Source organism: Sceloporus undulatus, chromosome 4 (assembly GCF_019175285.1).
Source record: "Sceloporus undulatus isolate JIND9_A2432 ecotype Alabama chromosome 4, SceUnd_v1.1, whole genome shotgun sequence".
NCBI lineage: Eukaryota > Metazoa > Chordata > Lepidosauria > Squamata > Phrynosomatidae > Sceloporus > Sceloporus undulatus.
In genome coordinates, this window is record NC_056525.1 from 73121056 (window position 1) to 73193144 (window position 72089).

General features: G+C 41.8%; 1 protein-coding gene across 1 annotated transcript; it reads right to left on the reverse strand.

Moving 5' to 3' along the window:
- Positions 1-2200: 2200 nt before the first annotated feature.
- Positions 2201-11770, reverse strand: LOC121930104 (Krueppel-like factor 2). Its single transcript, XM_042466296.1, has 4 exons — positions 11612-11770; positions 6392-7439; positions 5174-5339; positions 2201-4219 (listed from the first exon to the last, which is right to left on the reverse strand). The coding sequence occupies exons 1-4, from the start codon at positions 11696-11698 to the stop codon at positions 4174-4176; spliced, it is 1347 nt and encodes a 448-aa protein (XP_042322230.1). The 5' UTR covers positions 11699-11770; the 3' UTR covers positions 2201-4173.
- Positions 11771-72089: the final 60319 nt, after the last annotated feature.

Here is a 72089-nt window from a genome sequence, read left to right on the forward strand (position 1 = left end):
GTTATTCAAATTTTACTTTATGTATCTTTTATTCAATTTTTTTTAAAAAAAGGAAATCCCACTTTTGAAAGTATATCTCCCCAATTTCCCCAACTGTTAGGGCCAGTGGCCTTGCTCAGTGAGGGATTCTGGGAGTTGGGATCCCAAAAGTAACTTTTCCGGACTCGGATATCATGCCAACCATGTGCACAGTACTCTGTATAGGAGTCTAACCTGCTTGTTTGGGACCAGGTTTTGTGCAAAAGTTTTTACCAAATCTAAAATCATGTCTGCACTAGATTCAGTGAGTCACATCTATGCAAATGTTTTCAACATAAAGCAAGAGAAATGTACAATGTCAGCATCTGTAGATTCTACCTGCCTCTGCTCTGATAACAATTATGCAATGTAAGTATTGCTGGTGGCATGTACACAAGCATGTTGGTGCACACTGTATGCAACCATGTAACACTTGCTCACTCGCTTCACCTCCTCTCCCATCCAATTGCCCCCAAAATACCCATGACCAGGTAGCCTACCCAATCTGATTTCAGATTCCAACTGCTTGCAAGGATCTTAAGTTTCAGGAATGGTAGAATACGAGCCCTCTCACCCTACATCCACCTATGACGGCTACACCAAAAAAGATTTTGCCATCAGAATTATTAAATGAGTGGATGTGGCTGCTCATTCTACACTCTCTCTACAGCACTCTACAGAAACCTTCCCCAAGCTGGTGCCTTCCTGAAAGGTTGAACTACAGTACCCATCAGCCACAGCCAGAGGACTGAACACATACAAAAGCATCAGCTTGGGGTAAGCTGCTTTCTAGAATTCTATTCATGGCTCATATAGCTTAGGATAGTATGCATAGTTTGTTTTAGTTGAGCTCCACATCAAGTCTGCACAGGCCCAGACCTTAAAATGAGTGTGTCTGTGGGAGGGATGGAGAAAGACCTGCTTGCTGGGCTTCAGACCTGTCAGAGCTTAGTCACCCCTTGTTAATTTAACGAGGAAGCCTTAGTACCAAGTAGGGAGTGAAACTACCAGTAGATCCTGTGTGGTTGCTCAGCTGAGCCAGAGGGATGGGTTATGCCCAGCCTTGGTAGGAGAATTTGTTGAGGAACCTGTACTCTCATCACCTGGCACCACCCACAACAGTGACTTCGGAAGTTCTTTCTTACACTTTGTTTTGGTATCTGGGAACAGAGCCTTGATTCCTGAAATTCCATCTTTTACAATTTAGCCACACAAGCAAGCTATCAGAAAAGATTATAAGAAGAAAAGAATTTCTTTGGAACAAGAATAGAGAGCCTATGGCCCTATAAATATTGTTTGATTCTAGTTCCTCTCTGCTGCAGCCAACATTAGCTAATTGCAAGGTATGGAGGTAGTTGCTAGTTAAGCAATAGGAAAAACACCAGATCCTGTTGGATCTTGAAAGCTAAGCAGGGTCAGCCCTGGTTAGTAGTTGGATGACAGGCTGCCAACAAATACCGGGTGCTATACATAGTGTTTCAGATGAAGGAACTGGCAAAACCATCTCTGAGTATTCCTTGCCTAAGAAAACTCAGAACCAGTGTGGTGTAGTGATTTGAGCATTGCATAATAACCGTGGAGGGCCAGGTTTTTTTTTACCGTTTGGTCATGAAACCCACTGGGTGATCTTGGGCAGATTACATGCTCTCAGCCTCAAGAGAAGGTAAGGATAAACCTTCTCTGAAATCTTGCCAAGAAAACCCCATAATAGGTTTGCCTTAGGGTCACCATAAGTCAGAAATGACTTGAAGGCATACAACACACACTTCAAAGAAAACCCTACGAAATTCATGGAGTCTCCATTAGTCAATAAGCAACTTGAAGGTATGAGTGCAAAAGTCAAAAGTTAAGCTGAACAAAACTGGGAAATGTGATTCATCAGGATTCATTCCATATTAAAATAAGAATTTACAAACTGTTTTTATTCAATTAGTGTTATACTATCTGTAGAGTTTTTAAACTGTTGATGGATTTACTTTTCTAAGTAGATCACAGTATCTTGTATTCATTTTAAAAAGTGTTGTATGTTGCTTCATTTATGTTGGTTAAACTGCCTTGGAAAGGTTTTGTCCTTAAACTTAGCATATAAATTTCTCAGATACAAAGATTTTTCCTTACAGTTTGTAGATGCTATCCCTCCCATTTAATTTAATGCAGAAAAAAGCACTTGCTTTTTATTGTATTGCATTTTATTGTTTTACATCAGATCAACAATATCTCTAGGTCGGAATAAACAGAAAACTAACATTTTGCATGGGGAATGCCTGACAAGCAACAACATCAAACATTAATTAACAATATGTACAGACTGGTGCAGTGCACATACTATACAGCTGAGGCCATTTACTAAACAGACCCAAGCTATTTTTAAAAAACACATTTACAGCATATTTAAAAAGAATCACAACATGTTTGCACAAGCTACATGTTGATAGTCCTTTTCCTCTCAGAAAGAAAGTTTCAAGTATAGCAGAAATGGACAAAAATGCCCTTTACAAAAATATAATCCAAAAGCTGCCTAGAGAAAAATGCAGCTGCAGCAGTACCTGGCTTAATGGCCAACATCCTTTGGAGGAGGCAGGGTGCATATGAAGGCATCTGTAGAAGGCTCACAGTGAACCCACATAATTCATTGCCACTGGAAACTGGAATAGCTTTCTACAACCTCCCGCCCCCCCCCGCTTAACACATCAGATGTTAGGTGCAAATATATATCTCTTTAAAGTTTTTAGGTTTTAAAAGTATTAGCTCATGAGCCAAACCACCAACCTTGAGGACACACAGGACCTTTGTGCTCCAAGTTCTGGGGCTTCTACAAAGGAGCTTAGAGTTCAGGAAATGATGATAATTTACAAGAATAGAATCAGGAGTTTCACTGTTCTTAAAAGAATAAGTTATCACTAATTGGATTTCAGAAACCTCTCCAAATCTTGGAGCACTCCCTGTTTTGCACAATGGTTGTGAATTATTAAAGATGGCTTTCTTTCCCATAGACAAAGGCAACGCTTGCTTTTTAAAATTATATATTACATTCTCATAAAGCACATTTGAGGTATTGTAATTAAGCCAATATACATCTAGTTAGCTCTTTAAAAACTAGAACAGTTTGACTGCAATCCTATGTAGCTGGGACTACTCAACATAGTAGGATTTATCTCTGAATACTTATATAAAAGTCTGCAATATTAGCCAGCCAAGGTTATAATCCTTTATACTAGCCTTCTCTAACATGGCATGCTCCAGATGTTTTAGACTACAGATCCAGTAAGTCCTACTCAATATGGTAAGTGACCAGGTAATATGAAAGCTGTAGTGTAAAACATCTACTAGATACCAAATAGGAGACATATAGCTCTTGCCAGGTTCAGTGTGACTTGCTCCCAAAGGAACTTTAAGTTCATGGGTAGTCAAAGTGCCACTCCAGATGTTTTGGAATTGCAACTCCCATCAGCCCTAGCCACCCAACACAACTAAGAGTAAGGAATGTTGGAGTTATAGTCCAAAGACACCTAGAGTTCTGCATTTTGCCTTTCCCTGCTTTAGGTGATTGTTCACACTGAAGGAACACAACTTGCTTCTATTTTACTTTCAAAAGGTGACCTTTTCAAAGTTTTCTTACAAACATGTGATCTCATAAACCTTCAGAAAAAGCAAACCAAAGTTTTACAATAATCTTTAGTTCTAATTTTGTGCATCCCTGAGCAAGAAAAAAAAAGAATACTTTAGCGTGGCAATCCTAAATACACTGACTTAAAACCAAGGTTGTAATCCTACCCATTTATGTAAAAGTAAGTCCCACTCAACTTCATGGGAATTTATTTCCAGATAGCCATATTCAGGATTGTACTACAAGTCCCACCAATCTTCTGTTTGCCTACTCAGAAGCAAGCCTTATTGAGTTCAGAGGAGTTTACTTTCAGATGAGTATGTGTAGGACTGCAGCGCCTGAGTAAACATGCATAGGATTGGGCTGCAAAAATACACTTCATCTCATGCAAGCTACAAACAGAAGTTTTGTCTTTCTTCAGCATTTATATTTTGATTTATAGCCTGTTCCAGAAGTGACAGCTTTAGTTTCTTCTGCTGGATTATCCCAAACACTCACTGCTGACAGCTTGGAGACTTATTGGTGGATGTTACTTGCTTTAAGAGGAGTTACATCATTGGTCTGAACAGACTGACCAAACTGGAAGCTTTACAGCTGAAACAAAATGTCATTAAAAATATTTTAATACAAAAATGCTAGCAGTGGATCTTGGCAAAATATGAACAATGATTTTTCATTGAATCGCTTTCCCCATTTTCCTATAGGCCAAGCGTAGAGATTTGGCAGCTTTCCAGTTACAGAATTGCAGCACCTAGCAGCTCATGTCAGCCTAGCTAATGGAGGGGAATGTTGGGAGTTGCAGTTAACAAAGATCTGGAAGGCTGCTCAATTCCCATCCCTCTTCTACAGGATGCAAAAACCATTTTTTAAAAAAGATCATAATTTATTTCAGAAGTAATTGAAACTAGAACTTAGGGCAAACTAGGCCATGTCAGTCTGTCTCTGTGTACATGCCTGTTTCCTGAAGGTTGTTGACATTTACAAGTAGTTTGACAAGACAGAGACTTTTAAAAGAAGCCTCTGTGTGTGTGTGCGTGTGTGCGTGCGTGCACGTGTGTGAACAAAAACCCACTGTGGAGCAAAACATACAAGAAGTTAATCTTACAAGCAGATTGGGACAGTCAGTGTTGTATCTGCACTACTTTTTTGTGCACACTGAAGATTCAGGATGGGGAATGGCAGAGATACACTGCCACAATTATACTGCCCAAACACACACTTCCAGTGCTTTTTTAAAATATAGCCTAACTCCTGCTGCAGCCAGGTTTGTGTAACTATTCACTCTTAAATACATAAAGCCTACCCATATTGTGGTGGAAGAAACAGATGGCCTTCCTCCTTAAATATTTAAATGTGTCATTAATATATACATAAATTAGCTAGTCCAATAAGAAAAAAACAAACAAACAACCACAACAGTGTTGAATATCCCTTCATGATGAGAGTCCCCAATGTCTCTTTGGATACCCACATCTCATCCCTCTCATCTTCAACCCGACCACATCCCACCCAAATAACCCAATGGATTCAGCCATGCTTCACACGTGCCTCTTCATGTGCAGAGCCAGGTGATCTGATCGGGAGAAAGCACGGTCACAGAGCTGGCACTGGAAGGGCCGGACTCCTGTGTGCTTGCGGTAATGACGTGTTAGTTCATCTGACCGTGCAAATTTCCAGCCGCAACCATCCCAGTTACAGTGATAGGGTTTTTCACCTGGGAAAGAAGAAACAAACACAGTGTAAGCCACCTTGGATCCCAGTTTGGGAGACAAGTGGGATAGAAAAGCAGTCAATCAATCATTCATTCAGTCAGTCAATAAAAACAACAACTTAATAAGCAGTCCTTTTAACTTGGTGAGAGGGGCAGCATTGTTAGACACAGGGTCCTTCCATATTACATAATTATAGCACCATGATTCCACTTTTAGCTGCTATGGTTGCATCCTATGCAGTCCTAGAGTTAGAGTTTGTAGTTTGGTGAGGCACTAGAGCTCACTGACTGAGAATGCTAAACACCCCTCCTTAAACTGAAAGTCCTAGCATCCCAAAGTATGCAGCCATGGCAATTAAAATGGCATGAAAGTGCTATAGCTATGTAGTGTGAAAAGACCCTACAGACCCAGATTATTAGCATACAGAAAAGTTGTTGACATCTGTGCTACCAGCGCCTCAAATCCCAGCCTGCTATGTCTGGGAGATTCTGGGAGTTGTAGTCTACCAAAAAATAACTCTTCAAAGTTCTGAAAATAGCCCCTTCGCCCTTCCCCTAATCTTGTCTGTGTCCAAGATCCCTCTGTATACAAGCTACTTCGGATGGGCAACCTCAACCCCATTCCTAGCTTGTTAGAAAATAGTCAAGTTGCACACTTGAGTAGGAAAGATGGTGATGCTTAGAGTTCATCCAGTCCAAGCCCTGCTTACTTCAATGTTAAGACTGAAAATGTTTATTCCTGACACTGGGACACCTAGGCTGTGTCCACACTGCTGAAACAATCTGGTTTGACCCCACTTGAACTGCCATGGCTCCATGCTATGGAATTCTGGCTGCCACAACAAAGGACATTTCCCAGACTTCCTTAGCATGGAGCCATGGCAGTTCAAATGGAGGTTGAACCAGATTATTTCAGCAGTGTGGATATAGTTTCTTCTACATATCCCTTAAACCTGTGTGGTTGGAAGAACAACTCCTGGTGCATCTTTCCTATCTCTTAAGTGTTTCCATCTCCCACAGACACCTTCCTCTGCCCCCCCCCCCCCCTCCCCCCCCCGTGTGGGTCCGCATGTGGGCCTTGAGGTGAGAGCTCTTGGTGTAGGTCTTGCCACAGCCGATGAACTCGCAGTTGTGGGTGGCAGTGCGCTTGCGAGGGAAGGCCGCCTTCCGGCCCTTCTTGGGCTTGCTCTCTTCCATGGGGGCACCCTGCATGGAAGGGGCATAATAATCCAAGACTGGCGAGTTGGGTGGTGTGACCAATAGCCCATGCAAGCCCTGGGCGTGGGGTTTCAGGGGCTCCCGAAAGACGCTGAAGTGTCCATGGAAGTGGGGCGGAAGGGAGCCACCAGCAAAGGGGGGAGCCTGGAAGAGGTGAGGACCCCCACCGCCGCCGCCACCACCACCACCACGTGGGTAAGGCTGAGGAGTACCCATCTGCACCGTTCCATCACCCACTTGGCAGGGCTGGTGCTGAGGCCCAGGACCCATCGGTCCAGCAGGGAAGCAAGGAGACGCCTGGTGGTGGTGCTGGTGATGATGCTGAGGAAGCTGTGGCGGCTGGTGGTGCATCATGGGCTGCATCAGGAGGGGCTTATGGTCTAGGCAATCAGGACTCCCTCCACTGGCAGTACCCAGCATGCAGGACTGCCCATCCCGAGGCTCCTGCTTGACGCGGAGGGGGTCCAGGGGCATCCCATGAGGCAGAGCAGGGTGGCCAAGGCTGGGGGTGCGCAGCTCGGTGTATTCCCGCCTCTGGAGCTCACAGTGGGGCTGCAAGTCCTGGGTGAAGAGCTCAGCCACGTAGCTGTGCCCAGGGCTGGGCAAATAGGAGGTGGCGGCAGCAGAGAACTTGCTAGAAGGCTGGTAGTTGGAGCTGTCGCTGTCATAAGTGGTACCACAGCTCTCGGGGGTCTCCGGCAAAGGGTAGTGGGGGTTCGGGTGATGGGTTGGGGCTGCCACTACTGAGGCCACACTGCCATTGGGTTGCCCAGTGCCCGTGTGGGCCAGGATGAAGTCCAGGTCCACAAAGTTGCCCAACTCGTCTGCTTCCCTCTTAATGTTGGCAGCGCCTTCTGCATGTGGAGGAGGAAGAGGAATCAGCTTCTGCCAGGAAAGAAGTGGAGCAATGGTTAGGAATAACACTCTCTCAGCATCCACACTGGAGACATAACACGATTTGATACCGCTTGAACTGCCCTGGCTCCATGGGATGGAATTTTGTGCCACAACAAACTACCATTCCCAAAATTCCATCCCGTGGAGCCAGGGCAGTTCAAGCAGTATCAAACTGCGTTATGTCTCCAGTGTGGATGTAGACATGTAGTAGTAAGGTGTGGGAATGGTTAAGGCACTCCTGAGGGGAGACCCGACACTATTTATAGCACCCCCAAACCTGAAAAACTGGTTATAAGCTCCCTCCTCCCTGAGAGCAGAAGGAACCTGGGTGCGCCTCCATTGGACTCACTCCGAATTAAATCCCCTCAGGAGTCTAGACTGGCCTGCCAAGCCAGAGTGAGTCCAGAGGGTTCCCACATCCAGCAAATCCACTCTGCTCTGTTTGGAGGGAATGCAGTTACTTGTTGCTTTTGTTGTGTGCCTTCCAGTCATTTCCAACTGAAATAATGACCCTATCCTGGGGTTTTCTTGGCCACTTTGGTTCGGAAGAGGTTTGCCACAGTTTGGCCATCTGTCTTTAGCGCCAAGGAGGATGACGCCCCTCAAAATGGAGGCTATTCAAGCCAAAAAAGGAGGACCCGACCAAAGGAAAGCTCAAAGTATCAGTTGAGGCTACTTAGTCCTGCTCAGAATGGAGGACATGAAAATGGGGGACAGAACCAACGAAAAGCAAGAAACAACAACAACAACAAGACTCCTACAAACATCAGTTTTGGCTCAAAATGGAGGACATTCAAGACAAATGGAGAGCCTGATCAAATGATAGCTTTCACTCTTATCATTGTAAATTCATGCTCTTTAGTCATGCTCTAAGTATAGGACGTTTTGAAACTTTTCCAGGACGGAAGGTTGGAAGGGAGGCAGGTCCTGGAAAAGGAGGACCTCTTTGGTCAACCCTGGGTTTGCTCTTGCTTTCCCTTAGGGCTGAGAGAGTGTGACTTGCTCACAGTCGCCCAGTTAGGTTTCTGTGCCCGAGTCAGGAATCGAACCTTGGTCTCCAGAGTCATAGTCCAACGCTCAAGCCACTAAGTCACACTGGAAGTTAATTATGAAGATGGGAAATTAGCTCCCTCCCCAATATTGGATTGGCTGTGATCCACCAGGAGCCCCTCGAGACGGATCCTGATTGGCCAATCTCATCTGGCGCCAAACTTTTGGGCTGCTAAGGAGAGGCTGCCACCTGGGTCCCCTCCAAAGCCCCTGGACTTGGGCACAGAGGGAGCAACCATTCCCTCAGGCAAAGGGCGGTCACAACCAGGCGTCCTCCTTTTCCAGGACAGGCCTTACTCCCCCAGGAGGAATCCATCCCCTGGCTATTTTAGTTGTCTGAAAGTGTTGGACTCTGGAGGCCAGGGTTCAATTCCCAGCTCGGCCATATAAACCCACTGGGTGACCTTGGGCAAGTCACACTCTCTCAGCCTCAGGGGATGGCAAGGGCAAACCTCCTCTGAACAAACCTTGCCAAGGAAACCCCTAAGAGATTCGCCTTTTTAGGGTCTCCATAAGTCGGAAACGACTTGAAGGCGCGCACAACAAACCCCAACTCCCAGAATTCCATAGCCTTGAGCCAGAAAAGAGTCAAAGCGGTGCCAAACCGGGTTATTTCTCCAGTGTGGTTGAAGGTGAGAATAATCCAGGGTGAATTAAAGAGGGAAATGACTGTTCCTTGGGCTTTCGCCGGCGAGAAATCCGGATGGCTAGTTCGGAGGAGCCTCCTTGCCCTGCTTCTGTCCATCCACTTATTAACTTACTTTTTAGTCAACACAACCAAGCTGCCCACCCATCCGAAAAACACTGCCAAGCCCGGACCCGCTTCTCTGAATGAGAGTAAGCTTTTCCTGAACTGATCCAGAATTGCTAACCAATTCCTCCATCGATCCGAGAGAAAGCTTTGCTTGCCAAAATGGGGCATCAGCCCATCAGCTCCATTGGGAAGCAACTCCACCCAGCTTTCCCTCCTTGGCTACTTCTATAGGCCAGTGGCACTGCAACTCCCAGAAGCCTCAACCACTTCGGCCAATGCTCAGGGATTCTGGGAGCTGGAATCCAAAACACAGAGAGGACCCAAACCCCTGGGAACCACTGACCAGGTCTGAGGAGGGAGGCTCAAGTCTGCGAAAGTTCATGCTGCCAGTTTTCTTGCAGTCAGTCTCAAAGGTGCTCCAAGATCCCCGTTGCGTCCAGATCTGTAGATCTACATTTCTCCTGCTCCTGCTGCTCACTGGCCTGTTACAGACAGCCAAAATAAAGCTGCTTCGAGTCACAGTGGAGGTATGGTGTTTCACTGATGCATGCGTCCTAAAAGTCCAGAAGCCACACCAAAGCCACGCTCCAGGCTGGAGCGTGGCTTTGGTGCGACTTCTGGACTCTTAGGACGCATGCATCATTGAAACACCATACCTCCACTGTGACTTGAAGCAGCTTTATTTTGGCTGTCTGTAACAGGCCACAGTTTCACTCTTTCAGTGAGTCTCAAAAGTGTTACTAGATCCCTTTGCATCCTGATTTAGATCTACATTCCTCACGCTGCCAGATTCTTTCTCTCTTTGAGTCTCAAAGGTGCTACTAGATCCTTTTGCATCTTGATTTATATCTACATTTCTCATGCGAGCAAGTTTTCTTTCAGCCGGTCTCAAAAGTGCGACACAAGATCCCTTTGCGTAATGATTTATATATACATTCTTCATGCTGCCGAATTCTTTCTTTCTTTGAGTCTCAAAGGTGCTACAAGAGCCCTTTGCACCCTGATTTATAAAGACATTTCTCATGCCCCTGCTACCAGTTTTTCCTTCCAGTGAGTCTCAAAGGTGCTCCGTTTACCTCTTTCTAGACCAGGATCAACCTCTCATCGATCCTCCACTGCTGCCCAGCTTCAAGAAGCTGACAAAAAGTGGCTTCTTGTGACATCCCATCACAACCCGGTCAGGTTAGCTCCGGAGTTACAACTCCAAATAAACCAAGAGCCCAGACCATCCATTTCCCCCCTCTGGTAGACCTCTAAAAAGTAAGAAAATGCGGCGCAAGGGAGGGAGGAGAGGAAGATCCATTTTGTCAGGCGAGGGAGCCGGGTGACCACAGGTCCTCCTTTTCCAACATCCTACATTCCCCCTTTCTGTCCAGGAGGAATCCCAAAATGTCCTCCATTTGGAGCAGGAGGACTCAGAAACAAGAATGGCGATTTCTAGGAGTGTTTTTGAGCTTTTCCTTTGGGGACGTCCTCCATTTTTTCCTCCTCCTCGAGAAGGTCCTCCATTTAGCCCTGCTTTCTCCTCCTCCTCCTTTGCAAGGCGGTCACCTTGGGTGGGGGCGATCTCTCCCCTTTCCCCTTTGAATCCTAGAGTTGGAAGGGACCCCAAGGGTCATTCAATTCAACCCCATTTCTGCCATGGAGGAGTACACAAAACCATCCTGGCAGATGGCTATCCAGCCTCTGTTTAAAGACCTCCGAAAGATGGAGACTCCACCACACTCCTTGGCCTTTCTTCCTCTCAAGAGATCGCGCCCAAAGCTCCCTAGCATTATTATGAATTATTAATTTACTACTACTACTGCTACTACTACTACTATTCTTATTGTATCCCGTATGTAGAAAGATCTTCTTGTAGCACCTTTGAGACTCACTGGCAGAAAGAAGTTGGCAGCACGAGCTTTCTTAGCCTTAAGTCTACTTCCCACTTCACGAAAGACATCTGAGGAAGTAGACTGGAGTCTGTGAAAGCTAGGAAAGCTCCTGCTGCCAACTTTTTTCTTTCAGTCAGTCTCAAAAGTGCTACAAGAAGATCTCTCTACTTAAGTAGACTGGAGTCTCGGAAAGCTCACGTTGCCAACTTCTTTCTTCAAGTAAATCTCAAAGGTGCTACAAGAAGACTTGTAGAGAGATCATCTTCTGGAGAAGAAGACCTCTCCCCATACGGAGACTGGAGTCTAAAAGCCCATGCTGCCAACATGCTGCCAGCTAACACGGCTCTATCTTTTTATCCCATCCCGATGGTGATGATTTGATGATGATGAACCGGTGCTGTTTCTTCTTCCAAAGGCATCTCTCGAAAGGCACCCCCCCCCCCAATCTCTCCCTCCCTCTTCCAAAGCCAGCTCCCTACCATTTCGGGTTGCCTGTCCTCCAGGGCTACCAAGCCGGCAAAGGTGGAGATGGAGGGCAGGGCGGCTTCTTCCACAGCGACGCTCATCTTCCAGCGGGGAAAGGCTCGGGAACTGCCCCGCACTCCGTCCGCCTTCCCCTGAAAGCCTTTTCCCGGATCGCGGAGGGGAGGAAAAGTTCTTTGCAACTCTCCAACTAGTGCCTCGGCTGGGAAGGAGCGCCGGCTTGCTCCCATTGGATGAATACTCGCTGCATATTCATGAGCTGCCTCCGCTGATTGGATTACACAGGGGACTCACGCCACGCCCAGCCGAAAAGGCAACCCAGGTCCAGTACACACTGCAGAACTAACCCACTCCGAGACCGCTTTAACTGCCCTGGCTCAGTGCGCCAGGGAATCCTTGGGCATTATTATTGTGGCAACTGATAGAGAAGGCTCCATGTCTCACAAAAAGACAGTTCCCAGAATTATTTAGCACTGAGACAGGGCACTTAAGGGAGACTCAACCTACACCTAGCATACACCTAGGTATGTGAGAAGCTGGTGTATAATGCTAGTAGGGAAGGCTAGGTGTAGGTATATCTGTCCCTGGCTTCCACTCCACCAAAAGCATCTCATGTTGCCAACTTCTTTCTTTCAGTCAGTCTCAAAGATGCTACAAGAAGATCTCTCTACATAAATAGACTGAAGTCTAGGAAAGCTCCTGCTGCCAACTTCTTTCTTTCTTTCAGTTAGTCTCAAAGATGCTACAAGATCTCTCCACAGACTGATTCTACAGACTAACTCTTGTAGAATTATTTATATCTTTAAATAAACTACAGGGTGTTTTTTGTTGTTGTTAACTGCCCTCATTTTGCCCCATGGCGACCCTGTGGCTGAGACATCTCTAAGACCCTCTGTCCTCCACTGCTCTGCTCAAGTCCTGCAAAGCCATACTTGTGATCTCTTTAACAGAGTCCATCCATCTGGCATGCGGCCTTCTTCTCTTTCTACTTCCTTCTACATTTCCTAGCATTACTGTTTTTTTTCCAATGAATCATTCCTTCTCATGATGTGGCCAAAGTATGACAGCCTCAGTTTGATCATCTTGGCTTCCAGGGAGAGTTCAGGCTTGATCTGTCCAAGGACTCATCTGTTTGTGTTTTTGGCCATCCACAGTATCCTCAGCACTCTTCTCCAGCAACACATCTCAGATGAGTTGATTTTCTTCTTATCCCCTTTCTTCGCTGTCCAGCTCTTGCATCCATACATGGTAACAGGGAATATAATGGCTTGGATGATTCTAACTTTTGTGCTCAATTGTATAGTTTTACTCTTTAGTATCTTTTCTAGTTCTTTCATAGCTGCCCTTTCCCATCCCTAGTCTACTCCTGATTTCTTGATTGCAGTCTCTTTCTTGATCGATGTTTGATCCAAGATGCAGGAAATATTTTTCCTACTGCAGCTAAAATAACACTCTCTACACACATGTGTATATGTGATATTTAAATTTCTTACACACAACTTAAATCTAACTAGCATAGTGTAGTAGTGGTTTGAATGTTGGACTGCGATCCTGGAAACCAGATTTGGATTCTCTGGTTGGTCATGGAAATCATCCACTTGTTGATCTTGGATGAGACACATACTCTCAGCCTCAAAAAACCTAGTAATAAGGTTGCGTTAAGGTGGGCAAATCAGGTGAGTAAACAGGAATATCTCAAATGCAGATACAAAAATAGAGGCTATTGCATTGGGCCATAAGAACAAAACAAAAATCCATAGGCATGTAATACTTTTACTAGGACCCTTGCCAAAGCACAGTCCCAGTACAGTTGCACAACAGTGTGCAAGCTTTTGAGTTCTTCAGAAGTTTTCATTAAGCAAGGTAGTTTAAAAGGGGTGCAGAAACATTATAAGGCCCTGTTCTTTACTCTGAAAAGGGATATTATAATGTATAACTTCTCTGAAAGGTGTCTGATGAAGCTTGGAAAAGTTAGCTTTGAACTACTACTCCCAGAATTCCCTGATCAATATGATCACTGTGGGATTCTGGGAGTAGAAGTGCAAAAAGTAACATTTCCAAATAGGCTGACATTCATTCAGAATGAAAAGAGTTCCACAGCCTCTATAGGCAGCCTGTTCCATGCTGAACTACTCTCACAGGAATTTAATCTTAGCACTAAGTCTAGTAGTATTTCAACTGTACAGTTATTATTGTTCGTTTCCGACTTACGACAACCCTAAGGCAAACCTATCATGGGGTTTTCTTGGCAAGATTTGTTCAGAGGAGGTTTGCCATTGCCTTCTTCTAAGGCTGAGAACATGTGACTTGCCCAGGGTCACCCAGAGGGTTTGATGGCCAAGTGGGAATCAAACCCTGGTCTCCAGGGTTGTAGTCCAATGCTCAAACCATTATACCGTGCTATAACTCTTTAAAAAGTCTTGAGTTGATTGTTTGTTGTTGTTGTTTTGTGTCCTCAAGTCATTTCTGGTGGTGACCCTAAGGCAAACAGGGGTTTCTGGGGCTGAGAGTGTGTGTGACTCACCCAAGGTCACCCAGTGGCTTTCCATGGCCAAGTGGGGATTTGAACCCTGGTCTTCCTTTTAATTGAAAACCATTGCTTTTTGCATCATTCTAAGTGGACAGTATATTGTTCTTTCCTCTTCTTTTACTTATTATTGTTACTGTATTATACTTTATTATTCAAATAAATTATTTTATTATTTTCGTTATCATCATATCAGTCTCAATGTTATTTTGTTCTAATCTAGCCATACTAAGTTTCCTTGCCCCTTCCATCTACAATTTCTTTTATACATTTTCATCTTCTTTATCACTATTCTGTTAATCTCTTCTGACTGGTCAAGTGCTTGCAGTGCCCATAGATAACTACAATACTCTTCTTCCAACTTCCAATTAAGCCTTGTACCAGTACTACCCAAGTCTCAGCAACAAACAGTCCTATCTTAAGGAAGGAAGGATGCTTTTCATTCTTCTGAAAAAGTAGTTGGCTGATATAATAGGGACAAATTTGTTATATACATATTAATCTTTAAACCATTTCACTATTGTGGCTACTTTCCCAGTTATTCCCATCTCGTTCCTACTTTAAGGCATTCATCTCCCACTTATTCCTTCCCCCCTTCCTATCTTTTCATTTTGATACTTCATAGAATTTATTTTAAATCTTAGCCTGACAAAGATAATATAGGTTTCTCTCTATCCTACAGTTGTGAATGTCTGAAGCCAGCCAAACAATGCAGCAAGAAGAGAAGGAGATGGAAAAGTGGTTAGCTGCTTGCTGTATTAGTACATGCCTGGTCTCTGTCCCATCTCCTTACTTCTGAATGTGTGTTTCTTGATACTTTCCATCTTATTCCAACCTGCTTGTTCCAATTACCTCTTCTCATCGTGTACTTTATTGCCAGCTTGGGAGCACAGTTTCTACTGTATGACTTTATCCTTGTACCCTAGTCTGGAACCATGTTCTTGAAATAAGTCTAAGAAGTAGGACCTATAGCAAAACACCACAATGTAGAGGGCCTCTAGTCAGGATTAAAACTTATCAAGTGTGCTGTTTTCCATGATATTATTTCTGCTCCCCAGTTTTCTGTTTCTCTCCAAGAGTCAACATTCAATGCCCATTAATCTTGATTGAGTTGGAGGAAAGCGTTATTCTAAATATTTATATTCTAAATTATGTTAATATTACAAATATTATATTTTCTTACAAACCCCAAAATACATCTCTTGTGCACAGATGGTGCCAAAAATGGCACACTAGAACCCATGATCAGAGATGTAACTGTCAGTATATTGAGTTTTCTTGCAGGGATGCATACTTAACATCACTAGCTTTGTAAATATTAATCATTTAATAAAGGTATGCGTGATCCCATAATGTTCTTAAACACTATGGTATGCAGTCCTCAAAACAACTCATTTGGAAGCAATGCCATTGAATGAATGAGATTCTTCTGGAGTTTTTGGTTCTTCATGTTTTAAGATCTTGGCATGTAATACTTAATGAAAACTGGAAAATTCCCAGATGCTAGGACAACTAGAAATTTTATTTTTGCACCTAAGACTTTGAAATAATGCAGAAGAAAAACTATTAGTCAAGTATTTAAAGCTAACCTTGCATTCTTGGGAATTCAATGTTGGATCCCCAAATATGTGAAATACTTTTCCTTCACAGTGTATGTATGTGAAAAAGTGTGAGATGTAGAGCCTTATGTTTGCAAATATAGACTGTATGTTTCAGCTAAGCCTTATGTCACAATAAACCATTTAGCCCTTAAGGTGCTACAGCACCTTTGCTTTTGCATAGCTGTAATTATATGAGAATGCTTCACAAATTCTCTATGAGTGGTGTTTATGTCTTGACCTGCTCTTGAGATCCTCTTCCTTGAAAAACAACAGTCTCAAACCATTTTCTTCTAAGCCTATCCCCCCAACACACACACTGATACGATGAATGTCTGCTAGTGATGGTCGTTGTATATTCCTAGCAATGACAGTTTTATCACAGAATGTGGGATCTCAGCTGTGTTTTCTGCAAGCTTTGGTAGCTGCACATATGTGTGGCAGGAGAGAGATAATTATTCTTGCTTTCTGGCCCCCTTTTTATGATAAGGAGCAATCAGCACAGACATCACACATGCTGCTTTTTAAGTCATTCATCTGAATATAGGAAAACCTGCTCTCATCCTTTCAGACATGTAGCAAGGAGAACTTCTCCCCTACAGATTCAGTTAGTAGAGTGGTGCACAGTCTCTATGCCAAGCAGGACAGGTGCTGCTGATCTCATGATAGCACCATCATATGTTACCTCAATTCCTCCATGGCATGGGCACATACACACAAAAAACAGGCTCCTTCTCTGTGATCCACTTATCAAGATGTGAGACAGACAGCCTCTGGCCAGGCCTTGGCCTCTCTGAGACCAGAGAGAGTGTGACTTGCCCAAGGTGGGTTTCCATGGCTGAGTAGGGATTCAGATAGGATTGCCATAATTCTCTACTAAAAACCGGGACAAAATGTAGGACAAAATTTAGACCAAAATATAGGACAATTGTAGGATAAAATTTAGCCCAAAATGTAGGACATTTAAGGTCCTCCATTTTTCTTAAATGTCCTACATTTTGGCTAAACTTTATCCTACAATTGTCCTTTTTTTGGTCTAAATTTTGTCCTACATTTTGTCCTGGTTTTTAGTAGAGAATTATGGAAACCCTAAATTCAGATCCTACCTCTCAGAGTCCTGGTCCAACACTCAGACCAATATACCATGCTGGCTTTCATGTTTTGGCTTACATCATCCCAAATCCTCTGCCATTAACCATGCTGGGTGAGACAGGTGGAAGATGTAGGTTCAAATATTTGGGGAGATATAGGTTTCCTAACTTGGCCTACATAGAGACTTTTGAAAAATTACACAGGGCCATGTCCATTCAGCAAGCAAATTACATGGGTCTCTTCCCTTGTTCGCTGGGACTTGGCCTCCAGCCATTCAGTACCAGGAAGCTCCTTAGCTGTTGAGTTTGTAAGGCAGAGATAGGCTTATCTCCTGAAGCCTGTTGCCTGTACAGGGCTTTCCATATCCAATTACCTTTCTAAGAACTAAGGCAGATTTTGCTGTACTGAAGGCACAGAAGACCAGAACAAATAATGTGGATGTAACTTCAAGGGAAAGGCACACTGTTTTGTTGAGACTGAATCTAAACCTACTCTTCCAGTTACTCTCCTTACTAGACCTTAATTATCAGGGTGGAGCAGTACAATAAATTGTTGGTGTAATCCAGAATAGCAAAAGCTATGCAAATCTCCTCCTAAGGGATCCAACATTATTTCCCAAAAGCACATGCTGGTCTCTGCAAGGAAATTGTCTCCGCACTATCCATATTGCTCATATTTCTTTCACATTTAATGTACTGGCACAAGTCCAACCTTGTAGTGGTGGTGGAAGGCTTGGAAAGCCCTTCTCTCTCCCAAGGTAAATTCCAGCAACTCTAACTTGGTGAAAAAATTGGGTATATTTTTCAGGGTGGGGGGTTTGTCCCTAATTTTAGCAATAGCAGCTAGCAGCTTCATTTTTCATATCAAAGTGGCCCATTAAGCATATTATCTATAGTTGTCTTGAATAATATACAAATATCAGGAACATTTCTGTCTAAAATTTCAAAAAGAATGTATGTGCCAAAAGTTGTTGGAGGAGGGAGCTCACCATCATTTCTGTTCAGTGGAAATGCATCCCGGTTCTTCAGCTGGAAGGATCTGATAGATAACCAGCAAATGATTGCTTTACAGAATAGCTCAGTATAAGTGCTTTCGGTATCCTTCAGTCTTCTCCAGTCTGGTATGCTCCAGATGTGCTATCATTCCCATTGGCTGCCTCAAGTCAGCACAGCCATTAGGAGCTGTTGTCCAGCACATCTGGACAATGAAGAGGAGGGTTCTACCAGCTTGGAGTAAGCTAATGGATCACATAAGATTTTATTATAGTCTTGACTGGAGCAGAAGACAAGGTAATGGAATACTCAAAAGATTCTATGAATGACATTTTTCAAAACTGGAACATGAGAAAATCAAAGCTATTGTGATGGAATGGCCAGCATGTCAAAATAGGTTTGGGTAGATCTAGTTTCAGCTTATTTCTCTCCCTTGCAGTTCAGGGAACAACTTTAAGTCAACGTTAAATGCATCTGAGGAAGTAGGCTTAAGTCTATGAAAGCTCATGCTGCCAACAGCTTTCTTTCAGTCAGTCATTCTGAAAGTTGCTACAAGATGTCTATACATACCAACCTTAAGTCAGTAATTTTCAGCATAATTCATCTCACAGAGTTATTGTGAGCATAATATGAGGAGTAGAGAATACAAATTTTATATATTTATTTAGAATATTTGTACCGTGCTCTTTAGCCACAAAGGCTCTCAGAATGGCTTACAAATGGTTAATTAGATGGTTCCCTGCCCTCCAGCTTACAATCTAAAAAGACATGACACAAAAGAAAGGAAATGGCAGTGGGAAAGAGGATCAGGTCCAGCAGTTCTTCTCTCTCTCTGAGGCCTGGACCAAGGCAGATGGATGGATGGAGGGCTCTGCTTTTTAGAGCCTTATCACATTAGACAAATCCTGCAAAATCCTGCAAAAAATGGGATTTTAAAAGTAGAAAAAACCCACAAATGCGGGAAGTTTTTCAGATGCATTTGCATCAAAGAATAACAACACAAAAGTAAAGCTATGACAAAGATGACACCTTTTTACTTTCGGAAGTTCCCTAAAGTAAAAAGGTGTCATTTTTGTCAACTTTCCATTTGCTTTATTTTCACATTGTTAGTCTTTGAAAGAAACATTGTCTGAAAAATGTTCTGCATTTGCAGGTTTTTTCCTATTTTTAAATCCCATTTTTGCTTGGGATTCATCTAGTGTGACAAGGTCCTTAGTCACCTTCATCTCTTTTGAGGAAGTGTGAGATGTGAATGTAGTCAACAAAGAAATAAATTTGAAATATACAAGTGGGGTAGAGCAGTAGCTGAGGTTACAATCCATAATTATTCACATTTAAATCAACTGAACCTTTCTGAGTAATCATGGTTAGGACCAGGCTGCAAGTTTCTGCCAGTGAGCAGGGAAGTCCCTATTTTTATTATGTATTTTACTTATTAAAACATTTTAAAATGTTTCTTTATTCTTACAGATACTTACAGATATTACAGTTGAATGAAGTTAAAACAATAAAATGTATTTTAATAATTAAACCTAAAAAAAAAATCAGGCTACTGACACTGAAACAATATGTGCAGAAGATATGAAAGGTTTCTGCCATAGTTGAAACGTTTCTCTCACTTACTGACACACCATGTATACCAATGAAATCAAGTGGCTAGTGGAGAGAAGGGCTCTGGGTGATACTACAAAACATACATTTAAATTATCAGTATTTGAGAAACTTTGAGCCAGCCGAGCACTGATGGTTGCATTTTTATGAAATGTACTCCAATCAGCTCTTGCACCATACTTTTTACACTTTATTAGGAAAGTGTGTAATTATTGTTTCCCAAACCAGAAAGCAACCGAAGTGACATGAAGAAGCCTGGTAAAAATTAAGGATTGCCATATTATTAGGTATAATGACACAAATGCCTCAAGTAGTAAGTGCAGGGGTTTTCTTTATCTAGACTTAGTGATCCCTTCCACTGAGGACTGAGCTATGGTGTACTGCATGACCTATCTAAAACTCCCAAAACTAGCTTTCTGCTCTAACATGGAGGAAAGTGTCATTCCATCAACTGCTAGCTCAGTGATTTTCTGCAAAGAGGAGGTAGTGTAATGTCTCTGCTTTGTGCAGCAAAACATACTGGACTGGCCCAGCTTACAGTCACCATCTGTGGGAAAGGAACAGAGAGTAGTTGGCTCCTAGTCCTTTTGCTTGACTAGTCAGCTATGAAACTCATGGGTGACCTTGGACCCAGTCACTTTCATTCTCAGCCTAACCCTTCTCAGTTTTTAAAGGACGGATTAACTAGCATGATGACTCAGATTCATGAGTACCACCCTGAACTCAAATTAAATGGAGACCAGAAAGTACTTCTTCACATAATTTATGGAATTCAGTACCATGAAAAGTGGTGATAATCACTAGCTTGGATGGCTTTAAAAAGAAATTATGGAAATTCATGGAGCAGACCATTTCCCCCTTCAACTATTAACAAAAGTTGCATCTGCACTGTAGAAATACTGCAGTTTTATGGCACTTTAACTGCCATGGCTCCATTCTACAGAATCCTGGGTTTTATAGTTTTATGAGGCACCAGCACTCTTTGGCAGAGAAAGCAAAAAAACTTGCAAACGGCAGATCCCAGGATTCCATAGGATGAAGCCACAACACTTAAAGTAGTGTCACATTGCACCCTAACTGGCATCTCCTGGATTGAAGGTAGTCTACCACTTGAAGAACAGTGGGATACATATGTGATTAATATTATTTGTAACAATAACATCTAACCTTACAGGCTACCTGTGAGTCTGTTCATACACCAGAAATTCCATATTAAATTGGGAGTTTATTGCAAGGAACTGGTAATGTAGGGAAGTGAAAAAGGGCTCAGAACTGCCAGTGACTGCATGGTCTCACAACTCCACCTCCACGGTTTTGGATTTAATCCAAGTAAGCTTGCCCAAAGCCACTATTTCTCTTTACCTGACCTTGGTAAAGTTCATTTCAAGCTGTGAAACTCCCTGGGTGGCCATGGACAGTTATTTTCTCTCAACCTTATTTACCTCATAGGATTGTTGAGAGCATAAATGGGGAAAACGAGAGTCATGGAACCTACCCTGAGCTCTTGGAAGGAAAGGCAGTTTATAAATGTAACTGATAACTCAAATAAGTAAGCTGGCATCCTCAGAGAGTGGAAGAGAAAAGCACCTTTGTAGCCTCCTATGAATAAGGGTTTTATCGGGGTTTGAGCCCTGGGATTCAACTCTGCTCCTCAAAGGACAGTAGGGCCTATTCTGAGCACTGTCTAGTCTAGGTTTTGAGTTAGTGCAACCAAAAGACAGAACCTATAACGTATATATACCTCAGAAATGTGTCATGTTTATTTTTAATGGCATCATATTATTTTCCTCCTCAAAAGAATATCAATGTACAGTATAAAGTGTACAGTATTAGGGTTGGTTGCATTACCCAGTTCCCAAGCAGAGTCCAGTAACACAGTGACTATGGAGCAAGTATGATTCATACGAAGGTTTAATGTTTTATAACCAACAAGCAAGAGACAAGAAACTGAGACAGAAGAAATTCAATCCGGAGCAACCACCAATTAAAGGCGGTTTCACTTATCATCTCTTGGCAGCTTTTCCCCTCGTACACAGAAGGAAAACAATGTTATCAGGAGTAGCATTTGTCTTTCAAATGACTTCCTAAAGATGGCGGGGGAATTCCAACTTGCCCCTCACATAGGTTCAAAAATGGGGTGGTCAGCTGCTGCATCTCCCATTCTATCCATTAAGTCAAAAAGCTACTAAACAGCCCACTCACCTCCAAGATTGTGAAGGGAAAGCTGAACTTGTGCAAGTCATTCATTATTGGTACCTCACACACAGCATTCACATTGTGGGGTTCTTTCCATTCTGTCTACCGCTGGACAAGTCCCATATCTTATCTATGTTTCGGAGTACAAGTATTTTTTCTTTAAGAGCTCTGGCTATATGTGTGTGTGCATGTACACCCACCCACCCACAAGACCCAGTGTGATGTAGTGATTTGAGCATTCGAAGATGGCTGCATCCACACTGCAGAAATAATCCAGGTTGACATCACTTTAACTGCCATGGTCCAATGCTATAAAATTCTGGGAATTGTACTTTGTTGTGGCACCAGAGTTCTCTGACAGACAAGCCTAAAAGTCCCACAAAACTACAGTTCTCACAGTTCCATAGCATTGAGCCATGGCAGTTAAACTAGTGTCAACCTGGGTTATTTCTGCAGTGTGGATGAAGCTCTAGAGACCAAGGTTTAATTCCCACTTGCCATGGGAAACCATTGGGTGACCTAGGACAAGTCACACACTCTCAGCCCCAGAAAACCCCACAATAGGTTTGCCAACATAAATCAGAAATGATTTGAAGGTACACACCAATAACAATAACATGCACACGCGCACACACACACACACCCACACACGTGTATAATGGGAAGTATGCACTAATAGTTGCTCCTAACACACTTGTCATTTAAAACAAAACAAATTTTCTTCACAATTTACAACCCATTTCTAAGAATGTTTATTCCGAAATTCTGCTGAATGTAATGGATCTGACTTTGAAATAAGTACTATTAGAATATTGCAAGGTTCAACATTAATGGTTGATTGTGGGCCAGCCTGAGGTGGTGAAATGGCTGGGCTTTTTGTTTTGTATGACTCCCATCTTGCAGTCAATATTAAATCCATATTCCAGACTAGAAGTAGTCATGAATGATTTTATATGCACTTTTCTGCCACTAAGCACCAGAAACCTAGCTATGGAAGCTGTGAAACTAATTAATGTGTGTATCATCTTACTTTTATGCAGACATTTAGAGAATTGCTGACCAATTCATTTCCTTTTAGGAGATTATGGCACTGGCTGTTTTAACCCCCCAGTCTGGGCACGGGATGAGACTGTGTTTTATCACACAACTCCACACCCAGATCAGAGGCATCACTTGCCAGATTGGAACTTCTCCTGTACTTAGCTAAAAATGGGACTTTTCCATTCTTAGAAAAGTAATGGGAGACATCTTGATCAGGTACGGGATGCCTCTTATATAGGCACAAGATAGCACATGGTCCCGACCCGTCTCAGCCCCTGCCCAGATTGGGAAAAAAGCAGTTTGATAATCTCCTGTGTCTGACATATTACAGACCATTGCTAATGCCATTAACTCAGAATTGTATTTAGGATTGTAGTCATGTATGTGGTGTAATCTAGAGTACTTAAAGAAGGGGGAACTTGGTTAAGTGTTTCATTTCCTCTGACTTCAATACAATACAATGAATTACACTAGAATCTAATGTGTTTAGCCCTTGGGTTCCCAATAGAAGAATCTGCAGCCTAGGACCAGGTTTATCAGAGATCAAGCCTTAAAGGAACTAATTTTGCCCACATTCAACTAACTTCTGTCAACTGATATACAAATGATTGAAGAACAATAGTGAAAACAAAGTGTTTTTCATCCTTGCAGAGTGAAAGGAAGAAAGCTAGGTAATAGATTTCAGATATATCTATTTGTTATTGTATGCCTTCAAATTGTCTCTGATTTATAGCAACCCTAAGGTGACCATAAATCAGAAACGACTTGAAGGCACACAACAACAACAACCAGTGTTTTCTTGGCAAAATTTGTTCAGATGGGTTTTTGCTTTTGCCTCCCGGTGGGTTTCCATGGCCAAGTGGGGATTTGAACCCTGGTCTCCAGAATCACAGGAGAGCCAGCATGGCATAGTGTGTTTGAACATTGGACTAGAACTCTAGAGACCAGGATTCAAGTCTTGGCTCGGCTATGGAACTCACTGGATTACCTTGGGCAAAAACACTCTCTCAGCCTGAGAGGATGTCAATGGCAAACCTCCTCTGAAGAAACATGTGAAGAAAACCCATAAGTAAAAAAAATGACTTGGAGGCACACAACAACAACAATTCCAGAATCACAGTCCAACGCTCAAACTACTATGCAACGCTGGCTCTCATTTCTCTTTCTCTCTCTCATTCTCTTACTGACTATTCAGTTGTGCTCTTCCAAAATCATGAGCTTTATTATTTTAGATCTGTTGGTTTAACAATAAACAATTTTATATTTTATGATAGTATTTTTTAAAGAGCAAATGTGAATATCCAGCATTGATTAAAATATACCTTACAATGATACCTTAATTAGACCAACCAAAAGGTGCCACTTAAGAACCTCTTGCTCACTCTTCTTCCTTTTTTCAATTGTTTTCATTAATGAACTTACAAAACTTGATCAATCTTAACAATTTGCCCTGGTATAGAGAGTTGTATCTTTCCCTATCTGTTACTGTCATTAAACTCTCATATAACCCCGAATAGTTACAGACACACACAATATCAATTAAATATTTCCATACTAGAAAATGTAGCCCCACCTATTACTAGGAAGATTTATGGCTGATTTCCTTCTCCCCCAGGACAGACTATTAAACAGAAACTGAATAACATGGTTGAGAGAGCAGGAACTCTCTTCATATCTATAAATTAGTGCATGCAGACGTATTCATATGGTACAATCAGACATCATGGCATTATGAGCTGAACAAATATTATCAAACACATAACTTGAGACTAGAACTCTTCTCCTTAAAATGGACACAGAAGACACTTGCTCTATGTCTCACACCTGGAGTGACTGCATCAACACTGAGAGATGGACACTTCTTCATAGCTGACATTTTTTTCACCCAGAAGATTACTAACTTGAGCTTCATAAACCCAGACCATGGAAATGTTCATTTTTGGATCACAGTTCCCAAGATCTCTTCTATTAACTTACAGGCTAGGAACTTCTGGGAACTGAAGCTTTAAAAAAAGGGAGTGATTCCTTGCTCTGCATAAATCTGAGGGGGAAAAATAACTACGGTAAATAAACTTTACTAAACTTTGATGAGCCTCTTCTTCCCCCTTCCCCCCTTTTTTCCTTTACAAAACATGCTTTGGATACACAGACAATAGTGGGTGGTCAGCACATGATTACTAATTAGATTTCATGTGTTAGACATGGAATCAGCTACCCTCACAGTCATACATAAAAGTAGCAATAGGTTCTCTCTCTTCCATGTTTTGTCTCTACCGGTAGAAATCAAGTGGCCAGTCTGGAGAGATCACCTAAGAGAGACCATCATTTTAAATCAATGCTGGCAACAATTGCTTTTGATTGATGCTGGTCCTTTCATGCCCTTCTTGGTCAGCAGTTGCTACCTCTGTTTGGGAGTATATCTCTAGAATAACTGAAAGCAAAGAACTGAGGAGGTCTACTCATCAGTCTGTATTGAAGTTAATGGGATCAGTGGGTGAACTTTCTGAATCCTACTGATGGTGTGGTGGAGTAATTTTTGTATAAATGGACCAGAGGTTCCTAATCTGTAGTTAATAGGAATGGGCTTCACGAGGTCTGCAAACTAGATATACTGTATATACCCATGTATAAGTCTAGAATTTTTAGTCAAAAAATTGACTCCAAAAATCTAGGTCGATTTATCCATGGGTCAATGTAAATACTATTCTTTAACTCTTATTAAAAAGGAAACCACCCCCTGATTAAAGGCAAGAGTGCAGTCTGTCCTGGAAGCATTGACCTCCCTCTACTCTCTCTTCCATCCAGCCTCTAGTGTGAGCCAAAATAGTTATGCCTGCCATAAATTTGTAGGTTCTTTGGCATTGTTTTTCTTTGCTTCATCATTTAGGTCCTTTGTTGCATGAACCTAAGTTTTACCCTCGACTTACCCAAGGTTCATATCAAAATCCATAATTTTGCCCCTAAAACCTGCCCTCGACTTATACATGGGGTCAACTTATAGTCGAATATATATGGTATGCAAAAATGATATCTTCCTTTCCTGTCGCTTCTGTATATAAGGGCACTTTTCTGAGGAGGAAGTCAATAGATTTTCAAAGGTCCATCAGATTCTCAAAGAAATCCATGACATCCCACAAGTTAAGAAACACTGGAATATGTATTTTTCTCATGCTAACATTAGCAGATACAGCATAGTGTCCCCACTGGCAACCCAGAGGAAAGCAAAGTGGGCTAAGATTCCTTATCCAAGTAAGATTGCATTATCCATTCCTCTGCCCACCTACCCATCTTCTGGACCACTGTTGTAACATGAAGGGCAGACACCTTTGAGATACTTACAACACTTTGTTTACTTGCTTTCTAAATAGTGGTGGATGTCAGTGCTCTATGCAGGTAGCAAACTGGGATGGAAATGAGAGTATGGAGCTGGGCAATATACTCTGTTCCACATCACCAAAACAAAGCTAGCTCCACGATGAGGCCACACAAGTGGTAGAAGAAAATGAAATGTAATAAGGAGGAGCCCAAACACTGTAAGAACTAGCAACACCTCAGGCAGCTAATCTTGGGTGTTCCAAAAGGGTAGCAAACGGTTATTTATTTATTGTTGTATTTTTCTTACTGCCATGTAGGGAAAAAGGTACTTGTGGAATTATTTACCAAAATAAATTGACCACCCTTTGGTAGACATTATTTCTTTAGTAAGTGAGGTTTCAACATTGACTGTTTTGCAACAAAACACTTGTGGATGGGCTTGAACTGACATTCAGAGTCCCTTTCACACTACACAATATAGGGCTGTACTCCACTTTAACTGCCATGACAACATCCTGTGGAATACTAGGATGTGCAGTTTAGACATAGAGCTCCCTGGTAGATGATTCTAGGTATCTCTCTCTTAATTGCAAATCCCAGGATTCCATAGGATCTTGCCATGGTGGTTAAAGTGGATTCATAGTGCTACAATTTTGTGGTGTGAAAGGGCCCATGTTCTCCTTCACAGTTCCAGAGGACAGTCTCAAGTAACCATGAACAGAATTGCAGTTTTAATTGCTTACAGCATAAATCTATGAATGTGTGTATACTCAGACATTACTCCTATTCCACACTTTACAGAGGACATTATTTCCTCATGAGAATTCATAGGATTGCATTTTGCAGTACAACACAATAAGAAACCTTTGAGGGGATTCATGACTTTATACAGGAGAAAAACAATATGGATCTCAAAGGAGGTTTCTTAAAGTGTTTCTAATGTACTTTAGTTTATTCTTTGTCTCCGAGAAATTACATAGCCAAGGAGGAGTAATGGCCTCTGCCTACATACATATCCCTCTGTACCATCTTAACTGAGAACAACTATGACAAAATCTTGAAAAATATAGGCATATCCCATTTTGTTGTTGTTAAATGCCCTTGAGTCGATTTTGCACAGAGTTAACAATTATGCAAGCAACAGTGTGCAAAATGGTTTTAGTGGACCTACTGCAATAATCCAAGAACTAGATAATTCCTTAATTTCTAAGTAATTTCTTTATTATTTTTATAGTGATAAATATGAAATACATATTTAGTACATCTTAGGATTGCTGTCTTTCCTACACTTTTAAAAAACCCTCTCCCAATGTTAATGCTTTTTAAAATTTTTGGCTTCTGTAATCAATCACTGTTTTAGTGAGAAAAAAATGTATGTGGGTTATGGTGCATTAGTCATGGCTAGGCAAATGCAAAGATAGTACAGTACACCCAATAGTGCATGGCAAACAAATGAAGCAATTAGCTTAATTATTGTTTTTACCACTTTAAAGCCTTTCTACAGCTTTCTGCCTGAACTGCTCCTATTTCAAAATGAGAAGGACAAAGAACATTTTCCCAGATAGTCTTTATTAAAAATGAATTACAGTCACCAGTACCAACTTTTATAGTAATCTGCATGTTGTTCATCAATGAGCGTAAACATTTGTTTTAACTTTATTAATGTTTATATTGGTTGCTGCTACATGGAAAGAACATCCTATGTATGGAGGAATGAAAGAGTATTACAGATTGATCTCAATATATATATAAATTATTTCACTTTCAGCGGCAATAAAAACATGTTAACATACTTTTCAAAAATCTTTTTCAAAGACTTATACCTCATCTGGGAGGAACAATTACACTGTCATGTAATATGAGAAATGTGAACAAAGTCTCAAATAACTGTTCTGCAACAGGGCTTTTCAGAATCTTAAAATGGCTCTGCTCCTAAAAAGTAAAATCAGAAGTTTGAATCATGCAGCCCTCCAGATGTTGTTGGACTGTGGTTCCCAACATCCCTAACCATCATAGCCAATGGTGAGGAATCCTGACCATTGCACTCCAACAATACCTGGAGGGCCACATGGTTCCCACCTTGGTGTTAACCTGAGTAGGACTAGGTACACACATATGAGTTCAGTCCCTGTCCAGTTTGAATTGATTGGAAAGGTGTCATTAAGGAGTGGGATTGCCTTTTATATCTTTGCCACAGATCCAAGCATAAGCATGCTTGCTTCCATACTGCCCCCCCCCCCCCCCGCAGTTACATGGCCTATTCCATTTTGGAACATTTTTGCTTTGATCATATCCCTTGATGCAGTGGTAGTTCTGGCCATTTCACTGTGCAGCCCTTTAGACCCTTTGTTATGGATCTCGCTGGTGCTCTGCATTTCTCTTTATATACCCCAGTTATTTTTAACTCTGCCTACGCAAATCCCAGATCCGGAATGAGCTGCGGCTCAGGGCCAAGGGGAAATGGATACGGCACAAATTTCCTGCCCTTTTTTTTACCTCTTTTCCTCTATAACATGCTAAGCACAACTTTATTTTCTCCTATCTTAACTTTCACTGTTAAAGGAAAACCTGTCAGCAGCCCAAATCAGTGCACAAGGGAGCAGCCTCAAGGGTCCAAGTCACACAGGTGGAGAACAGATTACTCCAACCAGGCTGGGATTTCAGTGTCTTTAGAGACATGTTTAAGATCTATGAGATAAGAACAAAAGGTCAGCTATTGAAGTAACAGGTACAGTCTGAACATGTAGTATCTCCTGCTTCCAAGCCAGGAAAGCAGTCTCTAATGAGGGCAGGCATACTGCATCCTCTATGAACATATGTGTGATGACCTAGCCCTGTCTAAGTCCACATGCCATTCCAGCTGTTTCCAAGCATGGATGGAAGGTGCATTTGTAGGTCCTCCTGTTAACTCACACTTGGAACACCTCCTCTCCCTCCCGTACAGTTTCGTTATAAAAGATGTGTGAAGTAGGCCATGTTTAAAAAGAGTAACTCGTCCAAAGTCAACCAGTGTGTTTCATGGCTCAATGAGTTGAACTTGAACTCAGATCTACCACTTATTGGTTGAATACTCTATTACACTGCTCTCACTTTACAGGTGGTCTCTGATAATCTGCAGACACATAATGTATCATAAGCAAAAATGGCCAAAGTGTGAAGTATATATTCAAATTTGCAAGTAGTGGTAATATGTTGTAGTAAGGTCTAAACAAGCAATTGCAGGCATCCTTTCACTACTGAAACTCAGAAACTCAAAACTGCCATTCTACAACACAACAATCCACTTCATTTATTCACCACATTTCAATTGTTCAGTAATAATTGTACAAATTAAATCAGGAAAGTAAACTGTTATTATAGTGTACCCTGCCTCAAGCCTTGGGGATAGGTGGGTAAGAAGTATATTTTTAATAGCAATCTATGTTTTTGAGAAATCCACTGTGTCATCATAAATAATAGTAAATAAAATTTTTATTTTTATACCGCCCTTCCAAAGATCAGGGCGGTTAACAACATAATAAAAACAGTGCAACATTCAAAATATACAATTACAGATTAAAAACAGATACAACAAAACAGAATAAAAGCCCCGTTAGCCAATCCTCTTGCCAATAAAAGCCATGCTGGCTTAAGATAGTTAATGGTTGCCATGCTTGTATTAGTGGGTGCTAATTTGTGGTTTCAAGATATTTTAGATCATTTACACCAAACCATCTTCATACTCATTTTTAAAGCTTTGTGGTAAGCTATCTCCAGTAATCTCATCAAGAACTATAATAAGATGTGAGATTTAGGTTGCTGCTGCACTGAAAAATTAGTGCAGTTTGACACCACATTAACTGTCATAGCTCCATCCTGGGACTTGTAGTTGGTTGTAGCACCAGAGCTCTCCAACAGAGACTGCTAAATGTCTTATAAAACTACAGATCCCAGAATTCCATAGCATGAACCATGGCAGCCAAAGCAGCATCAAACTGCATTAATTCTGCAATATAGATGCAGCCCCTAGAAGAAAATATGCAGAAAGCCAAGCAATTAAGCTTTAGCCCAAAAAATACACTATGCAGTGTGAAATATGTGAAATGAAGTATGCACAGAGAAGAATAAGGTTGAAATCCCAACCACACTCGTTTTTTAAAATTGTCAAGACTCAAGAACAAACATGAATAGAATCTGAGCTCAATTTTTTCATGTAACAGTAATACTATACGGTTTAATGTGCCCCTCACAGCACAGATACATAGCAACATTTGGAACCTTCAACTTAAGCAACAGTTGACTACTGTAAAATTACTAGTCCACATATGCTGACATCTTCTAAAGGAGCATACCTTAATTCCCAGCTGCATATAACATATGAACAGGCATGGCCTTGTGAACAGATTTCAACTTTGGTGTGAGTGCAATGGTAGAAGAATGCACAGGCTCATTCAGGCAAATTGCGACCCAAAAAGGGTCTCTATCAACATGGGTGCCATGCCTCATGGTCCTTTATCCACACAAATGCAACCATGGGACCATTCTGTTTAAACTGTTTTAGAGAACACGAACCAAAAAAGTAGCAGTTCAACCAAAATTTAAGGGGCAATTCAATCAAAATTCATTCAACTAGCCAAAATTCAAAGATTAATATTCTATGGAAATCTTGTCATCTGGGTTTAGGAAACTAAGAAGAATATTCCTTCTGCCAGTTTTGCATGTGACTGCAAGCTGAATTTGTATGTAAATCATCAATGAAGTTGTGAATATGACTTGTTTAATTTTAAGTATTAATATTTAAATCCATTTTATTCAGAATTCTTCTCTGTATATTCATTGTTTATGACAGCCTCTTACAGGTGCTATTTCCATCTTTTCATTCAGAGACTGAACTTCTTTCAAAATGCAAATAAACAGGGCAAAGTAGTACCTATTCATCTAAGTAATTTTACTCTATTCTTTAGAGTAAAATAGAGCCATGCTTTATTTTAATGGGTGAGATAATGTGTTGTTGTTGTTGTTGTTGTTGTTGTGTGTATGTGTTTTAAAAAATGTAAAAATAGATAAGGGGCAGAGTGATCTAATCAATGCAATGAAGTCTGATTCTCTCTTTTGTATAAAAACCAGTAAGATGCAGTGGCATCACTAGGGTTGGTGTCACCTGGTGCATTAACTCATGGTGTCAACCCCCCATTGACCTCCTCCCACATCACAGCATACAGAATCCTTAGTAATGTTTTTTGTACTAATATTTCTGATGAATTGTAATTCCTGTATAGCACTGAATGTAATGGCAATCATTATGGCAAAAACAACTAGCAAAACAAAAATTGTACCTTTAAGTTACAACATCACATGCACAACCTAAATGTATTTTCATGTTACCCCATACACATCATCTACAGCATTTTAAAGGGATCCAGGCAACGGCCAAAGCCCATTTCTGCAAAAACATATTTAAGGAACAGTAGTGCCATCCCCCTTTAGGGTGTCACCTGATGTGGTCCGTACCCCCGCATCCTCCTAGTAATGCCCCTGGTAAAATAAATATGTTATCTTTTTGATAATGTCATAACTAAATTATATGTTTCATTATACCTTCACACTCAGCAATATGTGTTATATTCTTCAGTCTTTAACATACACATTTTGGTAGCTCTAGGCATCCTGCTTGCCTCATGATACCCTAGAGAAGGAGGTTTGTTAGAAACATACAAGATGCAGAGATCAAAGCTAGTGGCTAATTGTATGTCAGTTGCACTCTCCCTTTATTTCTCATGAAAGGGAGGGGATTAATGTAGCAGTTAAAGAATTAATCCAACAAAATTAATTACATCCTGTGAAATTCCTGAGGTCTCCATAAGTGGACAGGTGACTTGAAGTCACACACAAACACACCTGGGCTTTACTTCTGTTACAGAAACTTTGCTCCCAGAGGTAGAAATAATATGGAAAAGATGGGGATAGGTTACTACACCAGAAAAAAGAGCAGTTCAATATGTTTCAACAAACTTTATTTTAAAAAACTAGCATGCATATGTGAAATGAAACAACCTGGTCAGGTAAGCCTTGCTTAAGTTAACAAAAACATTTGAATCTTCTAGAGATCACTTGAAAGTTTCTTCCAGAATTCATCCCGGGATGATCTTTTTTCTTTTAACATCTTTCACTTTTCTTATAATTTCTATATTGGGGCAAAATGTATAAATTTATTCTTTTTCAACATTCCAGAATAAAGGATGAGGCAGGCAAATCTACTTTCCCATTTCCCTTCTGTTTTGCTCTTCACACATGCTAAGTAAGTGATTTTGGAAACAACTGTTTAATTTGCCTGTTCTACGTAAGCACACACAGTTAATGTAAGATCATCTAGAGTAGAATCCGTTCCCCCAGCCAGGCCAAGCTTTATTGAATTGTTTACTGCAAACACGGTGCTCAACCCAGAACCAAAAGTCTGTCTTTCTCTAGCACTCCTTCACCATCCTCCCAAAGCCAGTGCTGCAAAAATACTTTCAGCTAGACAGAAGACAGGAAAAGGGAGCTGGTCTGAGCACCTGTAAAAAGACTGTAAAAAAAGTGTTTCTTTGACAGAGGCTAAAGTATGCCTCTATTCAGTTTATTCAGTTACTCCAGCATGAGAAGATATGCAAGCAGACCCTCCGCCACACACAAACACACACACACTCAAGATATTTTAGAAAACTATGGGTTTTTTTTACAAATTTCCCCAGCTTAATATCAGACCTGTAGCATGTATTCAGTTACTGTCTTTGTTTGTGTGCATATGTGTATGTGTGCATGCATACACATGTGCACACACAAAGAGAATAGATAGCCTTGCTCAGGCATACAAAGCCTAGAAAGAACAATAACCTTCTGATGGAGAAGCAAAATTCTTTCATGTTGCATTATGTAAAACTTCCTCCCTGTGTTCCAGGAAGTGTCATTTAATTATCCAGCTTTCATATTAGTAAATAGGTTTACTCCACATCACAAAAGGCTTGCAATTTTTAGAAGCAGGTTTGTTCACTGTTCAGATTAGCTGATCTCTTGGGGATAGGGTTCCAAAACAGTTTTAGTCACTAGTAAGAAAGAAAGAAAATATTCAGAGATAACTAAGAGAACACACACAATTTTCTTTAATGAGATTGTATTGTTAATGAGATTGTATTGTTACTGCAAGTCACACTCTCAGCCTTAAAGGAAGGCAAATTTTGCCAAGAAAACCATGTGATGGGTTTTTCTTAGGCTGCCATAAATTGGAAATAAGGCACAAAACAACAAATTGCTGCTTTCCCTCTTCATGTGTTAAGCAGGGAAGACAAGGAAGTTGAGAGCCTTCATAATCATCATCTCATTCTGCTGATTAAATCAGTGCCAGACAATGAAGGAATATATGCAGCTGAATTCATCACCTCTGTATGTTCTATTTACTAGATTCGTGGCAAAAGGAATTGCAGTTGCAGTTCTACTTTGCAAGGTTTGATCTGTCTATGCCTCATTCCAGAATGCTCCACTCTGTGCACATTCTGTTTTTCATCTTTTCCCACAACTTGGTGTTTTGTGGCTGCTCAACATACTTAGACTTCACTGACTTGTTTTGGATGTTCGTCTCCCAAATATTTTCCCCAGATTAATATTTCTGTTTCTGCAAACCTTGGGATTTCTCCAGTTCTGTCTATATCTACCTTTGTGCTAGTGGATGGTGCTACCTGGATTAGCATTTGGATAGATAGAAGATGAGACACTACCTTCCTTACAATGCCATTGTGCCCACATTCACACAACCTATTTATGTCCATCTTGCTTGTTTTCAGTCTTGTTTTTCTGCCAAAAGTGCTTGTGTCAAACTAGCCAGATTATCGTAATTAGAAGTGTAATCTGGTAACATGGACCCTAGAATAGGAGAAACACTGTGGTAAATGATCAAGCATGCTCATGCGTTCATGTGTGCATCCATGTGCACACACATATTTCACCAATAATGAAATTCAAGGCAGTTTACAAAAATTAAATACAGTTTAAAAAGAATTGACAAAGACATAAATAAAACAATCTAAAAAGTTATTGTTCAAATACAATTAAACAATCCATAGAATTGAAACCGTTTAAAACAGATCCATTAGAGAATATAAAAACCAGCAAAACACCATAGCATCAAAATGGTACACCATTAAAAGCCTTGAAGTAAATTACTTATAGCTTGTCAGAACAGGAAAAAAATCACTTGCTGATAGATGGACATCAAGGAGAGAGCCATCCTAGCCTCTCTGGAAAGAGAGTCACAAAGCCTGGGAGCAGCCACTAAGAAGGCCTTTTCCAGTGTTCCCACCAAACATTCCTGGGAGGATAGTGGGCCTGAGAGAAGAGCTTCCCATGAAGATCTTAGGGAGCAGACAACCTATACATGAAGTAAAGGTCTTTCAGATCACCTGTCTCATATTCCTCACCAATCAATATACTGAGGCTCAAGGGTTGGGTGAATGGTATTATATTTTCCATCCTATGGTTAATAATCTTTTTTTCTGATTCTTTCTGAGCATAGAAATTTAGGTGCACAAAGTAGTAGTAGAGTTTATATCAATTACTGCTACTCTAATATAAATAATCTTTGTTCCCCTCAGTGCCAGACACTTTTTTTATACCATGTATGGATGGCAATGGGTAGTCCTATAATGACATGTAGTCTATTTAATCTCTTTGTCGTTGTATTCTTTGCCATGTGAACACTACTGTGATGTATGCCTTGATCTGCTTCTGTTCTGACCTGTTTAATTTCCAGTCCACTTTGCATCCTAGCTCAATTTGTATTCTTCCTGCTGGACCTTTATAGCAGGCAGTTATTATACCTGGGGAAGACAACTATTTAACACCCTCAGGGCCTCTGCTAATGATACCTAGTATTCATCATGGTCAGAATAGAATAGTGGAAGATATCTGTTACCCCATAAGCCAAATTCAGTAAAAGCATGATGGCAAATTGACCCACCACTCACTTAAGGTCTTCTGATGTCTAACAGAAACCTATTAACTTTAACTAGCCTTTTAGCTGATGCTATTAGAAGAAGAGGAACAATATCAATGGAAAACTGTATAGCTCACATGTTTCTCTGCATTTGCTCTCCAGCTTCCAGAAGAAGCTGCAGCTTGGTTTGAAGTTCTAACTCTTACCCACAGGCATGTTCATTCTGATACCCTTATATTAGTCCCCTCTGGTTAATCTGGCAACTACTGATAGAGCAGACAACCCACAATATCATTGCATTATTAATCCTGCTAAAGTTTCTTTGAAATTACACTAAGATAAATTATGTTAGAAATAAGATGAAATAAAAATAACGACTAAGGATGAACTACATGAATTCATTCTAGATAATGATAAAATAGAAATAGTCAAAGAATTCCCATACCTGTGATCAAACATTGATCAGAGTGGAGACTATAGTCAAGAAATCAGAAGAAGACTAGGACTGGGAAGAGCAAGTATGAAAGAACTAGGCAAGATCCTAAAATGCAAAGACATAACAATGAATACTAAAGTTAGGATTGTCCAAACCATTTAATTGAAATGTGGATTTTAATGTTGTGAGCTGCTTTGATTGTCTTGTAACAGAAAAGTGGGATATAAATAAAAGTTTTATTATTTTATTATTATTATTTATTCCCCATCACCATGTACGAATGTGAGAACTGGACAGTGAAGAAGGCAGACAAAAAGAGAATAAACTCATCTGAGATCTGGTGCTGAAGAAGGGTGCTGAGGATACTGTGGGTCATAGAAGAGATAAAACCGAGATTCTCCCTGGAAGCGAGGATGACTAAATTGAGGTTGTTGTACTTTGGACACACCATGAGATGGAAATACTCATTGGAAAAGAAAATGATGCTAGGCAGCAGAAAGAGGGGAAGTCCGCAAGCCAAATGGCAAGAGTCAATCAGGGGGACCATGGGCTTGAGCCTGCAGGACCTGAACTGGGAGGTAGAAGATAGGGGATCTTGCAGATGTCTCACCCACAGGTTCACCATGAGTCAAGGATGACTCGAGGGCAGCTAACAGCAACAACAGCAAATTAGCTAGACAGGATCAAACAGATAAAAGGAACAAGTAGGGGGTGAAATATAATGTAGCAGTATGCCCTTATCTTTTAAAAAAAATCATTACAGAAAAGAAAGGCAAGAAAATTTCTAATGCACATCGATATCAAAATGTAAATCAAAAAGCACAGAAAACATGATAAGGTGCATAATTTTTAAATGACAAAAAACATCATTCCACAGGTTTGTGTGGGATTGTGAAGGAACACACACTGTCTATTTTACCACAGATATGGTCAATAAAAGGTATTCAGGTCCAACAAAAAAAAATGTACCTATATTTTTCAGTACAGTAATTTCAATTAAGGGTGCATCTACACTGTAGAAATCATGCAGTTTGACACTGCTTTAAGTGCTGTAGCTTCATCCTATGGAAACCTGGGATTTGTAGATTTACAAGGTCTTTAGCCTTCTCTGCAAAAGAGTGCCAGTGTCTCACAAAACTACAAATCCCAGAATTCTGTAGGATGGAGCTATGGCAGTTCAAGCGGTGTCAAACTGCATTACAATTGGATCTATGTATTCACAGATTTTTATCCACAGATTCCACCATCTGCAGCTTGAAAATATTTTTAAAAATCAATTGCAAAAAGTAAATCTCAATTTTACCATTTTATGTAAGGGACACCATTTTACTATGGCATTGTATTTAATGGGACTTGAGTACCACGGATTTTGATATCTACAAACCCCAGTAGATATCACTGTGGTTTTTTGTGGGTTTTTCGGGCTATGTGGCCATGTTCTAGAAAATGTTCTTCCTGACATTTCGCCAGCATCTGTGGCTGCCTTCTTCAAAGAATGCTTGCCTGGAAAAAGTGGATCTATATAGACCCACTTTTTCCAGGCAAGCATTCTCTGAAGATGCCAGCTACAGATGCTGGCGAAACGTCAGGAAGAACATTTTCTAGAATATGGCCACATAGCCCGAAAAACCCACAAAAAACCATGGATGCCGGCCATGAAAGCCTTCAACTTCAGATGCCACTGTATTTATGCAATATATACGCACCCTTCTGACAATGTCTGCATTATTGTCATATCCTGTAGATGAGTTCTCCACCTGTTTAAAGATAAATTTAGGATTTTTCTAATTTCAAACCAGTATGAGATGAACTATGATGCACACAAAGGTAATAAGGTCTTTATGTTGCATAAATCATTTACCATCACAGAATAACGATAACAGACATACTCCTGAATTGCAGCAACAGTTTGGTTAGTGATTACATTGATTTCAGAGAAAGCCAGAAGGTGTAGGAATGTGACATGATCACCACAAATGCACTTAGGGACCAGGAACCTTGCATCCTCTCCAGCATTAGTATCATTTGTGCTATTCATTCCCACTACCTTTTAAAGTGGATCGTGAATCGGTTTGAACCGACTCAAATGACCCTGGTTCCCACTTAATTCTCACCTGCTGCCCCTCACTCCTGGAGCCTTCTTCCCCCATAAACACGGGTCATCACTTCTTTGACCACCTTTAAATCTGAGTTAAAAACTATCTTGTTCAGAGAAGCCAGGCACTGTGTGATTATCTATCTGATTTTTGATTGGTCAGTTGATGTTGTTTTTAATTGTTGCCTGCTTATTTTAACCAATTCTATTTTATCTTATTATTTATTGTTTTATATGTATTTTGTAAATGGTACGCCATTGGCAAGTTTCATTTTTATTGATTTGATCATTTGTATGTACAGCACTGTGTACATTTACAGCGCTATAAAAATAAACTATAATTAATTAATTAATTAATTAGAATTGCTGAAGTGATTCCAAAAGGTGGACCATGCTCTAGGCCCATTTAACCCGCATCAAAAAGACACTGATTTTTTCCATGTCTTTTTGGTTGAATCGATTTATTTTGAAATAATGCAATTCAGCCCAATGTGAACTATGCGGATTCAAACCCACTCCCTATGATTGGGGGCAGCTGCAATGGCCATGGCTGCCACCGCCGCTTCCCTATTTCTTCCTCCCAGGGGTTCTTCTTCTGTCCCCGGCTTTCTCTTTCGTCCCCGGCCTTCTCCCATCCCTGGCTTCCCCATCTCCATCCCCAGCCTTCTCCAGTCTCTGGCCTCTCTGTCTTCTCCTGTCACCGGCCTTCTCCTGGACCTGTTTCGATCGGTGCAAATGTAATGTGAAACATGCTCTGCTGCTGACCCAGTTCATTAATTCGGATTGGATACCGAATCAAGTGTAAGTGGGAATAAGGCCCCAGATAACTTTTAATGTCTACTCCCAGATTGTGTGCCCTCAACCTCTGATGGAACTCCTGTCTGTGTTGGTGTACAACCATGTCGCTCCAAGAATCTGATGTCTGCTTCTTATTTCTCAGTGGCTTCATATGAGCTACAGTAATAATAATAATAATAATAATAATAATAATAATAATAATAATAATAAATTATTTTTCTATTTCCCACCTCTCCCAATGGATCGAAGCAGGATTACAAGCATAAAACCACAACAGCAAGCATAAAACCACAATGACATCTAAATTACAATAAAATATCATCACTTAAAAATACAGTTCAGAACAATAAAAACATCATCTAACATGCAGTATTACAGTCAAAAGTTGGGTTTTCTTAGGTTCTTCAAAGAAGATTGGGTGGGTAGGCCCGCCGGAAGAGATCCGTCTTTAGTGCCTTCTTAAAAGCATCTAAGGTAGTAATAAGACAGATCTCTTCCGGCAAGTTATTCCATAACTTAGGGGCTATGGCTGTATACACTCTGTGGGAAGTTGTTGTTAATTTGATCTTTGAGTGTTCTAATAAATTCTTCCCAGATGTTCTGAGATTGTGGGGCAGATTATGTAGGAAGAGGCATTTCCTCAGGTAACTTAGGCCCAAGCCATGTAGGGCTTTAAAGATAATAACCAACACTTTGTATTGCGCCCAGAAGTTAATCGGCAACCAATGAAGGGATTTTAGAACCGGTGTTATGTGGTCTGACCTAGATGCTCCAGTGACCAGTCTGGCTGCCGCATTTTGAACTAGCTGAAGCTTACAAACTTGGTACAAAGGTAGCCCCATGTAAAGCGCATTACAGAAATCAAGACGAGAGATTACCAGTGCGTGTACCACTGTTTCAAGGTCCTTTCGGTTCAGGTAGGGACGCAGTTGGCGTATCAGCCAAAGCTGGTACCAAGCACTCCTGGCCATTGCATCCACCTGAGATGATAACTGTAGGGATGAGTCCAGGAGTACTCCCAAACTGTGAACTTTGTCCTTTAGGGGAAGTGTGACCCCGTCCAGGATAGGTTGACAAATCTCCGTCCCTGGACTTGGGGTACCTATCACAAGTACCTCCATTTTCTCTGGATTCAGCTTGAGTCTGTTTTCCCTCATCCAGCCCATTACTGACCCTAGGCAGGCATCCAGAGGAGAGATGCCCTACTTAGTTGCTGTAACAGTCGGAGACATGGAGAGATAAATCTGGGTGTCATCAGCATACTGATGATGATCTCTCCCAACGGCTTCATGTAAATGTTAAATAGCGTGGGGGATAGAATGGCGCCCTGAGGGACACCAGATATCAGCTCTCTCTTACAGGAGCAGCTGTCCCCCCAGCCTCACCATCTGGAATCTACCTGAGAGGTAGGACCGGAACCACTGGAGCGCAGTGCCCCCAATACCTAGCTCCCTCAGGTGTTCCAGAAGGATACCATGGTCTATTGAAGGCCGCTGAGATGTCCAAGAGCACCAACAGGGTCACACTTCCCCTGTCGATGCCCAGACGGAGATCATCGACTAAGGTGACCATGGCAGTCTCAACTCCGTATCCCGCTCTGAAGCCAGTTTGAAATGGATCCAGATAATTGGATTCATCCAAGACAGCATGGAGTTGGAAGGCGACTGCCCCCTCGATCACTTTGCTCAAGAATGGTAAAAGGGAGACCGGTCTGTAGTTGCTTCTAATCAGGGGGTCCAGGGAGGTTTTCTTTAAAAGTGGTTTCACATTAGATGGAAATATTTCCTCCGAAAAGGATGCATTTATTATAAGTTGTAATGATGTTTTTATTGCATCCCCTCCCTGAACGGTCAGCCATGATGGGCAAGGACTGAGGGGGCACGTTGTCTTCCTTACAGTTCCAAGGAGCTTGTCCACTTCATCGGTATTTACAAACTCAAAATGATCCAGTTTAATTGGGTCCACGAAGTCACTGGATACCTCTCTTATTGTTTCTGTTATAATGCCCGCATCAAGATCAGCTCTTTTCTGAGAGATTTTATCTGCGAAGAAGTCATTAAAAGTGTCACAGCAGGCCTTAGATGGTTCTAATAAAGGGTTCAGGCTGGGAGACAGCTGGGTTAACTCTCTGACCACTCTGAACAGTTCTGCTGGACGTGACTCTGCAGACACAATACATGCAGCATAGAAATAATTCTTTGCTGCATCTATTGCCACTCCATAAGAGTATAATAGGTTCTCATGGAGTGTCTTGTCAGACAATTGCTGATGTTTCCGCCAGTGGCGCTCTAGTCGTTTCACAGCCCGCTTCATTTTTCGAAGATCTTCCGTGTACCATGGTTTTTTATTCGAAGCGGGCTGGAAAGGATGCTCTGGAGCGATAGTGTCTATAGCCCTGGTAAGATGGTTATTCCAGGTATCAACCAGGGCTTCGACAGAATCACCATCATTCCCAACCATAAAACCCTCTAGGGCTTTCTGGAGCCTTTTGGGTTCCATCTGCCTTTGAGGGCGGACCATTCTAATAGGTCCTCCACCCCCGAGGGGGGGTCTGGATAGCAGCTTTCAGTCCCACCTTGATCACAAAATGATCCATCCATGACAAGGCAAAGGTGTGAATTACCTCTGCCTATGGATGTTCCAGGTCTGTACTAAAGACCACATCAAGTGTATTACCAGCACAGTGTGTTGAACCTGAGACTAATTGGGACAGGCCCATGGCTGTCATGGAATCCATGAACTCCCGGCTGCACCTGTCAGATCTGATAAGGCAGCCTCGAAGGGGATGTTGAGGTCCCCCAGAACCAGAAGCCTGGGGGACTCTAGCACCAGCTCCGAGACCAGCTGTGTCAACTCAGCCAGGGAGTCTGTTAGGCAATGGGATGGACGGTAGACTAACAGAATCCCCAGGCTGTCCATAGCCTTCAGAGTCAGGTAAATGCACTCGATGTGTTCTGTTTTCCGGATTGGCTTCCTGGTCAAGGTGATGGTACTTTTATGTACCAAGGCCACTCCTCCCCCCAGGGACATAGCCAAGGGAGGGTTTCTTGGGGTCTGGACCCCCCCCATTAGAAAAATGAATGGTGTGTGCTGCTGTGCCACCGCACCCAAGCCCCATTATAATGGTGGCACTTAGTCTGGACCCCCCACTTCCTAAAATCCTGGCTACGTCCCTGCTCCCCCTTGCCCACATTCCCTGACCTGCTCCTTAACAGCATACCCAGCTGGGAGGGCTTTAACCCAGGTCACACTACTGTCCTCTCCCAGCCAGGTTTCTGTAAAACAAGCCAGGTTGGCCTTCTCTTCCTCCAACAAATCATAGATTATATGAGATTAGTTCTTTACCGACCTGGCATTACAAAGGAGCAGGGTAAGAGTCTGTGGTATGGTTGGGACGATCCTCGGTTCTTTTGGGCTAACAGGGTGAGTGGAACACGGGATTGATTTTAAGCATCAATCTTGTCTTCCATTATATTTCTTGCCCACCCTGTTAATGCTATATCTCCCATTGCCCCACACTACTCCAATTGGTGCATCATACCCCAAATTCACATTTTGCCAGCACTTCCCAACCATGTTTACTATTGAAGGGAGTAATATCATCTGCGCTCAAGTCCACAGCTCTTAACAGGGAGAACATATGATTCTCAGGGACTAACTATTACCATTTCCATTTGGGCTTGTTGTTGTTAACCATCCTTGAGTTGACCCCAACTCATGGTGACCCTGTGCATGAGACACCTCCAAGACCCCCTGTCCTCCACTGCTCTGCTTAGGTTCTATAAATTCAGACCCATGACCTCTGATTGAGTCTGTCCATCTGGTGTGTGGTCTTCCTCTCTTTCTATTACCTTCCACCTTTCCTAGCATTATTATCTCTTCTAATGAGTCTTGCCTTCTCATGATGTGGCCAAAGTACGACAGTCCTAGCTTCGTCATCTTGGCTTCCAGAGAGAGCTCAGGTTTGATCTGCTTAAGGACCCATCTGGTTGTCTTTATGGCTGTCCACAGTATCCTCAGCACTCTTCTTCAGGACATTTCAAATGAATTTATTTTCTTATCTGCTTTTTTAACTGTCCAGCTCTTGCATCCATACATGGTGATGGGGAATCCTATGGCTTGGATGATTCTAACTTTAGTGTTCAGTTTGAATCTTTGCTCTTTAGGATTTTGTCTAGTTCTTTCATAGCTTCCCTTTCCTAGCCTTCTTCTTATTTCTTGGGATAGTACCTGGTAAATAATTACATACTATCATAGGTTTGTGGGGAGGTGGGGGAGACTGTAGATATTAGATACATCTTCCTAACAGATGTCTTTCAAATCACACTTTTTCTCCTCTTCCATACCTTGGTTTCTCAGCGTATTTCCCATCACCCCTCATAGACTCCTTGAATGTAATGTGTGGGTTGATTAAAGCCACAACAAATATTGCATTAGGGATATATATATATATATATATATATATTTTCTTGGCTGCTGAATAGCAGGTGTGGTCCTCATTCCACGCCAAAACCAACAATTGCTGTGTAGCAGATAACCCTGTGAGTGAGCAAACACACATCAGGGAGATGGCAGCCAGAGAGGGAAGCAGGCATACTTCCCAAGAAGACTCCCCAAAGCTAATAGAACAGAGCTTGGGACTAGATGAGGGATTCTGAAAGTTGTAGTCCAAAAAATAACTTTTTGAAGCTCTGTAACAGAGCTCAGTGTGTCCAGGGCAAGAGGTTTGTTTGGAGGTGGTTGCTGGGAGCGACAGGGAGTTAGACGTAAGCCCAGAAAGAAACGTTCTCCAAAGCCTAATAAAATTGGGCTTAGAAACATTTGTTGGAAAATAGTGTGTTTGTGTTTTTAGGCAGTTACATGAGATAGGAGGAAATGAAAGTCCTTTGTTAGTGAGGTATAGTTCTGCTTTTTGTCAGAATCTCCCTTTAACTTATATCAATATAGGAAGCTCACAGAAGCGTCCAGGATGTTGTTGGTGCTTTCCATGTATATAGGGGACAAGCCTTGCTACTGTCAGCTGCATTAGATCATATCCTTGTATAGGTAAGCCTCACTTGATGAAGGAGGCATTTTACATCTATAACAGATAATGTGGTGCCAGAACCAGAAACAAGATGGAATAGCCCCCTACACCGCAAGAAAGAAAAGCAGTTCAACATGTTTTAGCAAACTTTTCTTTAGAAATAACAATATGCAAAAAATATTTTGAAGCTTCTAGAGATCAACTGAAAGGTTCTTTAAAAATTCCTCCAGGGATTTGTTTTTCTTTCTTTCACTAGCTTCTGTTTTTCTTGTGATTTACTTTTCTATGGCAAATGGAAAACTTCTATGGCAAACTTAGAAATCCATCTATAGGGAACTGGATTTTACATGCTTTGTTATGTTTTTTACTTGTGATTTGCTATGTTCTATTTTTATTGTTCTTATGTTTGTTGTTACCCGCCTCGATCCAAAACAGGGAGAGGCGGGATACAAATATTTTATTATTATATTATTATTATGCTTAAAAACAAAACAAACACTGGAGGCAGCTGGGGTAGCAGAGTAATTTTTCTCCTTTTCTTTCTATTTTACTGTTCACACATGCTCAATAAGGGATTATGGCAGCAGCAAGCTGTTTACCTTCCCTGTTGTAGATAGGAAACACAGATACAGAAGGACTGGCTAGAGTAGGATTTCATTCTTTCTCAGCTCAAGCTTTATTGCTTTATTCAGTGCAGATCCACCAAAAGTATGTGTTTTGCCAGCCCTCTTTCACCATCCTTGTAATGCTGATGATGCTAAAAACCTTCAAATAGTCCAAGGAGGAGGAAGGAAGGGGGTGCTGGGTGAGTGTAAAATCCTTTGTAAAGGGGGGTTTCTGTGTCAGAGGCTTTGTTATTATTACCAATTTCTGCTCCTGTGAATGATCACTTTGTAAACAGTATTTAAAGCTTAACAGAATTGTCACAAACTATACCATTTGCATTTCATTGCTGTTTGACCCCACTGTTTACAATTCCTCTCTTTAAAACCATGTACATCTGTGTTTACATGTGTGCACCCTCTCTTCTGGCTTGCCTCATGGATTCAGCCCATTTGTTGCTCTAGAGCCAGCTGCCCAAAACTGAAATTGTGAAAGAAAACACCTGGTTTGTACAAAGTGTAAAACTTTGATTAGCCACTTTGGATGTTCCTCTCCTTTTATTATAAACTTGATATTAGGCTGGTCACAAGAAAAAAGAATGGATGGCTCTAACCTTTAATAGTTGTGTAGAAGAGGGAACTTTATTAGAGATAGTTTGTGTGATAAGCTAAACCAGCTGAAATGTTCTTTTCTACATAACTGTTAAAGAAGGGTGGACATCATACTAAAATGATGGATAACTGAAGCTCCCAGCCTTCCTCTTGATTGGCTATGTTGGCTAGAGCTGATAGGAGTTGCAGTCCAACATCTTGAGGGCTGCATGATTCCTTTGTATTGAAGGAACAGGAGCCCTGCTTCTTTTGCTTTGACTCACACTTCATTATGTATACAACAATCAGCAAAGGAGAGTTTTCATGTCATGGAGCTGAACAGAATCACCAGATGATTGCTGCAGTTAAGACGGCTATTAAATGAACAGCTAACTTAGTTTTCCCCAGCCTAACACAGTTATGGGCTCTATGGATATTATCAGCAGTTCTCCAGCTGGTGGTAACTTTCCAATGAAACTGTTAATGCCAAACAAGTGAAACCAATGAAATGGTGAGTTTTGTAGATAATGGAGCAAGCACAAGGTGTTTGAAGTGTAGGTGAGCCAATAATTAGGCACAGAATTTCACAAGGATACCGTCATTGTTTTGCTAAAACCCACAACAAAAACAACAACATCCTATTCAATATAAAATAGATAAACACAGTGAAGATAAAAGATAGATTCCTTTTCATGGAAGTGACTTCTGTGAAAATGTGATTGCCACTGCAGTCAGAGATGTGCGTACTTCAAAACACACAATCTACATTCTAATACAGAATCACTTTGGATGACAATACCAGGCCCCAACAGTAATTCAGCACTGGAGACAATTTCATACCCACCAACTGTCTTGATTTACCAGAGTCAGTCCTAATTAATCCTCTGTCCTACTTTTTCAGCTGTTTTTTTTTAAAAAAAAAACTTCAGTTTCTCTCTCCTCCTTCCTTCCAACTTTCTCCTTTTGTCTGCAGCTTACTTCAGTTGATGCAAACTGAGGTCAGAGTACAAAATTAATTTGCACTCAGTTAACACATAAGGGCAACAGAAGAGGAAGGGTCAGAATCTTGCTTTTTCCAGTAGGCTGAGGCAAAGGCAAAGTGCTTCAGCTTCTTCTAACTTGTGTGCTTTTCTTCATTAATGTTTGCTATCTTACCACATTTTGATGTTGATTTACATGTGTCCTGGTTTTCATTTCTAAAATACTGAATGCAAAATATTTTTCTCTTTCCTCAAAGACTCAGAATGATTTTGGGTTGCTCAATGCAATCAAGGAAATATCCTATAATAGTAATAGATGTTACCTCATTTACCTTCACAGGAAACTTCTGCCCCATAATGGCTGATGTGGGGAATGTGGCTTTAAGTCTGATTCAGCAGGGCTTTTTTTGCTCTTTTTCTTGAATCTCTTGCTGCTGCAGACTCTTTGGAAAGAGAGGTTGGAAGGGATCACTCTTTAAGAGAAACTGACATATTTAAGAAATGCTTCTGAAAAACGGAGGTATAGAATGCACTGCACACAGAATGTCCTTTATAAGCACAGCTTTGTCAGCTTCTCTCCAGCTTTTTATTGAGGGAACTGCACACCTTGCTGCAAGCAAACAAATATTACATCTGTGGAGTCTTGCAAACATGTAGAGTCCTCAGGTGGGGCAAATTGCCAATAGCAGATAGGACATGTTCTGCCTAGAATGATTTGAGCTATGAAATACACAAGATTGTTTTAAAACAGGGCAGCAGGGGCTAATTTTGAAGAAGTATACTAATTTTACATGTCTGGTATAGAACAGAACAGGCCTCAATAGTTTGCAAAAATATATTTCAAGTGTGGACCTTTAAAATCCTTCATGGCTTGGGCCGTTGGATTTTTTTCAGTGGGAATATCCTCTTTACAGTTGATTCTTTCAACATCCCTGCTTTTAAATATGTGGTAGGGGATGACTCAAGATAGAGGTGAAGATCATTCCTGTAGTACCCACGAAGGTGGTCTTTACTTCTCCCACTTTTTAAATTAAAAACTCTTCTCAGTTTGAATGCTCCAAAGCAACAGGTTTCCAATAATTTTTGGCTTTTGAGAAATTAATGTATTGTGACTGATTGCATCCTCTGTGTGTGTATGTTTATTCAAGGTGTCTGTTGACTTATGGTGACAGCATATATCCCCTCTGAGAAATACTCAGAGGTGTTTTTGCCAGGTACCTACAATACCTGGTATTCATTGGTGGTTGCCCTTCACATGTACTAACCAGGGTTGTTCCTGCTTAGCTTCCAAGATTCTGGTGCCTTTAGGGTATTTATGCCATTGCACTCATTGCAGCAGCTACTTTGTGAACTGGCACCTGGTCCATGGCAGGCATTTTACTTGGTACCCACAATACCTTCTCAAAATTCTAAGTCTTCCCACTTGTATAAAAAGCTTGGAGACCTCTCATCCAAGCTTTTAGGTAATGTTTAAACTGCTTCAATCATGTTTGCATCTAGACTTAAACCATCTCTGACAAATAAAAAACCATTCTCTTTTTACAGCACTCCAGAGGAAGGTTTGCATTTCCCTAGTCAACTTGTTCCATGTAAAACTCAATAGGAAATTCTTCCCAAGAGTCTATTTTGATTAAACATACTTATACTGAGTCAAATCACTGGTCCATCTAGCTGAATACTGTCTATGCTGACTAACAATTGCTTGCCTGAGCCCCAGATCCAGAGATTTAACCTAGGACCTTTTGCATATAAATTATGTACTCTGCCAGATGCTTACTCCCACTTTAGGTTACTTGGTGGAATTTTGTCGAAATACTATAACCACTCTTGTTCAGGTTCTGAGTTCACATGGATTTTAAAGTAATATAGATGTATCATCATTTTATGCTCTTCCTCCAAGGAATCTGGAAAACCTGCTAGAGATTTGTGGCTGATTTCAGTACCCTGTCCTCAGCTTAAATATACCCAGGTTCTTCCACCAGTCTCATATTTCATGTGGGCTACACAACATAACTGTTACATGGATTTGTAATTGGTTGACTGACCGAACCCAAAGGATGCTCAACAATGGCTCCTTTTCATCCTGGAGAGAAGTGACCAGTGGGGTCCCATAGGGCTCTGTCCTGGGCCCAGTGCTATTCAACATCTTTATCAATGATCTGGATGACAGAATTGGGCGTATACTTATCAAATTTGCAGATGACACTGAACTAGGAGGAGTAGCTAATACCCCAGAGGACAGGATCAAAATTTAAAATGACCTTAATAGATTAGAAAGCTGGGCCAAATCTAACAAAATGAATTTAAACACGGAGAAATGTAAGGTACTGCACTTAGGGCGGAAAAATGAAATGAACAGATATATGATGGGGGGACACCTGGCTGAATGAAATTACATGTGAAAGGGATCTAGGAGTCCAAGTACACCACAAATTGAACATGAGTCAACTGTGCGATGTGGCAGCTAACAATAGAAGTATAGTGTCTAGATCAAGAGAAGCAATAGTGCCACTCTATTCTGCTTTGGTCAGGCCCCACCTGGAACATTGTGTCCCGTTCTGGGCACCACAATTTAAAAAGGATGTTGAGAAACTAGAGTGTGTCCAAAGGAGAGCGACTAAAATGGTGAAGGGTCTGGAAACCATGCCCTATGAGGAACGACTTAGGAAGCTGGGGATGTTTACCCTGGAGAAGAGGAGGTTAAGAGGTGATATGATAGCCCTGTTTAAATACTTGAAGGGCTATCACATTGAGGAGGGAGCTAACTTGTTTTCTGCTGCTCCAGAGACTAATACCCGGAGCAATGGATGCAAGCTCCAGGAAAAGAGATTCCAGTTCAACATTAGGAGGAACTTCCTGACAGTAAGGGCTGTTCGACAGTGGAACAAACTCCCTCGGAGTGTAGTGGAGTCTTCTTCCTTAGAGGTCTTTAAGCAGAGGCTGGATGGCCATCTGTCGGGGATGCTTTTAGATTTCCTGCATGGCAGGGGGTTGGACTGGATGGCCCTTGTGGTGATTCTATGATTCATACATTTCAAATCCTATGTTATCCCTGTTTACCTTTCCTTAAAGTACACAAGGGCCATCATCTCAGTTGTGCTAGCCTGATAGTCTTTTAGTGTGGGATGCACGTATATATGTTTCAAAGCAATTTAATATATGAGTAATATTTGCTTCTTTCCTGCAGCAGGTGACTGAAGATGTGCTTTGTCAGTACCTTACATTCAACTGACACATCACACACATATACAGTCACACCCATAAGCATAAACCTGTCTCCATCCTGTTGCAAAACACACAAGCCTACAAGCCATGGCACAGAGCCAGGCCATGGGGTAGGTCTCAGGTCCAGGTAGGGCAGTGTTACCCTATGGTCTGGTCACACTCCTAGAGTCACTTAGAGGTGAGTCTTGTGTTACAGCACACCCAGGGGTGTGTGGCAGACAGACAGTGAACCCTGTATCCCTCCCAGCCCTAGAAGGCTGATGAACTAGAGCAAGACAGACACCTTGCATTGGCTGTGCAGGGAGGCACCCATGTCTCCTAAATGTGGGAAGGTTCATGATAGCGAGAGATGTTGTTTTGAAAGATTTCCCTGTGTGCTGATTCAAAAACCAAGCCAGGGCCTAACTGTCTCTGAGTGGGTGAGGGATTCCGTTGAGTATAAGCAACTCATAGCTTGCAATTACAGGCTGAATGTCCCTTATGCAAAATGCAAAACAGCGTTCACAAGAGAAATATGAATAATAGACACCTGAGACATAATATCAGTATCGGTAAGCATTTAATGGCAATAATATTAATACTGATTTTGTGTAATGTGGTGAAATGGTTATTTCCCACATAGGAAACATATAACATTTTAAATGGTCAAAAAGCTATCATGGTTAATGTGGAGTTGAAGGCTTTCATGGCTGGCATCCATAGTTTTTGTGGGGTTTTCGGGCTATGTGGCCATGTTCTAGAAGAGCTTCTGGCCTCTTAGGACACATGCATCATTTAAACAGCATACCTCAAAAGTGACCTGAAGCAGCTTTATTTTGGCCTGTCTGTACAGGCTGCAAGTCAGTGCTAGGGTAGGGTTGCCATATCCCGCCCCCCGGCGGGACAGTCCCGGTTTGGGCGGTGCCGTCCCGGTCCCGGTCCGGTTTGGCGCCCAAACTGGGACGGCCCTGCCCACTGCAGCCCCCGCGGCCCCTGCGGCGGCTCCAAGGCCTTGCTGAGGCCTGGGAAGGCTCTCCGCGGTTGGAGCTCCAGCCGCGGAGACGCTCCCTCCCGGGCCCACGCGGGCCTTTGCGCGGCCTCCGCGGTCGGAGTCGCTCCGGCCGCGGGGGCCTCCAAGGCCTCCGCGAGGCCAGGGGGAGGAGAGGCCGCTTCTCCCACCGCGGCCATCGCCGCGATGAGGGGCGGCCCCCCGCCTCCTCCCGGCCTGGGAGCCGGCCGAGCTTCTCCAGGCCGGGAGGAGGAGGAGGCCGCTCCCCACCGGGCCATCGCGCGATGAGGAACAGCCTCGCCTCTTCCCGGCCTGGGAGCCGGCCTGCCTCCCTCTCAGGCCGGGAGGAGGGGAGGAAGCCTGGCACTGCGGCGATTGCGCGCGATGCCAGCTTCCCCCCGCCTTCCCGGCCTGAGAGCCGGCCTAGCCTCCTCTCAGGCCGGGAGGAGGGGAGAAGCCTGGCACCGCGCGATGCCGCGATGCCAAGCTTCCCCGGTCCTTCCCGAGCCTGGGCCTAGCCTCCCTCTCAGGCCGGGAGGAGGGGAAGCTGCACGTGGCGATTGCGCGATGCCAAGCTTCCCCCGCCCTCCCGGCCTGAGAGCCGGCCTAGGCTCTCTCTCAGGCCGGGAGAGGGGGAGGAAGCCTGGCACCGCGGCGATTGCCGCGATGCCAAGCTTCCCCGCCCTTCCCGCTGAGGCCGGCCTGGCCTCCCTCTCAGGCCGGGAGGAGGGGGAGGAAGCTGGCACCGTGGCGATTGCCGCGATGCCAAGCTTCCCGCCCTTCCGGCCTGAGAGCCGGCACCTCCCTTTCAGGCCGGGAGGAGGGGAGGAAGCCTGGCCACCGTGGCGATTGCCACGATGCCAAGCTTCCCCCCGCCTTCCCGGCCTGAGAGCCGCGCCCTAGGCTCCCTTCAGGCGGGGGAGGAGGGAAGGAAGCCTGGCACCGCGGCATCGCTGCGATGCCAACTTCCCCCGCCCTTCCCGGCTGGAGAGCCGGCCAGCCTCCCTCTCAGGCCGGGAGGAGGGGGGAAGCCTGGCACCGTGGCGATTGCCGCGATGCCAAGCTTCCCCGCGCCCTTCCCGGCCTGAGAGCCGGCCTAGGCTCCCTCTCAGGCCGGGAGGAGGGGGAGGAAGCCTGGCACCGTGGCGATTGCCGCGATGCCAAGCTTCCCCGCGCCCTTCCCGACCTGGGAGCCGGCCTAGGCTTCCTCCCAGGCCAGGAGGAGGGGGAGGCTCCTTGGCACCGCGGCAATCGCCGCGATTCCAAGCGGCCCCCGTTCCTCCTCCCGGCTTGGGAGCCGGCCTAGGCATCCTCCGAAGCCGGGAGGAGGAGGAGGAGGACAGGGTTTGAAAATGTAGGACTTTTTTTTAAAATTTCCTAGCCAGGAAATTAAAAAAAAAAATTCCTACATTTTCAAACCTGGTCCTACATTTGTCCCGGTTCGGAGGTCCTCCTTTATGGCAACCCTATGCTAGGGGAAACTGTATCCGCTTCCAGTCTGTGTAAATAAGAGGAGGGCACTTGAAGCTATCCAAATGTTCTAGAATTTCAGTCAAACTTAGTCAGCACAGCTAATGGTGAGGGATCATGGGAATTGTAGTCTAACAACAACTGATGGAGCCATGTATGTTCACCTCAGTGTTGAAAATACTGAGCCAGCTGGACCAAAAGTCTAACTCAGTATAAAGCACTCTTTCTTTAGATAGTTACTTTTTAATGAAAAAATACAGGCAAGTCTTCAATATTAGTCAGCTTGGTAATTGTCATTTTTAAAAGTCCCAAAACAGACCAGGTTCTGCATGCCCATCTGTAACCAGGAGCAAACCTAAAATAAGAGATGGCAGACAGTTATTATCCATCAGATACAGATGAAGGCTACCAAATCCTGTTTTCCAGGGGCTGAAAGTTATAAGAGCCTAACTGTATAATCCTGTCAGTGGAAGGGGGAATTTCATATAAGACACTGCAACTCTTTTGTCATTAAGCATTTGAAAATCCCAGAGGAAGAGCAGACAGGCTTTCAGATGCTCTCAAGGCCTAAGCCCAGGAGTCCATTTAGAACAGGGGTGCAGAACCAATGGTCTTCTAGATATTGTTGGTCTCCAACTCCCACCAGCCACAGCCAAAATATTATGTTGTCAGGATCAATGGGAATTTTAGTCTAAAGGCATTAGCAGCCCCCATTAAGAACCTTTTTGTGCTTGATCTCAATAATGCTTTGTTTCAACAGGACAGCCCTCTATATTAGAATATTACAACCACTGCTTAAAGGATAAAAATTCCACATAGCCTGAAAAACCCACAAAAAATAAGTTAGTTCCCTGCTGCAGAAGTTATTTCCATCTTCCCTGCCACCAGGAGGAGAGAGTTTTGCAGCTCAGTGAAAATCTTTCCAGCATGGGGTGGGGGAATATAGTTCTAAAATCGCCTGCCAACCAGGGAAAGTAACATTTCTCTAGCTAAACATAATGGACTCCACCCCCTTATGTCCCAGATCGATGTCATTAGACTGAAACATCCTCTGCTTTGCCAACCTACAGGAACAAGAAGAGAAATTTTCCAACACACACACACACACACACACATCTCAGAACACCCTGAGGTATTTTGCCTGGACAGTTATCCCAACCATGGCTCATTGTTTTGGAACAATATGGGAAGCTTATCACATGCTGTCCTCCTCTACACATACAATTCCATTTGCCCATTAAAAACAGCATTGTTTGGAAAATCATAATCATAGCCTGCAAAGCAAGGAAAGACAGATATTTGTGTGGCCTTTCAGCTGTTGCATTTGCAAATGGAATTGGGGGGGGGGGGCACTAGTCAGCCTGCAGATGTTTTCTGTTTTGCAACTCTGATCATACAAACAGATTCCCCTCTTTTGCTCACATGATGTGTAAACTGGGGACATAAAAATCAGGGAGAATGTAGAATGACAATGAGTTCTGGGATATGCACCTAGATTCGCCAACATTTTTCAGACATAACCTGGCTTTATGACATTTCTTTTTATGTCAGAAACAGCCCAATGTGCCCCATGGTTGATGCCAGCTTGAGATGGACAAATGGCTACATCATCTGGAAATCCTTCTCTAAAGATGATTAGTCCAAAGCAGAGTAATGATGTGGGATTTTGGAAGCTGTAATCCAGAAAAGTAACTTTCCCATGCTCTTCCAGAAAAAAGTAAGAAACATAGCATTTAAGTGATTCACTTTCAGCTTTCAGATTCTTATTTGATGTCTCACTCAGTTGTCTTAATTGATAATGGCCTTGATATGTTCAGTGCAAGGAACTAAAACTTTATGATGGAGCATATGCTTTGCATGCAGACAGTATCAAGTCCAAACCATGGCATCATTCATTAAAATGGGTCAGATACCAAGTAATATAGAGAGCTACTGCCAGTCAGAATGGATAGTAGTGAACTAAATGGAGAAATGGTCTGATCTGTTATAATATAGCTTCCTATATACCCAGAAGATAAACATTTGTTTCAGTCTCAGTCTTTCACCATTCAGCCGATGGTAACACTAATACCTAGTGCCATGCTATAACGAACAGACTTTTCTCACTAGCCTTAGAAAATGCATTCAGATATTTTCATTTCCCTTAGTAGCTTACAACTGTTTGTACTGGACTGGGCTTCTAGGAATTGAAGTCCAAAAATCTGGAAGGCCAAAATTTCTACCTGCCCCATCACAGCTTAACTAAATTCTTTTCATTCTCATCTTCACCATCTGCAATATTAGGATAAGCTTTATATGAACCATATTGGATTTGCAAGAATTGTAAGATGGTCTAAGGAAAGGGCTTCAAATGCTCAACGTTGTTGTTGTTGTCATTGTTGTGTGCATTCAAGACATTTTCTATTTATGGCAACCCTAAGGTGAACCTATCACAGGGTTTTCTTGGCAAGTTTCTTCAGAGGTGGCTTGCCATTGCCATTCCCTGAGGCTGAGACAGTGTGACATGCCCAATGTCACCCAGTGGGTTTCATGGATCAGCAGGGATTTGAACTCTGTTCACTAGACTGTGCTGCAACTCAGTAATAGTGTTCTGTGCACTATATTTTCCTCTAACTTTGTTGTAATTAGGTTCCCAAAATCATAAAATTTGTTCAGTGCCTAATTATTATAACAAAATATTATTAGACATGATACTAAGTAATCACACACACACACACACACACACACACACACACACATCTTAAGCAACAGGATGTTACATTGATAAAGGTCCTGAAGGATTTCTCCTATAAAAGTAGTTTTAAAAATTCAGACAGATAGATTCCAGAGTTTGAAAGTAACTAGTTACAAATAATGAGTTTATTGTAATTAATTCTTTCCCCCCTAATACTGAATGTATAACTTTAATAAATTAAATCTGTAATGGAACAAGGGATAACTCCAGTCCTTTTACAATATGACTATAACATTTTACTTACCATACTGTTACAGGTGTTAGGAATAACCTTATTAAATAGTGAAAGAGAAATATCATATGGTTATAGTGCTGCTTCATCCTGTTCCATGTTCTCTGTCGTGGTAGTTGAGGTAAGAGTAGATGAAAGGAAACTGTAGTTTTGTACCATAAGCTCTCAGTGGGTAGCATTGTGATTTTTTACTAGCTAAAAATAACTATTTTAGTTAGTTAGGAGGAAAGAAAGGTGTTACTTTTTAAAGAGTCAAGGGTCATTCATTCAGGAATGGACACTTAAAACAAATCAGTGTTCTATTGTTGTTGTTTTTTTTCCAGTATTGTTATTTCTAATGTGATATCAGAATATCTTTCATTCTTTTGTTTGGCACCTGGCCTATTTATTCTATGTAGAATGCAATAGGATGTTGGTGGCCCATGATGGTATAGATCAGCCTTTCTGAATGCATGAGTGACACTATTAGCCTATATATGGGAACAATTTCCCACAGGATCTGGGATAGAGGTGTCATTATCTAAAACGAGTTGTTCTTTTAGACTGCATCAGTCCTAGTGTAACAGCAATGAGGATCCATGTGTTCTCCTCAGAACCATGAGAGAACAAACTCAATTCTTCATTAAAATTGCCCCAGATATTGTCTGTTTTCTGAAGATCAGATTTCCCTTTCCTGACTGAGCTAGTCTGATGAGAATTCACATTCATGGAGATTATGCCAGAATCTCATCCATTCCAATTTGGTTCAGAATCTGCTTATATAGCACAGATAACACCATGCTGTGCCAGTGAAACTGGCAAAGTTTCAGCAAAAATCAGCAAAGTTACTTTTGGACTACATTTCCCAATATGGCCATGCTGGCTGTTGGATTTTGGGGGTTGTAACTCAATGTTAATTTCTGAGTCCTGGCTTTACAATGTACAGTGGTGCCTCGGGTTACGAAATTAATTCGTTCCGCCATTCCTTTCGTAACCCGAAAATTTCGTAACCCGAAACACTTTTCCATTAGCACTATAAAGCCTATAGCTGCACTTTGCAGCATTTGAATTTCGCGCCGAAATGAATTTCGTAACCCGAAATGAATTTCGTAACCCGAAAAATATTTCGTAACCCGAAACAGTTTTTGCCAATCCAACTTTTTCGTATCCCGGAAATTTCGTAACCCGATCATTTCGTATCCCGAGGCACCACTGTATCTATCTGTACAAGGGGAAATGCAGACAGATAGGTTATGGAGTGTTTATTGCATATGTTTAATGACTACACCAAGGCCTTTGACTGCATAGATCATGAAAAACTATGGAATGGAAGTGCCGCAACATCCAATTGTCCTGATGTGTCACTTGTACTGAGAACAAGAAGCTGCCACCAGAACAAAATATAGAGAAACAGAGCCAGCCCAGTAACAGCCCAGGAACTGTTTGGCACATTTATTCTGACTCTTCCACAAAAGCTTGTCTGACATAGAAGACCCTACTAGCAGCATTGCTGCCACCATCATAGCCTTTTTGTGCACAGGAGCATGCTATCCCGCCATCATGGAAAGGTAGGAGATTATCGCATGGCTATTTTCACCCGATCCAGGCACGTGCTGGGCATGTGCTTGAATGGATGAAAATGGATCTTATCGTACACCTTTTTGCCCAACCCAGCTGCATCAAGTACCAAATCCAGACTCCTGGCATACTTTTTGAAGAAAGGAAAAATATTGAAAAGTATGCAGGAGTCTGGATCGAGGATGTGATACAGCTGAGTTGGGCAAAAAGGTGTGCAATAAGATCCATTTTCACCCATTCAAGCCTGTGCCCAGTACATGCCCAGAGCGGGTGAAAATAGATGTGCAATAATCTCCATAGTGTCATCGATGAGGCTACTAAAGGGAAATTTTTAAACAGCAACTGAACTGTAACACAGCTCAGAAAAAACACTTCGTTCATATACTGTCAGGAACTTTAAGAGGAACCTTTTAATGTCCTGTCTCTATGAAAAGACTAAGAGCCATCCTTCTTGGCCATGTCCACTTTTAACAGTGTACATCATACTCTTAGGCAAGCAAGACTAAGTTCAATAGGACAGTCAAGAAAATGGGTTTGGGAATTCAGCATGCCCATTCAGTTTTTGTTTTGCTTAGAAACTCTTTCTCTAGATCTGACCACATTTTTGAAAACATGTTCTTCAATGAAGTTATTATCACATGTTCATACACTACCAGAACTGATACATATCTAGATCAAAATTGTTTTTGTTTTGTTTTAATATTGTTATTATGCCTGATGTGCTGCTGTTGTTTGCCGAACAGGTTTGCAGGTCACATCATATTCTGGGATCAGTCACTGCATCCCACTTCCTTAATTATTCACATAGATGTATCTCATTATAGGAGTGCAAGCTTTTGCACAAACAGTCTGGACACAAAAGGCTAAATCTACCTACTAGACTCAGCTAAAACAGATCCATTGGATCAAGTGCTGAATCTTAAGTCAACATTTATGTCAAATCCACCCAGTCTATTCTAGCTGGGACCAGCAACCTTTTTTTTCTTCCTGGCAGAAGGTGGCAGATTTGTATACCCAGATCAGAGGAAAGCAAAATAATACATTTGACACTTAAGAGGTGCCCTAGATTTTGCAACATTTGCAGGAACCAATAAGAGGCATTGCAGAGGAGCAAGCAGTAATGTGAGCTCTTAAGTAACCTGCCTGTAGAACAATACAGAGAAGACAAGTTGGCAGTCAGTACCTGCTACTGTCCTCTTTTACTTAAATCTTTCTAAGGTTCTTACAGATGCTATATGAGTGTTTGTGTAAATCTGGTTGTAGGGAGTATCCAAGGCCATGTTTTTTAAAAAGATAGGCCCTAATCATTATCAGGAGGCCTTTCACCTACACAATTACAGCACTATGATTCCACTTTAATGGCCATGGATCAATGTTATGGAATTCTGGGAATTGTTGTTTGTTGAGGCACTGGAGCTCTCTGACAGAGAAGGCTAAATGCCTCACAAAACTACAATTTCCAGAATTCCATAGCACCCAGCCATGGCAGTTTATTTCTGCAGTGCAGATGCAGTTTAAGAGCACTGTGATAACTACCTTCATCTTCCCTGTTTCTCCTTCCATCACTACTGTTCTTATCAGTGCAACTAGAACTTGTGTGTTAGTAGCACAGTAAGGTGCTGCATTTCAAATTAGAACTTGCATATAAATGACATGAGTTTGCATAGACCAAGGCTGACTACCAGACCAAGAATGAAACAGAGGGCACCATTTTTGGAGACGTTAGAAAGCAGGTGTTCCTTGTCAGGATATATTAGATTGCATTATATATTTTTCTTTCCTAGTTCCACTATTTTAAGCTCTCCATTACTATTTTTTAACTTCTTCTTAAGGACATAGTGCAGTTATCACGCACCTCATACTGAACCTAACTCATAATGGACAGAACAGATAATTTCTCCAGTGAAACAAGGAACTTTCAGTTAGACAGTTACATCTAAAATTTAACTAGTTAAAGTTGTAACTAGTTTACAAGAGTGTTTTTTCCCATTTCTCCAAAGTAATAAATATTATGACTTAAGAACAAACACTCCTTAAAAAATATAGTTAATGATATTTTCCTTATCTCCAAAAATGATTGTTAATTTAAATGAAATGTATTTCCTCCAATTCTGTTTGTGGGAGAGAGGAGATGGGGGGGGAGCACATTATGAATTATGGATCATATAATTTGTACAATGTACTGTATAAATAATTTTTAAAAATTAAATAAAAAGAATGAACGAACACTCCTTTCATCTAATTCATTATTGCATCATTCCCCACAAGAAAGTATGAGGTATCATCAGGACTCAGCACTCTAAGCCTGTGATATTTTTCCTCTACCATTTACTGAAGCCACGCCCTTGTAGCTATAAAGCAACTAAAATTACAGCCACATTCCAAAAAGAGTGAAATCACCCCTCTTTTGTACACAATTGTAATGTAAAGTAGCAATGTCACCTTGGTCACTGAGGAAAGGGGTGAATTCCAAATTGTATAATTTTGTTTTTATTTCAAAAGCTGCTGAGGAAGTCAAGCCTTTTTTAAATGAAAGTACTGGATTAATAAAACATTCTAGGCAGTCCAAATTGATCGCTAATCGTTTTTTCCTTCTTTCTTGCTTTTAGGAACAATAAAATTCAAAGTCCTGCTCATGTCTTTTAATGAACTGGATCCAGGCAGAATTCATGCTTAAAATGACACATTGAAATCAATGGGTCATACTTCAACTAATGAAACATAATTTAGACATAGATAATTTGAGTCTTATTGACTTCAGTGGTTCACCTCCAAGTATGATTAAACATTTGACTCCTATATTTAAAGAACATCAAGATAAGAGTGATGTTATGTAGGTATAATGCAGTGATGTTTCCATTTTCATCCTACATATTTGTGACTGAAATTAATATTTCAGTTTCTTGATATACCTTGGAAGAATGTATTTTTGGAACTGATGTATTTCATATATAATTTCTTTGTACTGTACATATATGCTAATGTCATTTGAAGTTTTGTAAGGAAAAGGAAAGGGGAGTCCATTGTTAAAGGGAACACATATGGATGAACAGTAGCATGGCATAACAATGCTTTTACATAACATTCAGATGTGGACATTTCTTTGTAATTATAACATTTATGTGTTATACCATCTGGTTATTTTCCAATGGAATTAACTGCAAAGTTACCAGTTTTTGAGGTGGATGAGGCATGGGATTCTTGAACTTTTAACAGTTGCATTGCAACTAGAAACCCAAAATATTTTTCACAATTGGAAACTCCTTATCTAAAGGTCCTGCTGACTGCTGTTATGATGTTTTTCTTTAAAAAAAAAAAACAGACACCATGACAGAATATTTTTTTTAAGTAGCAATGGTACTTATGTATCGACCTAGCCCTTTATTCTGCTGATCTGTTACTTAGTACCAGATGTGCCTTACATTATTCCATAGGAAGTTACTTGTATGAATGTTTTAGATGGTCATTGAATAGTTTATGATGGTATACTTGTCAGTTTAAAGATGAGTGAAATGCAAGTTTCCGTAATCTATTGCAATGTGTCTTCATGTATAAAATATAGCCTGCTCTCCCATTTTTTCCTCCTTAGGTCCATAGAGTTAAGAATGTTTTTTCTCTTCTTTTTCTTTGTGCTTTGTTGTATTATTATTTTCTTCTAGTTGGAGTAAATGTAAAACATAAGGATATAGGTTAAGCTTTGTTCTGAAATGTTTTTATGTTACATTTATTGCAATTTATTGATTGGTGTTGTGCTCATGTAGGCTTCCCATAGGTGACCTATTTGGTTGCTGAGGGAGCAGAATGATGGATTTTTGGAGTGTTGGGATTAGACAGGTAGATAGAATTAAGTGTATCTTTGGTATGATTCATCATGACTCTGCTTATGTTAAGAAAATAAATACATTTATTATTTTAGAACGGGACGTTTCTGTGGATTTCTTTTAAAAAGATGCCCAGCAAGCATCAGCTTTGAAAAGGCCATGTGGGCAAGGTGTATTCTCAGTCCCCACATACTGGACTCCTTCAGCAGAGTGGATGATGGCATGACAGTGATCAAGAAAATATAGCTCAGTCTTCTGACGAACAGTGCCATGTGATTGCTGGAATCCTTGGCTCCTGTCACTTGGCCATTCAGCTGTGGGGAAGAGGTGCGCTGAACAGCTTTTAATCCTTCAGGCATTTGCATACTCCCTGTGATGAGAACATTGTGGTCTCCTGGGGTCTGCGGGCCGTAGTTATGAACCATTGACTTAGGGAATTGGATGGCAGTAGTGCAACCACCTTACCTGTTGCTTCTCTTTGGAGTGTCAGTCTGTTTGGGAGAAAGAAAAGAATCCAGGACCCATAGGACCTAGTATTTGATCTGCCATACTGCTTGCTGATGCTAGGCCTGACATCCAGATCCATGCACACTCTTATTCTGCTTTAACGTGTGGCCTAGTAATTATCATACCCTCCAACATTTCATAGGTGAAAACTGGGACACATGTGACCAAATAACTTAAGAGTGTGGTCAAGATGGCATCATTAATGAAGAAGAACCTACAAGTTAAGATTGGCTGCAGCTGTTTGCTTTACATGAGCCTACTTGGAGAAGCAAGATTTCTTCCCCCTCTAATTTCCCCCCATTGAGTTAACTGGCTGCAAATGACTTTCACAATTTGAATTTAGTTGTAAGAAAATGAAATAAGTTGAAGACAAAAAAGGGAAGTGGGGAGAAGAAAGAGAAATTGGGACATTTTAAAAGTTGCTGACAACGTGGGATGGGAGAGGATTAATCGGGATTGTCCTTGGCAAATCTAGGCCACTTGCGGGGTATTAATGAAGAGTGATACCTGTATATGCATATATACAATAAGGAAAGGAGCCAATGTGGTTTAGTCTGAACATCAGACTATGACTCTGGAGACCAGGGGTTTAAATCCTCAATCAGTCATGGAAACCCACTGGATTGACCTTGGGCAAGTCATAGTCTTTCAGGTTCAGAGGAAGGCAAAGGCAAACCCGTTCTGAACAAATCTTATCAAGAAAACCACTTGATAGGTTTGCTTTAGGATCATCATAAATATTTTAAAGGCACACAACAACAACAAGAAGGAAATATTAAAATTCTAAGTAATGTGGCAATAAACCTACTGTCATCTTTGTGAAAGACCTGCTCTTTCTATTTACAGCAGTCTGATATCAGGAGGAAAAGTTTCTATTACATTTCCCCGCCAGGAAAAGTTGTACCTGTGTGTCAGGCTACTGTCAGAGGCTGAGGGACAGAACCAGTTTTAAAAGAAAAGGAGGGGGGGGGAGAAAGGAGAAAACCTGGTGAGCATCCACCTGAGAGGCCCTCCCAACAGTGACGCATTACCAACATCAACAGTAAATTAGAGTCTTGGCCCTGTGGTTGAGACAGCTCTAATTACTAGTGGAAATGAGCCTTATAAATAATAAGAACATAGCAGGGTTCCAGAAACCCTGCAGCCAAGAAACTAGAAAGGAAAGGACAAGGGTTGCAGGTCCACATTTTTGTCTAGAAGGAACTTCTTTGATATATTATATATAGCTGTATATAATACTGAATAATAGATTTTAGTTTTGATTTGGAGTAATTTATGTGACCCTCCAGATATGCACATGGATGGTTATCATATTTATTTTATCTTTGCCTGAAACCAGCCTTATTTTTACAACCTTATTTTGTCATCTCTTCAACACAACCTTATGAAGTAGATTGCTCTACCTATTTTATAGTTGGAAAATTTAGCAAGAGCAAATTTCCCGAAGATACTCAGCTGGGCTCTGTGGCCAAATACAATAATGTTCATAAGAGTTTCACCCCAGTGTAAATATTCATGGTCCATTTGCCTGTACTTACATGTTCATTTCAGAACTGTCATGAATTATACTACTTGTCCAGGAATAGATCCTGACATAATTTTAATGGTCTGCATTTATGTATAGCACCATCCCAGACGCTATAACTACCTGGTGCTACAGAACACATTTAAGTAAGGCTGTTGTGTTTTATGTCAAAAAATATATCAAGTTCCCATTGATTGATTTTGCCTACTCTAATTGGAACCAACAATTGCATTTAGGTCAATGATTATTGTTGCATAAGTTTGGGGAAATTATTTTGGACTCAGGTTCCCAGCAAAGCCTTATTCCATCCTCCCTTTGCATTGCTGCTATTGGCAGGACGTGTGTCATGACTTCTTAGCCTCTTTACCCCTCAGTTAGTTTTCTTCATTTGACTTGAGTCATTTTTGGTTGATTGACTAGTTCTCCAGAATATGCCCTGTGCCTACCAGTAGTAGTTTTTAGATGCTTCTCAGAAGAAAGGTGCTAATGATTAGAGGAAATAAAATGATCACCATTGCTACATAGAGCACATCCTTCAATACTACCTTGTGTATATCATTGTACAAATGAGAAGTGATGTCAAGGAAGAATTTACATTTGTTTATCTTTGCGAAAAGTGTGTGTGTCTGTGCCTCTACAGACTGCCCACACAGTGCTTATAAACAGGTTATGTATGTTTGTTTTGCAACTAGCATTGCTATGTGAGCCACAGCATGGTTTGTACAAGAGAGATAGTGTTTAGATGACTGTTGTTTCTGCAAAATTAGAACCACTGCTTCCTGGTGTTGAGCAATAAATTAGCCTGGGCTCCAGCCCCTTTCAAAATGGGCTTCTATAATATTTATAAGGTTTGTTTTATTTTAATCCCTCCTGGATTACTGCACATCTTCTGGATGACTCCCAGGTATTGTAAGGAATGTTGTGTCACTGGCAGCAAGGAATGTCAACACATGTTCACTGTTGTTTTATCCCGGTTTTAATAAACTCAACTTAACCTACTTACTCTGTAAATGGTACCCATTTCCTTCTGATGAGATTATGCACTCACTCTGAGAGGTATTGGGCCACAGCATCAAAAGGCAAATTTGATCTGTACACAGAAGTAAGGGCAAAGAAAAGAGCTGTCAATCTATTGCTGCAGAGCCATAAAAAACTTCCAGTGACACCTACCCATTAGTGGAAGAGACATCAGATCTGAAAGCCTGAGCAACCCTGTTCCCTCACAGCTAAATGAGTAAGATGCCAGGTTAATAACAACAACTGAAAGGAAACTCACTTGCAGGCGTGGCCCAAATCCCAGATGTTAAGGAGCTGCGGGCACCTTATTCCTCCTGCAAAGCAACCCTAGGGAGAACCAGCCACATGCTTTCCTAGAGGCCCTGAATGAATCCATGAATGTGATCATATTAGGGGAGGGATTTAGTTGTCATGGGAGTAAAAGGCTGGCAGAGAAGATCAGAAGTTTTTTTTTAAAGCTCAGCATTAGACGCAGTGAGATCTCCTGAAATGTCAGGATATTATATTAACAGTACAAATCAGTCAGAAGAAGACCATGGTGTCATAACTCACCCCCAGATGATTTAGACAAAGAGGAGAAAGAAGTAGCTTGCCAAGAATCTGCTGATCCTAATAATGAAGGTTATTGTGTCTCAGGAGTTGGGGTTTGAGGCAATTGGAGCCTCAGCTCTCCAGCAGGAGGTGACAGAGGCTGAAAATGCTGATAAGAGGCCCCTATCCTTTGTTGAACAACAAAGAGATAAGTGCTGATCACAGCAGTAAAGGAGGTGATGCTGATTAATTAGGCATCTGGTGTTGTGGGAACTGTCCATAAATCACCCAAAAGTTCCCAGTGTCTTTAGTTGTTCACTACCATCTTATCTGAGTGATTGATTGTATTCTGGCATGTGTTTCCTTGATCTTGGACTGGATGTGATTTGATGGCTTTAGACTGCATTGGTTGCTTGACTGTTGTTGCATAATAATATTGTGCTTCCCAGAATGCTTGCTGACTGGAACATAGGGCACATTGCTTTAATATGGATGGGTCACATCGTCATGATCCTATAGTCAAATTGCTTTATTAGCCTCTGTTAAGCCTACGAGAAAATTCTAGCCATTCCATATATTGGGCTGTTCACCCAATATGTGGCGCTCTCATACTTTTCTGCTTCTAAAACCTAAACTAAAATACTTAAATTGAGTGCAGACATTTATGAATGAATGTTCTTGAGCTAACTAAAATGAATGAAGAAACTTTCTTGTGTACCTTCAAATTGTTTCCAACTTATAATGACCCTAAAGCAAACATATCATGGGGTTTTCTTGTCAAGATTTGTTCAGAGGGGGTTTGCTATTGCCTTCCTTTGAGACTGAGAGAGACAGTAAGGGCTGTTCAACAGTGGAACAAACTCCCTCAGAGTGTAGTGGAGTCTCCTTCCTTGGAGGTCTTTAAGCAGAGGCTGGATGGCCATCTGTCGGGGATGCTTTGATTTGGATTTCCTGCATGGCAGGGTGTTGGACTGGATGGCCCTTGTGGTCTCTTCCAACTCTATGATTCTATGGCGGGTTATAAACCACCATGAAAGTACGGAGTCAGTCCGTACTAGGGTTAGGAAGGTGCGGTGCTTCCGCACCCCCCTAACCCTAGTATGGACTGAGTCCGTACAAAATGGCGGCTCCCCTTCCACATGGGGGCTGCCATGACGACGTCACGACTGCGCTGCCTCTATACGGGGTGGCGCCAACGTGACGTCATTGGTCCGCGGCAGGGCGCTTAGTGCGCCCTTTGCGTGGACCAGGAAGGAGCTCCGTTTCGGAGTTCCTTCCTGGTTTGCGGCGCCGCTTTGCGTCGCTGGGCACAGCCTTCAGACGGCTGCGCCCAGCGAAGCAAGGGAGAAAGGGGCCAAGTGGCCCCTTTCTCCTCCTCCCCGCTGCCGTGGGGTGTCCTTGGGGCTTGAAGCCCCAAGGACACCCTTTTTCAGGCTGCGGGGAAGCGGCCTTTTGCCGCTTCCCCGCAGCCTGGAAAGCGGCGGATCGGGGCCTCGGAGGCTGCCGGTCTGGCAACTGAGGCCCCGATACACCGGGGAAAGGGGCGGGTGCAGCCCGCCCCAAACAGGCGGTGTGTAACCCGCCTATGATTCTAAGGTCACCAAGGATGTTTCCTTGGACAAGCAGGGCTTCATTGTACCAGCTGCCAATTCATTTCTAGGCCTAATTTAAGTTCTAAACTTTGGCCTTTAAAACACTAAACAATTTGGTACCACTTGTATTTTGCTAGAGTCTGGCAACTGAGTATTACAATTAACATCTGAGTCCCTGCTGTCTAGCCCATTAGTAAGAAGTGTTAAATTGGCAGCTTTCTTAATGTATTTACAGACTTTCTTGTAGCTCATCTTTTACAAGCGCAATATACTCTGAAAGGTGGGTTATGAAAGAATTTAATAAATAAAGTACCAGCTGTACATGATTAAAAAAAACCTGCGGAATTTCGGTCCATAATTTCTAAACACACTTAAATTAAGAGTAGATCCATCGCAGAAAATGTGTAGGCAATATCACTGAATGACCATGCTAGGTTTGAACTTCTTAACATTTTATTTTTATTGCAAGTTATATTGTGCAACTTTGTAAACAATCAAACAAATAAACAATTAAAAACATGTGGGAAAAGAAATTAAACAGGTTATATTGGGAGACTAGATTCTGTTAAGATATAAAATTAAAAATCCATTTTATTTCCTTTTTTTAGAAGATTCATATCTTGAAGGAGGAGCCAGAGATTTCATTATTGGCGTTATCTGTATCTAAGTTCAGAAAATCTATCCAAAGTTCCATATGATTCACTGTCGTTGCAAGAGATATGACTATATATTAATGTATTGAACAAACAAAAAACAAATTTCAGTGAAACTGCCTCTCCTTGTTTGACTGTTTAAAACATTAACATTGCCTGATCATTTTTCCACCAACCAATAACCCTATACCCCTTTCTACAACATTTCTACAAGGGGCCTCGCATTTTCCAATTTTTTGGTACAGTATTTCCATACAAAGAGCCAGAAGAAAGTCCCCCCCCCGCTTTTTCTGTGTATTTCATGTTTTTGTTTTTATCTAAGAAAAGAGATGGGAGTAATAGACCAGGGCAAAATCAAATTCTTTGAACAGTAACTTTAGAAATTAATTGGTGAATTAAATGCCAAAAATTGTTTACCTTTGGGCAATCAAGCCACAAATGAGTAAATATACCTTTAATGCTGCACCCTCGTCAACACTTAGAAGTGACTTTTTGATCCATCTAGCTAATTTAATTGAGGTTAGATACTATTTACATACAATATTAAGAATATTTTATTTAATTAGGGCTGATCTAATTAAAGAGGTATTGATCCATATAGGGATATAGATCCATAAATGAGATCAAAACAGGAGATAGGGCAATACAAGGTAATCTGAAATTAAATTTATTGAAATGGAATATGATAGAGGGATATGAAATAGTGGGAAACAATGGCCCGTTACAAAATGGCGGCGGCCGTTCCCCACGGCCGCCGCCATGAGGACATCACAACCGCGCCGCCTCTATATGGGGTGGTGCAGAAGTGACGTCCTTGCTCCACGCCAGGGCGCTTAGTGCGCCCTTAGCGCGGAGCAGGAAGGAGCTCCGTTTCGGAGCTCCTTCCTGGTTTGGTCCGCTGGGTGCAGCCTTCACATGGCTGCGCCCAGCGAACCAAAGAAGAAAGGGGCCAAGCGGCCCCTTTCTCCTCCTCCCCGCCACCACGGGGTGTCTTTGGGGCTTGAAGCCCCAGGGACACCCCTTTTCAGGTTGCAGGGAAGCGGTGTTTTGCCGCTTCCCCGCAGCCTGAAAAGCAGCGGATCAGGGCCTCAGCGGCTGCCGTTCTAGCCACTGAGGCCCCGATACACCGGGGAAAGGGGCGGGTACAGCCCGCCCCAAATGGGCGGTCTGTAACCCGCCAGTATTTATGATGATACATATTACATATTATACATAATGCATATTATTCTGCTAGACACAATATATTCACTTGTATACATTATTTTCTAGTGAAAAGAGATAACATTATTGAAATAAAGAAAAGTAGCATAAAAGTAGCACAAAACAAAAGTAACATTATGTACTCAAGACTACAAACTTTTATTAAAATTTTAATCAAATGAACTGATTAAATAAGGGCTGAATAAGAATGAAGAGTAGATGATAAAGCAAATATTAAAAGCAGGACATGGAGTCATTGTCTTAGATTTGAAGGAAAAATCAGTGTGAAGTCAAATCCTGAAAGATATATAGCCAAATTTTTATTATTTAATTTTTGTAGAGAAAGAAGATAGAAATATATTGGACCGATAAAGACAGAATCTTGAACCAATAAATAGAAAAAATAGTGGCAACTTTAGGGGTTTTCAAGTTTAATTTTAGATCCCATCCAACTGGTGATTTGATTATAATTTCTAGGGATAAATTGGTTAAATAACAATAATAAATAATAATAAAAATTTTATTTATACTTTCTCACCTCTCCCTGCGGATCGAGGCAGGATCACAGCATAAAAGAACACACACATTACAACATATTCAATAAAATCACAATATCACCACATCACAATACTACTATTGCTAAAAGCTAGCTGGTCATCTATTTTCCATCTTATCATAGTTAGGTGGGGTTCTTTCAGGGTCATCATAATAGGTTAGGTGGGTAGGCCTGCCGGAAGAGATCCGCCTTAAGTGCCCTCTTGAAAGCTTCCAAGGTGGCAATAAGACAGATCTCTTCTGGTAGATTGTTCCATAATTTGGGGGCCGCGACCATAAATACCTTGTGGGAAGTTGTTGCTAATCTTGCTTTTGGGTAGTCAAGGAAATTTTTCCCTGATGTCCTGAGAGTGCGGGGCGGATTGTGTAGGGAGAGCCGTTCCCTCAAGTAACTCGGGCCCAAGACATGTAGGGCTTTAAAGGTAATAACCAACACTTTGTATTGCGCCTGGAAGCTGATCAGCAGCCAGTGTAAAGATTTTAACACTGGTGTAGTATGGTCTGATCTAGGTGTTCCTGTGACCAATCTGGCTGCTGCATTCTGGATCAATTGAAGCTTCCGAACTTGGTACAAATGTAGCCCCATGTAGAGCGCATTACAGAAATCTAAACAAGAGGTTATCAGAGCATGTACCATTGTTCCAAGGTCCCTCTGGGTCAGGTAGAGGCACAGTTGGCATATCAACCGAAGTTGGTACCAAGCGCTCTTGGCCATCGCCTCTACTTGGGATGTCAAGTGTAGAGATGGATCCAGGAGGACTCCCAAACTGCGAACTTCATCCTTTAGGGGAAGTGTGACTCCATCCAGGACTGGTTGGCAAATCTCCATTCCTGGACCGCCCCAATTTTCTCTGAATTCAACCTGAGTTTGTTTCCCCTCATCCAGTCCATTACTGACTCCAGGCAGGTATTCAGAGGGGAGACACCATCCTTGGTCACTGCAACAGTCGGGGACATAGAGAAGTAGATTTGGGTATCATCAGCATAATGATAACACCACACCCCATGTCTCCGGATGATCTCTCCCAGCGGCTTTGTATAACTATTAAACAGCATGGGGGACAGAATGGCGCCTTGAGGGATACCAGATGTCAGCTCCCTTTTACAGGAGCAGCTGTCCCCCAGAATCAACATCTGGAATCTACCTGAGAGATAGGTATGGAGCCATTGGAGCGCAATGCCCCCAATACCTAACTCTCTCAGGCGTTCCAGAAGGATACCGTGGTCAATGGTATCAGATGCTGCTGAGATGTCCAAGAGCACCAACAGGGTCACACTTCCCCTGTCGATGCCGAGAGGGAGAACATCAACCAAGGTGACCATGGCAGACTCGACTCCGTATCCTGTCCTAAAGCCAGTTTGAAATGGGTCCAGATAATCGGTTTCATCCAAGACAGTTTGGAGTTGGAGGGCAACTGCCCTCTCGATCACCTTGCCCAAGAATGGTAGTAAAGAGACTGGCCTGTAGTTGTTTCTTATCAGGGGATCTAGGGAGGGTTTCTTCAAGAGTGGTTTAACCACCGCTTGTTTCAGTTTGGATGGAAATTTCCCCTCCCTGAGGGATGCGTTAATTATGGATTGAAGTAACATTGTTACTGCATCCCCTCACTGCACAGTCAGCCAAGATGGGCAAGGATCGAGAGGGCACACTGTCCTCCTAACACTTCCAAGGAGCTTGTCCACTCCATCGGTATTTGCAAACTCGAAGTGATCCAGCCTAACATAGTCCACGGAGTCACTGGACATCTCTCTTATAGTCTCTGTTTTAATGCTGGTGGTCCTTATCTGAGAGATTTTATTTGCAAAAAAGTCATTAAAAGCATCACAGCAGGCTTTACTTGGTTCTAATAAAGGGTTCAGGATGGAAGGCCGTTGGATTAGACCTTTGACCACCCTGAATAGCTCTGCTGGATGGGACTGTGCAGATGCAATTCGTGCAGCATAGAACAAGTTCTTTGCTGCATCAATTGCCACACTAGTTATTTAGTCTTTAGTTACTTAGGCAGAGTACAGATGGCCGGAAAGAGGCATCCGGGAGCTACACAGAAAACAAAGGAGCGCTGAAAAGTGGCTCCATTTAGCACTGCCACAAACTGCTGGCAGTAGTGCGAGCACGTCACTGCTGTGTGGGTCCATCTGGACAGCACGCAGCAGTGACGTCATAACTGTGCACACCATCTGGTTGGTGCCACACAGCTATGGCATCATGCCGACATGCTAGGGTTGCGGGGCGTGTGCAAACGCTGCCCCGAGGCAATCCTAGCCCATCGCCATGATGCTGCAAAGGGCCCATCTGTCCAGGCCTTTTGTTATGTACAGACTCACCATGTACATTGCCATGTACAGATGTGAGAGTTGGACAGCAAAGGAAGCAGACAGAAAGAAAATCAATTCATTTGAGATGTGGTGTTGGAGAAGAGTACTTATGATACTGTGGACAGCCAAGAATACAAATAAATGGGTCTTTGAATAGATCAGACCAGAGCTCTCCTTGGAAGCCAAGATGATCGAGTTGAGGCTATTATACTTTGGCCACATAATGAAAGAACATGGGTCACTAGGAAAAAACAATAATGCTTGGAAAGGTAGAGGGTAGAAGAAGTAGGGGAAGACTGCAGACCAGATGGATGGACTCAGTCAGGGGGGGTTAGGGGAATGGGCTTGCAGGACCTGAGTAGAGCAGTGGAAGACAGGGATACTTGAAGATGTCTCATTCACAGAGTCATATGAGCCGGAATCAGCTTGAGGGCAGATAACAACAACAATCCATCAAAGATGTCCAAAGTAGCCTTCTGCATTGGGAAGGAATATTCTGCATTTTGTAGGAAAATCAAAACTTTGCCTGCAAAAAGACTAATTTTGGCTGATGATTATTAATTTTAGGGCCCCTGATGTCTGGATTATCCTTAATTGCATTGATCAATTGCTAGAGCAAACAATGGATATTGACAATGGACAGCCCTGCTTAGTGCCTCTCTACAGGCAAATAGGAGACAAGTCACATCTATTGATGTAATTATTAGCCTTGGATACTTGGTAGAGATTTTCTTGACAACTCACAGATTTATTGCCATTGTTCATCTTTCTTAGGACTCCAAATAGGTAATTATATTCCTCTCTGTCAATCTCTCTGGCATCAAAGCTGTCAGGGGCTTTGACAGAGTGCAATGAAACATCACATTTGGTAACCTTCGAACTGTGTCAGTGAATCTTCAATTTGTCATGAAACCAACTTGATTTGAATTAATATAATTTGTAATGAAGGTCTGGCCACCAGTATAAATATTAAAATCTTGGCACCTTGATTGATTAAGATTTTTGGTCTGGACACAGACATGTAAGCAATTTTCAGCTGTTTGGGGGATGATTGCACACACACAGACAAACACACATGGGAGGACAATGAAGAACTATGAATGCTGCCCAGAGTTCATTGGAGGTCTGGAAGAAGTGTGTGCTTTATAGATAAATTATTGGTGATATAATGGTTTGAGTGTTGGACTATGACTCTGGAGAACAGGGTTTGAATCCTCACTCAGCCATGGAAACCCACTGGGTGACATTGGGCAAGACACACTCTCTCAGCCTCAGACAAAGGCAAAAGGCAACCCCCTGTGTACAATTTTTGCCTATAAAACCTCATGATAGTTTCTCTGTATGTCAGAAATTACTTGAAGGTGCCTTTAAGGTTGACTCCTTCAGGGTGACTCCAAGTTATGGCCCAACCTGATTATGGAATTTTCATGGGAATATTTATTCAGAGGAAGTTTGCCATTGCCTTCCTCTTAGGCTGAGAGAATGTGACATGCCCAAAGTTACCTGGTGGATTTCCATCGCTATGCAAGAATTCTAACCTAGTCTTTCAGAGTCCTAACCAATCTCTCAAACAACTAAATTATGCTGATTCTCTAACTACTATAAATTGTTTACAGGATTTGAAATCTCTGTTCATTTGAGAAAGTAGAGAATAAATGTGAAAATACCAGATTTTTTCAGATGCAGGATGCCACTTTGTATGTTTGCTACAGTGGGTAGGAGGAAGGATTCTGCCTTGGCAATATATGCCCCTGTCATGTGTCCAAGTATGCTCAGGTGGGTTCTTTCTTTGATTTCTTCAAGCAGCTCTGCTCACAGTGTTAGCTATCTATAGTGTGGGATCATCTGAAATAAAGCAGAAAATCATTCACATCAAGAGTCAGCAAATTAATACATTGCCAACTGAGTCACATCTTTTGACTCAGAGCATAGAATAGCATTAGTAGTTGAGCCTGTAACAGTGCAGGTTCTAACTGGAAAAAAAAAACATCTAAGGGGTCAGAACTATCAAAGTCCTAAATTTACAAGTGAGTGATGCAGTGATGGCTGAATCAGTGTTGGGAACATTTGTCTGAATGCATCCTGTTCCGAAGATCACTGAAATGGAAGCATGAAGGCCAAGATTTATAGCTGCTTCAAGATCTGAAGGGGATCCTCACTAGGGTTATGCAGAATGAGATGATTGCCTCAGAGAACAAATATTAATTAATATGTGATTTTCATTTGCCAAAGAATCCAAGCTGGTTTACAATATTTAAAATAGAAGCTTAGCTAAAAATGCGCTATTACAGAAGTTTAAAAATCAATTAAACATCCATTCTATTAAAAACTCATAGTTAAAAACTGTTTAAAACATTTTTAAAAATACATTTAAAATGTAATTTAAAAAGATGCAAAATAAAAACAGAGCATACCACTTTGAATATTATACTGCCATAGGATTAAAATCAGTCAGAAACCTGCCTGAATAAAATGGTCTTAACCTGCTGGTAGCAAGAGAGCAGGGTGAGGACTAATGAGACCGCATCTGGGAGGGAGTTTCATAATCTGGGAACAGCCACTGGGAAAGTCATCTCCCATGTCCTCACCCACCACACTTGTAAAGTTGGTGGGAGAGAGAGAAGGACCTCTCCCAAGGATCTTAGAACTTGGACTGGCTTATATGGGGTGATATAATCTTTTTAGATAGTCTGGACCCAAGATGTGC

Bases quoted from the DNA above. Each gene is read 5' to 3' on its own strand.
- LOC121930104 (XM_042466296.1), bottom strand. From the start codon at position 11,698: ATGAGCGTCGCTGTGGAAGAAGCCGCCCTGCCCTCCATCTCCACCTTT. The intron at 5,340-6,391 runs GGGGGGGAGGGG...CTTCTTTCCCAG, and splicing joins CCACATGCGGACCCACACGG to GTGAAAAACCCTATCACTGT. The intron at 4,220-5,173 runs GCACGTGTGAAG...ATTTTGTTTCAG, and splicing joins CTGGCTCTGCACATGAAGAG to CTGTAAAGCTTCCAGTTTGG.